The following is a 70,721-nucleotide window of genomic DNA, read 5'->3' as shown; positions in this document are numbered from 1 at the left end:
GAAAGAGACTCTGGGTCAGCCCCAGGGTAGGTTGGCCAACCAGATGATGATGTCTGAGGATTCTGCAAGACCAACAGAGGCCTGAAGCTCTAAGCCAGCTGGGATGTGGGGTCTGAGACCCTAGACTGGCAAGAGGTGGGCCTAGAGCCCAAGTGCCCAGCCCGTATTCCCCCCAACCCCCGCATCCAGGACGGTAAATACATGACATCCTACATGCCAACTCTGATGGATTGCTGGTGTCTACCAAAATTGTTATTTGAAAAGATTATAAGACCATTATCTGGGCCCAATGGGAAAGAAAACTCTGATTGATTAGCAACGTCTGTCATGGACGCTGGGTTGGGAGAAGTTGTACATGTATCTCATGCTTGTTTTCCCTGCACTACACACTTAGATTTCCTGCTGAGAATTATTGAGATGAGCCTTAGGTGCCTCACTCAAGAGCAGTGGGTGTGCAGAGGAAGGCGCAGTTATTGTTGGGAGCCATGAGGCTGACCACCTGTGTTCTTTGGACCTCCAGCTCGTGGAACCTAGAGGAGTACCAGGTATCTCCATCTCTAGGGCTGCTCTCTGGCATTCTGAATGGCATCTTAGAAACCCCTCCTGGGAAAACCATGGACTCCCCCAGATGCTGACCAGCTGCTGGAACATGAATAATACCTAAGCATTCAGAGGTCATGTCAAAAGGCAGTACAAACCATAAAGACTAAGAAAGGGAACCTTTCAGGATAGAAGTTCTTCACCTGGGACCCATGGATGAGCTACAGGAGGAGTATAAACCCCTTGAGATTACATGCAAATTATTCAAAGTATGTGCATTTTTCTCAAAGGAGGTCTTTAGCGTTTGTCAATCTCTCAAAGACAGCCGTGGCCAAAAAAGGCTTCACTCACTGCTCAAGATGAAAGAGAGTAATGAGATACAAGTAAATTCTGCTGGGGCGAGGAAGATGAAGCACCCACATCTCAATAGGAAGTGAACTTCTGGGGGTATCATCTGTCTACTCAGCCATTATAATCCACTTAGCTTTAAAAAGTATCTCCCAAATCTGAGATGCAAATCTGGGGCTACTTTTGAGTATTGGCTAGCTCAGAAATCCAGGGAGGCATTTTTTTCTCAAAAAATGTTCTTAATTTTTGTCAGTCTCTCAAAGAGATCCATGCTCCCCAAAAGGCTTCAACTGTTGCTGAAGATGAAGGAAAATAATGCTATCTATAATCAAATAAGCAGGGAAGGTTTGGGGGGCAGTAAAAGCAAAAAGAACCTCTTGCCTTCATTGTCCTGGTTGCACAACTAGAACTGGCCACACCTGACACGCTGTCCACCTCAGGAAATTGGCAGGTTAGGAAGATGCTTTGGACATTACATTGGGAATTTGGTGGAAGCCCCCAGCAACTATTAGGATTAGGAAATTGCATCACATGGGGGTTGAGGGTCTGGGTCAGGGTTGGGAAATGGGACACAGAGACCTGGGTTGACAGCCCTGGCTCATAAGCTGTGACACATAGAGCTGTGTCCCTTTTATCGAGAGCACTGATGTCCACTTGTAAATACCCATGAGTTGGTGTGTTAATACGTGATCTCTTTATCTGCTCCCCAAGTCTGCCAGCTCTGGGACAGCAAGGACTGTGTCTGGTTTTGTTCCCACTGTTACCTGGCAGAATGGTGGGCACATAGCAGATGTATTCAATAAATATTTGCTGAATGAAATGGTGGATGGATGGATGGAAGGATGGATAAGTGGGCAGGGTAATGGGGTTCATCTGAGTGGCAGAATCTAGAGGGAAAACTAAATCCAGTGCCTCATTGGTTCGGCACGCAGTATAGTAGATCAAAGAACAGACTCTGGAGGTAGAATGCCAAGTTTGGGTCTCAGCTCTGCCATTCACTTCGTGTATGACCTTGGGCAAAATATTTAACCCCTCTGTGCCTCAGTTTCCTCACCTGTAAAATAAGGATAATAATAGTTCCTACCTCGTAGAGTTACTATGAAGATTAAGTTAATATATCTAATATTAAGAATAGTACCTGACACATAATAAGTACTAAGCAGTAAAATTTTAGGAAGCTACCTTGATATGGGGAATTGAGGTATAAGGCAAAGGAATGCAGAGGATAACAAAGGATTGAAAGCAAAAGTGGTCTATACTCCAGCACTCAGGTTACTGAACTCAGGCCCCTGCTGCCCCCTCCCCAACTCCTGAAAGGACCACATACACTGAGTCGGCCACAGTGACCCCCAGAGACAGCCCCCAAGGCTCTTCTTCGGAAGTGATTATGTATACCCTCTGTGGATTCTTCAGGTCTGGGATATTCAGGTATCTCCAGTCCTCCTGAGTTTGATGGTGAGAGGGAAGTGGCTAAAGGAATGGGAAAGGAGGTTTGTGGGCCTCAGGACACCAGGCTTTATATGGACCATCCCACGCTCTGCTTCTTCTGGCCATGTCCCCCCAAAACACTAAGCACCAGATGCCTCCCTCCCCACCATCATAAATAGCAATGATAGTAATGACCACTCAGAATACAGACTGTCCTAGCCACCCCCTCTGCTTGTCTGGTCAACAGTAGAACAAGCAATGCATCTATGGAAGGAATAACTCTGATCTATAGGTCACATTCAGTGTAGGCATATCCACAGTAACTTCTACCCCCAGCCAAATGATGTTGAAATCCATTACAAATTAAAGACAGCAGGTCCCCTTGAAAATGTTCGTGTCAACTGCCATTTTGTTTCAAGGGGGCAGAGTGAAGACACGGTCATCACAGTGGCAATCCTGATCCTTTTTGCTAGTCCCTAGATGTGCCAAAATAGATCCATTTCTTCTAAATTTATCAAAGTGTTGACAGACCAAAAAAAATGCCAAGCTGTCAAATTGAAACAGAGACCTCATTTCAGTTTTCAAAATAAATGCACCCAAAGAAGTTCTACCGTGGAAACTGTCCTGGATTTTGAACCAAAGACCGAGATTCCAGTTCTTGGTGTGGTCCTCACTGGCCAGGTGGGTTTGAGAAGCCACTTCACGCCTCTGGGCCTCAGAAAGCTCATCTGCAATAAGAGGGATTTGGACTAGAGGGGCGCCTGGGTGGCTCAGTTGGTTAAGCGACTGCCTTCGGCTCAGGTCATGATCCTGGAGTCCCAGGATCGAGTCCCGCATCGGGCTCCCTGCTCAGCGGGGAGTCTGCTTCTCCCTCTGACCCTCCCCCCTCTCATGCTCTATCTCATTCTCTCTCTCAAATAAATAAATAAAATCTTTAAAAAAAAAGAGGAATTTGGACTAGAGATATTATGCTGAGAAAAATGATAAAGTTTTATACTCCTCACTTTGCCCCCATGCAAATTCTCTGAGTCACCCTCTCCTGCCCTCTTCCCTCCAAATGCTGATTGGCCCTTCTTCCTCCAGCGATTTGTCATAAATAAGTGAACAGGGCAGGGTGGGGCAAGAGGGTCTTGAGAGCTCATTAGTGGGAACAGCTTCTCCACTGTGACTTCTGATCTTCAGCCCTGATTCACTCAAGCAGTCACAGGCAAAAGGAGAGGAAAATGAGGAGCTGGGGAGAAGTGTTGGTCCCCTAGGGCATCAGGAACTGGAGGGGGTGGGCAGCATGACTGGCTGAGAGGCAGAGTCCCTCCAACTCAGAGCACACTGAGTCCCTGGCCAGGCCTGAGTGCTAGACTAAAAATGTGGGGACCCCAGAAGATGACAAGGATCACCCACCAATAAAATGGGCCCTTGAAGAACGTGAACCCCTTCAGAAAACCTCCTAGGGAGGTCAAAGTCACGGGCGTCCCTCTGAAAACAAGCTTGAGAGCTGTTGGAGGCCTTCTCAGAGACCAGGCTCAGAAAGGGGTTTGCAAAGGCCCTTTAGCAACCAGAGAGCTGGGGGGGGGGGGTGCACAGTTAAATGAGTCTGGGGATAAAAGTCTGCAGTGGGCCCAACACCAGAATGCCTATAGGGCTGTCCATGGTGCTAGTGGCCTTGAGGCGCTCAGCCCACACTGTGTCCTGTCTGACCTCAGCCAACTCCAGAGCCAGATGCCTGCCCAGCTCTGCTTCCTGCCTGACCACGCCTGCCTCCAGCCCGCCCCAGTTCATGACTGGGCTGCCCTGGGCTGCCACCTCTGTTGGCTGCCTGCCCGGAACCAAGCAGCTACTTCGTTACCTGTTGCCCGTGCTTGTGATCTGTTCACCCCGGCCTCTCCCAACCTGGCAGCCCCATTCCCACTCAGTTCCTGAGAACAGAACTGTGAGTGATAAATACGTCACAGGGAGAGGCGCTGGGACTTGGCCCAGCACCCAGAAAACCGGGCTGCAAGATCTGAAGCAGGAGAAGACCCACCCCTCCCCACACCCCACTCCTACCAGAGTGCCCTAAACTGTTGGAAGAGCAAGCCTTCTCTGACAATGGAAACCTATTCCCAGACATCAGCTGGCTGAGCAGGAGCCCAGCCCAAGTGCACATTCCCCGGCAGTCTCCCTGCGGCTCCAGCCCACCCCACCACACTCCGCCCCACAAATGCACCGTCTGTAGGGAGTTCAGAAAAGCTCTGTCACCAGCAGCTTGCAGGTGGCCAACTGCAGCACCGTGGGTCACAGTTAGGACAGATGCATACCCCTCCCCTTTCCTATGTCCCAGTGCATGACCTTGAGCAAGTTGCCGAATTTCTTCACACCTCAGCATTCCTGTCAGGGTGCCACAAGGCCATCATGAGATCATGGGCATGAAAGTGGGGTAAACTACAGAACATGGCTCAAGGGGCAGTTACTGTTACTATCCAAATCCTATCTGGGCCTCCATATTACTCTGAGCCTGGTCAAGGAGGATTCTGGAAGCTAGTTGGTGAAGGAAAGCATGTATTTCCCTGTATCAGGAGCTTTCACATATGCTGTCATAATTAATCCTGTGAGACAGACAGTACTGTTGCCATTCTACAGATGAGCTTAAATTCACTGGCCAAGGTCATGTGGCTCAGGTGCTGCCAAGTCAGGATTTGAACCCAGTTTTGTGTGGCTCCAAAGCTTGTGCACTTTAAAGATTTTATTTATTTATTTATTTATTTGAGAGAGAGAGGAAGAGGGAACACAAGCAGGGGGAGAGATGGAGGGAGAAGCAGACTCTCTGCTGAGCAGGGAGCCCAATGCGGGGCTTGATCCCAGGCCCCTGGGTTCATGACCTGAGCTGGAGGCAGACGTTTAACCGACTGAGCCACCCAGGTGCCCCCAAAGCCTGTGCATTTTCACCACCACTGTCAACTACATCCCTCTTGCCTAGTTACCACCACCCCTTCCAACAGGACTAGATCTTGTTTCCAGAAACCCAGAGAAGCAACCCCACCTCAAAGGAAGGCCTCTCATGTCACCTGCTCCTTAGATCAGATCTCTGGTCTGAGCTTCTGTTCCGAGCCAGGCCTCACTCCCAGTTTGCCAAACTGTCTGGAACTTGGCTTTGGACTAGGACCCCCTGGCAGACCCCGCCTCTTCACTCAACCCCCCTCCCCTCTACCCAAGACCCCAGCCACTTCCTCTTCCCAAGCAGGGGCACTGGAGATACAGAATGTGCCTTTAGGCCAAAAGTTCTCAAACATTATGGTGCACAGGAATTACTGGGGGGTTGCAAAGAAAATGCACTGTCATCATCTACAGAGGCCCTGGAGCAGCAGATCTAGAAGGGGCCCAGAAATCTGAATGTGTAACAAGGTGATTCCAGTGTCCCGACTGCCCTGGACCCACAGTCCTGTGATTTGTCCTCTGGGCTGGAAGGTGGAATTGATTGGAAATCTCAAATATTACATTTCCAAGGGGCTCTGAGGTTATGTAATGTTCCTTTTCTTCCCCCAACTTTACAGATGTGAAAATCAAGGCTTAAAGAGAAAAGGTGATTCCTTTCAGATCAGACCACTGGTTATTTGAGCCTGGACTGGGGCCTGGGGCTGCTGCACGGGGCCCATGAGGTCCAGAGAGCTGGGGAAGGGACAGTGGGAGGTGAGGCCATGGCAGCCCCACAGCCCTTGGGTCCCTTAATTGTGGGCCGCAGGACCACTCAGCAGGGACTGGGAGCCTTTCACACTGATTTATGAGGGGGCCTCCACTGGAAGACTCCTGGGTGGGGATGCCATTTGTTACTACCCCAAGGAAGGCTCCAAAATGATGATCACAGCACATGACCCCCGAGTGTGCATGCGTGTACACACACACACACACACACACACAACTCCCAGGCCATCTGGTCCAACCACCCCTGGGACTCCCGGGCCCGGGTGTCAGGTGTAGGGGCCGTGACAAGAGGTGGCACGCAGCTCGATTCTTTTGGCCAGCAGGAGAGACGTTTGCACAGTGCACTGAGTTAGAGCTAGAAGAACACCCAGGGGCACCCACACCAAGATCCAGGGACGTGCGAGTTCCCAGGAGCTGCTCAGCTCATTGGGTCAGTGGTCTGCAGTGGCACTAGCCAACAGAGTTTCTCATGATGATGGAGATGATACAGAAATGACACAGGACATCTGCTCTGTCCAATACTCCAGCCACAAGCTGCATGTGGCTAGTGAACACTTGAACATAGCTAATGAGACCGAGAAACTAATTTTCTTCTAATAAATACTAAAATGAGTGAAGATATTATGCCATTTAAATCTCACAAGAGGGGGTGACCGGGTGGCTCAGTTGTAAGCATCTGACTTCGGCTCAGGTCTTGATCTCAGGGTCCTGGGATGGAGCCCCGTGTCGGGCTCAGCGGAGAGTCTGCTTGTCCCGCTCCCTCAGCCCCTCCCCCTGCTCATGCTCTCTCTCTCTCAAATGAATCTTTTTTTAAAAAAATAAATAAATCTCACAAGAGACTTCTGGGCAGGGACTATTATTTTGTCCATTTATAGAATGAAGAAGCTGAGGCACAGAGGTCAAGTAACTTGTCCAAGGTCACACAGCTAGAAGGTGGTGGTGGGGAGAACCGAGAGAACAGAAACCAGGCAGTATGGATCCAGAGTCTCTTCCAAAGCTCTCCGGTAAGCCCTGCCCTGCTGACATGCTGCATTCCTGCCTCACTGCCTGTGGCACACCGCACGCACACACACCCAGAGTCTGAGCAAGAAGCCTGAGCAAACACGGGGCCGAGAGCAGAGTCAGAGCTCTGCTCTGGAGGGGGACGCTCACTTGGTGGAAGAGAGCCCCACCCATACCTTGGCAGGGCCCCAGTCTAATGAGCGAAACACCAGGCCAGCAGCAGCCCTGGGAGCCTTGGCTCAGGGAGAGAGACACAGGTCCCTGAATGATGCAGTGACAGTCTGACGGGGGAAGGCCAGTCCCTGCCCTGGAGCACCTGCCCATCAGACAGAAGAGGCAGGGAAACTGCAGAGGTTCCCGCTGGGGATGTCATAAACAAGGGCAGGTGTCTGTTGAACCGTCAGCATCGCCCCTCCTCAACCCCACTGCCTCCGTGTCAGTGGATCCCAAGGAAGTATCTGCAGCTCCCAGGAGCCCCAAGATAAGCCCTTCCTGAGCCTCTCTGAAAGTGAAGGTCGGGAGGAAGTATGGCATCGCAACGATCACTTCTCCCGCACTCTGGGGTAGGGGAGCCCTGCTACAGCTAATTAGGAAAATGCATTAAGAACACGACTTACAAAAAAAAAAAAAAAAAAGAACACGACTTACAAATGGCCCCACGGTTCCCCACATCTCATTTGCATTGAGCTGTTGTTACCTTATTGATTATATTAAATTAGGAGATACTCACACCGTCTGCAATGCAACAATTATCATCATCAAACCAATTAGTATCAAATGGGATGTGGTCCCCGTCGCTCCAGCTTGGCACTCGGCTATTTCCAACACCGTTAGCCGGCCTTATGAAATAATTGTGTTTCTACTGAAACAGTGGCAATCAGCAGAAATCTTCCCAAGAGACCCTCCTCTCTCTCGGCTCCATGTCAGGATATCTTGTCATACAAACACAAGCAAAAGGATACAACTGGTATCTTTGGTAGCAAAAGTCTCAAGGGGGACAAGGTGGATGCTTGACGGACAGAGTGCACCAGACCACAGACAGCCTTGATCAGTTCATCACAAAATTGTGTGACTAGACACCTTCATGCAATGGCTGGCCCCCCACAAGCCTTGTGTGCACCCCCTCACAAGTAGAATATATACACACACATCACGTTCAAACCCCCTCACTCACACACAGCCCCATGAACTTCATCAACACCACCCCTCAAGCAAAGGCACACAACAAACTCACACTCACACACACACACACACACACACATTCACAATGATTTATCAGAGTCACACACTGCACAACACACTCATGAGCACAAACCACTTTTGGAGACATCCTAGGTAGAATCCAGGGGTCTGGCCCAAGGATTCCTAAGACCCCCCGGCTCATGGCTGTTCCTTCTCTGCCCTCGCTGACACGCTACACCCCAGCCCTGGTGTATCACTCTCAGCGCTGTGGTTTGAAGCCTTGTCCAAGATCTCTACCTGCTTTGTGGTCCTCCCTCTCAGTGACCGCGGAGGGGGCACATGAGGGGAGGCAGGCAAAACGCCAGGTGCTCAGAGGTTTTCTATGAAGAGGCAGCCCTCAGAGAGAAGCTACACCATAAAGTCCCTTGATTGCATCGGATCCTGTTCATTTGCTCACACAGTTTTAACCTGGTCACCATTTATGGAGCACACACCCTATGCCCGCCACGGGGTTATTCCTTCATTTATGCAATCAATATTTCCTGAGTGCTTCCTATGAGCCAGGCTATTCCAGGCACTGGAGATTCAACAGTGAACAAAAACAGTCCCTGTTCTTGTGACACTTAGAGTCTAGAGGAAGAGACAGATAATAACGTAATAAACCACTACATATATAAAATGTCAAGAGCTGTGAATAAAAATAAAGCTGACATAGAGTGTGGGGGTGCTGTTTTAGATAAGGGGATCAGAAAAGGCCTCCCTGGTGATGTGATATTTGAGCAGAGATGGGCTGGAAGGAGAGGCGAGCTGGCTGGTGCAAATATCTGGGAAGAGAGCATGGCAGCCGAGGGAACAGCCAGGGCAAAGGGCGTACGTGGTGGTCCCTGGAGGAGCAGAGTGGCCAGCACGGCTGGAGAAAAGAAGCAAGGCGGGACGTCTGGATGCCTCAGTCGGTTAAGCGTCTGCCTTCGGCTCAGGTCATGATCCCAGGGCCCTGGGATCGAGCCCTGCATTGGGCTCCCTGCTCAGCAGGAAGCCTGCTTCTCCCTCTGCCTGCCACTCTCCCTGCTCGTGCTCTCTCTCTCTCTCTCTCTCTCTCTGGCAAATAAGTAAATAAAATCTCAAAAGAAAAGAAAAGGAAAGAAGCAAGGGACGTGCGGACAGGTGTGGCCTACCTCAGGTGCATTCTTTCACTTAATCCTCACAGCACTCTAGAACTGGGTTACTAGCATCTCCAGTTTGTAGATGACAAGACTGAGGCTCAGAGAGGTGACACAACAGTGCCAAGTCACACAGCTCTGAAGATACTGAGCAGAGACGCACGTCCAGGGCTGCCTCTTAACCCCGGGCCCTCTCCTGCCCTCACAACCCCCGTCTCAATGATAGGCTGAGTCCAGGTCTGTTAACATAGAACCACTTACCACGGTCGCCAAAATCACAACTGACCTATTAATTCATCGCTAGAGCTTTCATTACACACACGATTACAATGCACATGATTATGGTCATTAGCAGAGCTTACAACTGCAAACACCATTAATAACTCAGAGCTCTTTCCATCACCACTAACGGATGCCACCCGGGGTCCCCCATGCACACACATGGAGCCAGGGAGGGAGTCTGGTGGGAGTCGGAGAGCTTCAAATCCCCTGCGGGCTGCCCTCAGCCCCCTGTAGCCGCCACGGCTGCACCCACCCCACAGCCCTCCTTCCCCAGGTAGGGGGCCTGGGGTTGCTTCCACTCACTTGTTCCTTCGGGTTTGGGAGGAAGAGAGGGCAAGCAGAGCCCTGAAACATGCAGAGAACTGAACACTAGCTGCAGACAATCCACAATTCAAGTTCCAGGCGCAGGCAAGAGGCAAGCCCCTCAAACAAAAGAGCAGAGGTACACAGACTTTGCCAGAAACCCCTCCAAAACAAGGTCAAAGAAAATCCTGAAATAGTTTTGTGTCTAGATCTACAAAGTCAGTGCTAGATATAAATGCTTCCTCATTTCATCTCACAACAGCCCTGGGGGAGAAGGATCGGTGTGCACACTGTACAGATGAAGAAGCTACGGCTCAGAGACGTGCAGCCACTTGCCTGAGGTCACACAGCTAGTACGCAGAAGAGCTGCACTTTGACTCCAAGTTGCTCCGGCATCACAGGCTGTGACTTTGCCTCAATTGCCCAGATCAGGGAGGTACCAGAGGGACTGAGGAGGGTCATGGCGTGTCCAGCCAGAGAGGCACTCACTCAGCTGTGCCCCTTTCCCGGCAGGTGCCTGTGGGAATAGGCAAAGGGAATGGGAGGAGGGAGAAGGAGAGGGGCTTGGAGAGAAAACAAAGAGAGTTAAAGGAGAGGAGAAGGAATAAACGAGGAGCCCCCCTGCCCATGTACCCTGCCACCCTCATCCTCACCCCTGCTTCATCCTTTGTACCTAATATCCATTTGCAACGTGTGATCCTGAATCCATGTTCCAATATATGGCAGGAATTGGATGGTCCAGGGGCACGTGGGTGGCTCAATTCATTGGGCTTCCGACTCTTGATTTGGGCTTAGGTCATGATCTCAGGGTCATGGGATGGAGGCCCGGGTCAGCCTCCATGCTCAGCTGGGAGTCTGCTTCTCCCTCCGTCTCTGCCCCTCCCCCCTCCAGGTATCCCGGGTCTCAGCCAGGTTATTCGGCCACTTCCCTCTCTATGGGCATCCAATCGTTTATTTCCATCACTGCGAACAGTGCCTGTAATGAATGTCTTTGTACATTTATCTCTGTGTTCTGATGCTATTACTCCCATAGGATGGATTCCCAAGGGAGGGATTTGTGAATCAGAGGGTGACTGTATTTTAAATTTTAATTGCTACTGCTGATTTTGTTCCTTAACATTTATAGCAATTCTTGTTCCCGGTGATGTACGCAAGAGCCCTCTTCCCACACCATGGCCAGAACTGGACTTTCACTGCGTTTCTTACTCTTGCCAATAGATGGATGATAGTACCTACCTCACAAAATTGTTGTGAGGTTTAAATATAAAATATAGTATCCACTACCTAAGTTCTTAATAAGTATTGGCCATTTATATAACTCTGATGTCACCTTATTATCATGTATCTAAGGAAAGCCTAGAGTACATGATATGACCTCTAGATTCAGGAGATTGTGTGTGTGTGTGTGTGTTTTTAAGTAGACCTGAATTCCAACCCAGCCTTCCCTGCCCTGGGCGGCTCCCGGCTAGTCATTTAACCTCTCAGAGCCTCAGCTGCTCCATCTGTAAAATGGGGCCCTGAAGGAACCCTGCACATTCTCCTTCATGAGGAAATGAACAGAGCTCAAATGAATTCGTGACTGTGAAGTCATCTTTAAGATTCCATTCGGGTATGGAGGGTTATACTCTCAGTTCCACTAATGACCAGGCATGGTCTCTGGGGGATTACCAAGCAGCCACTTCTCAGTAGAGCAGGGACCTTCATAGAGAAGAAGGAGGAGATCCCCTGACCCTTGGCCTCAACCCTTCAACAAGGCATTTATGCTCCAGGCATCCTTGAGGACAAGGCAGATACATGAATAGGAGCACAGGGTCACCTAAGGGGCCCCAAAAGAATCTCCCTCTATCCACAAATGTCCCCTGGCCCAGAGATTATCGTCAGATGTCTGAATTTTCGCCACTAGAGACCTATGCCTCCCTGCAACACTCCCTGGGGGACCAGGTCCACTCTTGTGACTTCCAGGATTGTTTACCAAACATTGTTGAGTCTGTGCTCTGTGCCAGGCACACATGGTATCTCATGATAAACTCTATGTTTGATTCTGTCAAGGTCATATCTTCACCTCTGACTCCCATCCACGCTTCAGACCCACATTCCCATCTGTCTACGAGAAATCTCACCATCCATGCCCAGCAGGCACCTGAAACTCAGCATACCCCAGAGTCCGCTCATCAGCCTCAAACCTGCCCCTCCCCCTCCTGCTTCCCCATCTCCAGGGCTGGCCTTTTCCTGCTCCAGGCCATAACCCCAGAAGCCTCCCCATCCACCCACTCCCTCACCACCTGCAACCCATCAGTTATGGAGTCGTATAAATTCAGCTGCCTTCTCCACCCCCCAGCCCAGGGCCACGACTCAGATGAGGTGAGTGAGGCAAATTTAAGAGGGCGTTCTCGGGTCCCTGCAAGTGGTGACCCTGAGAGTGAGCATCTGCTTCAACCTGGCACTTTAGGAGCCTCAGCTGCACACCCTAGTCCAGGCCAGCCCCGCCTTCCGGAGTAGGCCAGCTCTTCAGCATCTCTCACGGGGCTAAGGCAGCGGCCAATAACCTGGCCTCCCTGCCTCGCCTCTCTGCCGCCAATCATCCTCGCCCCTGTGGCCAGATTAATCCTCCCAAATCCCAGCTTTGATCCAGTCACATCCCCAAGAATCTCCCAGGACTCGCCCGCCACCTACTGAATTAAGTACCAAGACTTGAATTCACACAGGACAAGTGGGCTGCCACGCACCCAGCTTTTGTTTGAATTTTTCCTGCCAAAAAGCTTCACAGCTGACATCTGATTGGGTCACAAAAGCACCTGACACAAAAGCAGCCCATCCATAGGCTACCTAATAGCCTATCACAGGCCTGAAATAAGAAGTTCTACATGGAGACAAGGGGCATCAGCTGAGCCAATCAGATTTCTGCTCTCAGGAGTTTGTACTAGAAGGAAAAGAAAACTACCTAATTGCAAGACAGAAAAAGCAGAAGCCAGGAACTGAACTTGAGTCAAGTCAACAGAGTTAATGCACTTCCTCTCACTGCGCAGGTCCCGGCGCCATCTTAAATCTGGTCGGCCTTTGTTTTCCAGCCTTACGACAGCTCCTCTTACCGGATCTCCGTAAGAGGGCCCTTATGATGCAAGAAGGGTCTTGTGTGAGCTAGCTTGAGTGGACCACTGACCCGTGAAACCAGAACATTCACCAGCTCTTTGCAGTACAGCCCTGCTTAGAATCTTGGCTACAAGTTACAGAAGTCTCGAGCCGGTGTGGTTAGGGCTGGCTTTTATTTCAAACATGCAGGGGATTTCATAAATAAGGACTAGAAATGGGACGCAGAAGGCCACCAGGAACCAGTTCTTTCGCTCTCTCCCTGCAGTCCACTGGGTCCCTGGGTAGACCCTACCCACTTCCAGCTTCCCAGTGCTTCACCCAGTCCCAGTGCTAAATTTCCGGAAAAGAGAATCTGATTGACCCCATTTGGGTCAGTTATCCAATCATCCAGGAGCCAGGAAACCAGCTCATGGGAGAGGCGTGGCTCCTGAGCCTTTGAATTCTTCCCCTAGGTTGGCCTTTGCCCTCTCCCAGCTCACCCCCACCCATGGCTGTGTTCTTGCCAGAAGGGGCGGGGGGCCTGCCTTTCCTGACTTGCGGGCCTGGCACTGGGTGAGGAAGCTGGATCCCACCAAGACCCCGGGGTGGGAGACAGCTGTCTGGAGAGGGCTGTAAACCCCAGCTCCTGCCACACAGCCCCGAGCTTGGCTTTGACACACACCCACGGGAAAAGGGGCATCTGATGCTTCTGTGCAGTTCCAAAAAGCTGGAGACATCTCACACCCACAAATAATAATCATGATTTTCTGTAATTATTATTTGTGTATTTTGCATAATTGTCATAATTATTATCATCAGCTCATCAGCCTCCCATCCCAGCGTGCTCTCCTCCCGTCCTCAGCCCTGAAATCTGATCACATGAGGCACACTTTCCTGCCTCTGACTTCCTCCCTAGTGCTGGTTTCTTAGGGATTCCTTCAGAAAACGGGATGGGACACTCCTGAGGGTTCTTCTGCCTTGCTTATCCCTCCAGAATATTTCTGGCCCTTGGTGCTAACTCTGTGCTGGGCTGTGTTGGGGGAGGGAAATGAGAGAAGCTGGCTTGCTCACTTGCTGTAGTAAGGAAATCAGACCTCCCTGTCCCCCCTCCCAGTGGTGGGGTGCTAGAGCTTGGACCAGCCCAGGAGTTCAGGGTCTTATCCCAGCTCTGCATTCCAGTGGGTGACATCACATCAGCAGCTTGAAATCAGTCACGGCGGGAGTATTTACACCACAGAAATTGGCAAAAGGGCTTTTTTCCAGGGAGCTAGTTGGTAAACATTGATCAGCACAACTTCAAGCCCACCTTCTGTGCCACAGACAGGATGTTCTTTTAAGGCAGAAATAGACCCACGTCACTCTCTTTTAGGGGCTCTATGTTACCCACGGGTGAAGTCCAAACTCTGCAATGTAAGGCCTCCAAAGCCCTGCATGGCCCAGCCCCAGCCCACCACTCTGGCTTCCAACCTTACCGTCTCCCCATGCCCTTCCAGATGTCTCTGCACCCCCAGAGAAGTCACCTGCAGTCTCCTCCACCTGCACCCCCATTCTGACTTATCTTCTCCAGCTGCCTTTGCCCCTTCTTCCTTCAGTTTGGACTATGATGCCATGCCTTTCTAGAAACCCTTGCCCAACGCCCCCGTCCATACCCCACTCTCACGACAGCACGCATTTTCGCCATGCGTCTACCTGCTTGTGGCCCCCCTCAACCACTTGCGGGGTCAAGTCTAATGTCCTCGTTTGTTTACCTGCAGCACCTGGCACAGAGTCCTGCCATGTTGAACTGAATAGACGCAACTGAATTGCATCAAAGAGTATCAACACCACAGCCCAAGAGAGACTGTGGGCAGGGTCCTCACAGAGCCCCAAGAGAGTGCCCTGGGAGGTCAGAGAGAGCAGGATGCTACTAATGGCGACACATGCCAGGGAGAAACGCCAGGCCACACATTAACAGGGCAAGACAGGCGTCCTCCTCTTCGCTGCTTCCTGCCTACCCTGGGGCGCCCCCACGAATACCCCTGTCGCTCCCTTATCTGCTCCGGCTTGGCCTACCGTGTTGGCCTCACAACACTCTGGGTGGAGGAAACCCCATCTCTACCTGCCTCGTGTGCCTGCACATGAACACACACATACACATCTCCAACTTCCCCCCAAAAGTGGCTGAGGCTGAATTTCCCAGATCCCCAGAGGAAAACAATGGGGGCTCCACAGTAGATAGCAAAATTGGCAGAAAGAGGGATAAAACATGGTCTTTCTCGCACAGTGAAGTACGAAGTCTGAGGTTCCTATCTCACAGCTAACATTGAGAATTGTGCAGGCGGAAAGCAAAAAGCAGCAGAGCTAAATTAAACCATAAAGAAGAAACAAAACCAAACCTGAGTGCTTTCGGGGGCTACACAAGAGTCCCTACACCAGTGAAAATATTCACCGAGCAATTTGCTGAGGAGGAAAAATCCGGGGTTTTCTATGCCAGGAAAGGGGGAGGCAGCTGACGGTTCTGTCACATAAGGATGGAAACTAGCTCTCCACCAAGGATTTGCTCACGTCTAGAAAACCTCCCGCTGGGTCCAGGAAGGGTCTGGCATAGGTCACATGGTGACAGTAGCCATCCGTTTTAACACTTTTTAGGCAAGTGCTACTGAAAATAGATGTGTTCTGTGGGAGGGGCTAACAGTCACTGCACACTTACTCTGTCCTAAGGAGTGAACTTCCTGCCACGGCGGGGGGCGGGGGGGGGGGCAGCCATTAAGAGTCTAGGTTCAGGGGCCAGACCACCTCTATCTGTTTACAACCTTAAGCAACTCACTATCTCAGTTTCCTTTTCCATAAAGTTGGGAATTATAATAGTATCTAACACACAGGGTTGTTATGAGGATTAAATGTGTTACTATGTGTGGACTCCTTGGAACAGTATTTGGTAGAATCTTTTGAGAGGTGACTGATACTCTGATCATCTCATTTAAGGTTGTCATCAAGAGGGAGTTACTGGGGGTGCCTGGGTGGCTCAGTCGGTTAAGCATCTGCCTCCGGCTCAGGTCATGATCCCGGGGTCCTGGGATCGAGCCCCACGTCGGACTCCCTGCTCAGTGAGAAGTCTGCTTCTCCCTCTGCCTCTGCCGCTTCCCCAGCTCATGCTCGCTTGCTCTCTCTCTCTCAAAAAAACAAGTAAAAATTTTTTTTAATTTAAAAATAAAATAAATTAAATCTTAAAAAAAAAGAGGGAGATCCTATTTTATCTCCATTTTACAGATGGCACAATGACTTGCCCACAATCCTGCCACCACCACGGTAGCCCAGAGTCTAAGAATTGGCAGCGTAGCACCAAGGCCCCAGGGAAGGCCCCTCTCATCGTGGCCATCATTCAACAACGGTTGCTGTGGAGACGCCACCGTCCTGGCCCACAGGACTCCTTCAGCCCCACCAGCACACTCGGCAAAACTGGGAGCCACACAGCCCCCTGGGCATCCTACCTCCTCTGAGGCCCTGTCAAGGAACAGACAGGAGTCCCCTCTGCCTGGACACCGGACTTCCCTCACCTCCCAGTCTCTTGGGTCCATAAAGATTCTCCGTCTAGTCAGGAGGAATTCCTCTCTCTCTTTCTTCAATATCCTCTCCCTTCCCTTACCAAGACACCCAGCGTAATCCTCTGGAGAGGCTCCAGCTTTAGGCAAACAAAACCCTGCCAGAGAAGTGTCTTGCAGAGGTCTCTTCCTGCCCAGCCACAAACCTCTCAGGAGCAAGGAAGTTGAGGCCAGCTGCCTGCCAGGACAGAGGAAAGAGAGAGAAGACAGCACTGTCTCTCATGGTCAGTCCACAGGAGTATAGGTGGGTGCTGGAATTCTGCTCAGGGTGAGTCTCCCAGAGGCTGGAGTCTGGCCCTGAGGCACCAGGCTGGGCCAGGAGCACCACTGAGATAGCCCCAAGGGAGGCCACAGTTTGGTGAGGGAACATAAACCCCAGCTGACCATTACTGTGCACAGCAGAAGATCCAATGGTGGTTTGGAGCTGACACTGAGTCAAGAGCCATCCATTCCTCATGGGAAGGACCGAGAAGCCTTCCAGGGACGGGAGCTATGAGGTTGGCCAGGCTGGGTGAGGAGGGGACGTCAGCCCAGAGGGGTGAGAGGCCCAGCAGAGGGAACAGCTGGAGCTTGACACTGCACTGGTGTCCAGGGACATGGTACCGGGTGGCCCCTTGCATAGTGGGATGGGGGCAGTGAGGGTCGGTGAGGCAGGGAGGGAGATAAGGCTCAGCTGTCAGGGGCCTGCGGTGCTGCGCTGGGAGCTTGGACTTCATCCTCTAGGAAGTGCGGGGTCACAAAAGAGTTTGCAGTAAGGAGGGATGTGCCTAGGTGTGGTGGCCGGGTGAGGCGGGGGCCGGGGGGGCTGGCAGGCCCAGGGGGTGCGGGCCCCGCTCCTGGCCACATCAGCAACCAGGAGGCTCTTGCCAGCCAGCCCAGCCACCCACCTGGAGACCGAATGGACGCAATGTGCCTGAAGAGGCTGTGGTGGGTTTTTCCAAGCCCAACACTCGACTGTCCACACAGAACCCGCCTGTGTGTGGTCTTTGGGGAGGCTGCTTGGGAGCAGCATATCGATCAGACTGGAAGGAGAGAAGGAGGAAAAAAATACCTTCAAACAGCAGAGATTTAAATCCGTTATTGGCTTCTAAAGACCCAAGAACTCGAGCACACACAGGCCAGCCTCCCACGAGAGACACGGGGACCCAGAGAGAAACATGTGTGGGCAAAGACACACATGTGCAGAGACACACGTGCAGCTCATGGCTGTAAGCGCAGACAACTCTCATGTGTAGCCACACATACATTTGGCACAGAGGCTGAGGACACAGGTCCGTGGAGGCAGAAGAGGCCAGAAGTACCTGTGCAGGCCGAGAGTCCCATGAGCCTTCGCACAAGAATGTGCCTCCCTGCACAACCAGAGATGCTCGCGAATGTTCCTGGACACACACCCTACAACCCACTCGGAGCTCCTAGCCCTCGGGCAGGTGGGAGCCGGCATCTCCTCGTAGGGTCCCCTGTTCACCGCCGGCTCTCAGCTTCCAGATATCCAGGCAGGAGTGGACGGTCCTCGGACTCACTCCTGGGATTGTCAAGGTCACAAGATGCAAATGAGGCCGACCTACCCCATGGGAAGGGCGAAGAGGGCCCAGGCATGTGTCAGTTGCCACCAGGGAATTCAGCGTGGTAGCATCAGGATCACCAGAAGGGACTTTTGAATCACTGATGCCTGGGTCCCACCCCCAGAGACTCTGATCCAGTTGATGTGGGGAGAGCACGGGGCATGGGTAGGTTTTTAACACTCCCAGGTGATTCCAATGTGCTTCCAGGGTTGAAAATTACTGGAGCAACTGATGTGGCCTCTGGGGTCCTGCGAGCATCCTCGTTCCCCGGCAGGACCACCTGAATACACGAGATCCTAAGGGTGGGAAGGTGTCCCTCCCCCTGCACTTCAGCATACCCAGGAGGCCCTTGACAGCCGGGGTCTGGCGCACCCCCCCCCCCCCCCCCCGCAACACACACCCAGACCCTTTCCTAAGTGTCCCCGGTGCAGAGCGGAGCCGCGGTGGCTGGCGCGCCCCATCCGCGCACTGCGGCTGCCCCCTGCTGGACGGAGACGGCCGAGCCCGGCAGCCCGCAGCCTGCTCTCGCCAGCTGGGCGCACCGCAGGCTGACTTGTGGAGGGAGCCAGGACGGCGCCGTCCTGGAGAGAAACCCCTTACGCTCCCCAAACCCCCAGCTCTGCCCCCTCCCGCCAAGGCCCAGCCGCCTCTCCAGTCCCAGCCATCTCGGGCTGGGATGGGGGCTCACAGGGGTCCTCTCTTTTTTTGGTTCATCTACTCAGTGGTAGCCAGGAATGCCATTGACCTGGGCCGCCCAGTCCGCCCAGTCCCCACTGGGGCGACGCAGATGAATGCGGGAGGGGCCCAGTGGCGGAGGCGCCCCCCCTTCGGTCCTCCCGGACGCCCATCCATCCTCCAACAGCCACGTGAGCCGCCTCCCTCAAGCCAACCCCACACCAGGATTCTCCCACCGCCCTGAGGGTAAAGCCCAGCCTCCTGAACACAGTCGCCCAGTCTCCCTGGGACGCCGTGCCCCCCTGAGGCTGCCTGACAAACTCTTACTCACCCCTCCACATCCTTCCAGCTCTGCTCCGAAGCCTTCCCTGACCTCCTCGCTCCAGCACTCCCCACACCCCGCCCTGCTTTCTCCTCTTCTTCCTGAACATTACGTACCCACCCCTTATAAATAATTCTCTGCTCACAGGTCAGCCTCCCCCGACCAGACAAGGGGGGGTCCCCAAGAGCAGGGGCCAGGGGCCTGGGGCCAGTAAGGTTCTGTAGGATGAATGAAGCCTTCTCCAAGCCGCCCAGTCCACAGGGAGCTCTCCCCGCTCTGGCTCCAGCAGGCAGTGGGGCAGAGCCCTCCCCTCAGAGGGGCGATCGATGGATCGCTAGGAAAGGGCGCTCGAGAGCAGTAACTGCACTAACACAAATGCAGCACTTACTCACCAAGTGCCGGTGTGTATTCTGCTCCAAGTGCTTTACATATAGTAATTCATTTCACTGTCCATTTCACAGATGGGAAAACAAAGGCACAGAAAGGCCAGGGAACTTGCCCAAACACACAGCTGGTCAGCCCAGAGCTGGGATTCAGCCCAGGAGGTGGCTCCGGAGGCCACACTGTTTACACATCGCCCTTAAGGGAAGAGAACGCTGGTGGAAGACTGGTGTCCACTCTGGCCCCGGCCGCCTCCAGGTACCTCGTCTGGGGCACTGAGAGGCTCTTCCCAGGAGAAGCCAGGCCCCCATCCTCTCTCCAGCCAGCAGTTCGAGGGCTAGGGCTACTTTCACTTCCTTCTTAATTCTTCTGACAAGAGCAGATGCCACTGCAGCTGACAACCAGCCTGTCGGTGTGAACGGGAAGCAGATCCAGCCCCTCGTTTGTGTGGTAAGAAAATGGAATTGGACAAGGAGGCAGCTGAGCTTTAGGAGACCAGGAGGCTCCAGGGGTGGTGGCAGAAGCCACAGGGCTCCCAACAGCTGGGGAGTGGGGGCAGCGGCAGGACGGGCAGGGGGGGGCGAGGCCCAGATGCCTGGAGACCCTCTGGACCAGCCCTGCCTCTCATCCGTCCTTCCTTCCTCCCTTCCTTCTTTCCTCGTTCCCTCCCTCCCTCCCTTCCACCCAGACCTGGTGAACAACCACACTTGCCCGGGGCCATGCACAAGGACCAAGCAGTCACTGTCCTCCTCCTTGAGGATGACAGGCCATCAGATCACGACTCCAAAGCCCAGCTGCCCGGTGCCTTCCGACGGCACAAACTGCACCGGGTCCTAAGTTCCGCATCTGCACAACGGGTGGCTGGTACCCCATGCTCCATTGTGGGTTGGAAGGATTACTGAGTGCGTACAGGAAACACGTTGTGGCACAGTGCCAGGCCCACAGCACGCTTCCTTGCCAACCCCAGGAGCTCTTCGTTCCTATTCCTGTCATTCCTCACACCACCCGGCAATCCAGAAGTGCCCCCTGAGGTCTAACCACTGTCCCTCCTGCTGCAAGGCTCTTATCATCCACAGCAGCTGTTTGCACGCACCCACGGATGTGTCCCACACTGCGCTCACACCCCGTCTGCCTAAGCCCCCCGCGGGAGGGGTGTGCTGACTCCGAGACCCTGGTCTCAGAGGAGGGCCGAGTTCAGCTTGGGTGAAACAGCTCGCCTCCCCAAACCAGCTGTGTCCGCCTCACCAGTCGCTAAAGCTGGCCCCTCAGCTGGACAGTTCTTCCTGACATGTGGCCTCAGGCTGTCCAGCTGCAGCGCCAAGGCTCACGTTCTGGCCAAGCAGAGGAGCAGCCTGACCCAGCCCCAGCCCCAGCCCTGCTGCCACGGGCCCAGGGAGCAAAGTAACGAGATCGCAGAGTTGGGCCACACCTCTAGCCTTAGGAAAGCCCTCGAAGATGAAGCGCATCCGTGGGTCCAGTGTGGCGAGTGGGTCCCCGAGGAGGTGCTATTCGTCAGGGTGTGAGTGTGCATGATGGTGTGTGTCTGAGTGGGGGGTGACTGTGCATTTGTGTCTGTGCTTTGTGGGATCGTGGCTCACATGTCTGTACGACTGTGTGTCTCTCGGCACCTGCACAAATGTGTCGGTGGGGTGCTGGGACACTGTCCCTGGCTGAGCACCTGGCTGAGTCCCTGTCATCATCAGCAGGATCAGTACTGCTACCCCCAGGAGTACTCACTATGTGCTGTGTGCTTTACCTACATGTGTTCCTTTATTCCCCACAAAAGAAGCTCCTGACTCCAGCCCTTCACCAAGCCCCACACATACAGGGTCTCAGGGGGTAGGCCAAGCTCAGATTCCGTGGCTGGGTCTTGGAGGTCCCTTGAATTCTAACTCAGAGCTGTATCTCAGGCTGTATCTCCCAGCCTCCTCCACCTCATTCAGGAATCCTCCAGCCCCTCACATCAGGAAACTACTCCTGACCTTGCAAGACCCAGAAAACACTGCTTTATTGTGGAGGTACCCACACACAGCCCTGCCACCTCCTCCAGGAAGCCTTCCCTGACTTTCCAAGAGTTGGCACCTTTGGCCTACGTGCTGCAGCTCTGATATCCCCCCGGCTGGTCATTATTTCTTACACGTCCAGCTCCGCATCTGCCTGGAACTCAAGAACAAGGCAGAGCCTGATTCTTCTCCGGCACCTCCAGCAGACACTAGCTGCTCAGGAAATGGTGGCTGAGCCTGTGACGCTTGGCTAGGGGTAAGGGAAGCAGGGAGGTGGCCCAAGTTTCATTCCGTGAGGCTTCCTCCAGCTTCACTCAGGGAGGCAGCTCTGCTCTCTCACCTGGCTCATCCATAAGGGTCAAGGTGCCTGATCCAAAGCTGCCCGGACCTGGGGGAGCACCACAGGGGGGTGCCCAGAGCAGGCACAGACCTCTGCTGGCAGCTGACCTCTCCCCTTCCCGCCCCGCCCCCGCTGACAGCTGCTCCCCCACCCCCACCTCCACCCTGAGGCCAATCCCTGAGACCAGCCACAGCCACTGCCCGTGGTCTGCCATCACTGTGTCACCAGCCAGGAGGCGTCCCTCGGAGGGGTCGGGGCAGAAGGGAGAGGAAGGAAGCCAGGTGGGGGATGAGGAGCTCAAAGTCCTGGAAGGGAGACGGAAGGTAGGGAAGGGGAGGCAGAAGAGAAAGGCGGGCGGCTCTTTCTTTTCTCTCTGTGTGTGTCTGCAGGCTGATACTTCCCCCTGGTTAACGACTGCCTGCCGTCCAGGCGAGGCCCCAGCCCCTGCTAATTACCATGATTAGCACTGAGCAAGCTGCTGCATTTTATGACTCTCCAAACCAAAAAAATAATTAAAGCAATTACTGTCATTAACACTCTGCCCTCTTCCCCCCCTTCTCTGAAAATGAGCAGCCAACAGGCCCCGGGAGTCATGATTGGACCCTGGGCGCCTTCCCCTCCCCGTTTTGCGGGCCCCCCCCTCCACCACCACCCCTGCCACCACCTGCCACCTCCAGGAGCACCAGCCGGGGCAGCCCAAGCCCCAGCAAGGCAGGAAGGCCACAAGGAAGGGCCTCAGTGGGAAGACAGGCAATTCCCCCCCACACACCCGGCATGCCTGGAAAAGCCAGAGCCACGCCCCTGGGAAACTGCACCGAGGAGGTGCCAATCAGGCAGGAGCCCACCAGCACCAACCGCCCCCACCTCCCCAACAAGCAGCACCCCACCCCCATACCCTCTGGTCTTCTGTCTCCCACCACAGCCTGGCCCTGTGCTCTGCCACACCCAGCTGAGGGACTGGGTCACCTAAACCGCAGAGTTTCGGTTTCTTCATCTGTAAAATGGGCTGTCTGGTCTGCTTGGGCTGCTATAAAATACCACAGACAGGGATCTTAAATAACTGACAGTTTCTCACAGATCTGGAGGCTGGGAAGTCCAAGATCAAAGTGCTGATGAACTCAGTCCCCTGTGAGAGCCCTCCCTCTGGCTTACAGATGGCTGCCTTCTTTCCCCACCCCGCTTCCCTTTCCTGGGTTGGTGCACTGGCGGTGGGGGGAGAGGGGGAGGAGAAGAGGAGGGAAGCAAGCGCCCTGGTGTCTCTTCTTATAAGGGCACCAATCCCATCATGGGGGTCCCACCCCCGTGTCCTCCGCTAAACCTCGTTACTTCCCAAAGGCCCCATCTCCAAACACCACTACATGGGGGTTTAGAGCTCCAACATATGAATTTGAGGAGGGGGGACACCATTCCATCCATAGCATGGGCTTGGAAATATTGTGAAACAATCCCTCCTCGTGAGCCTGTGAGGATTACACAAGATAATCAGTGGTTCCCTTCAAAGTCCCTCCAAAGCGGAGAACAGCTGGGGTGAGCAGGAGGCGTTGCAGCGGAGGCTGGAGAGGTGACCAGGCTCTGCGCTGGGATGATTTTATAAACCATGATGCCTGTGACCCAGGCTTATGGCCATAGCCTCCTACCTGGTCTCCCCACTCTCTTCCTGCCTCTTGCCCTTCAATTTATTCTCAACACATGAGCCAAAGGGAATCTTTCTTTTTTAAGATTTTACTTATTTGACAGAGAGAGAGCATAAGCGGGGGAGTGGAAGGCAGAGGCAGAGGGAGAAGCAGACTCCCTGCTGGGGAGCCTGATGCAGAACTCGATCCCAGGACCCTGGGATCATGACCTGAGCCGAAGGCAGACACTTAACCGACTGGGTCACCCAGGTGCCCCCCAAATGGAATCTTTTAAAGCATAAGTCATAGAGCACAGAGGATTTTTAGGGCAGTGCAAATACTGTGTATGATACTATAATGATGGATACATGTCATCACCCATTTGTCCAAATCCATAGAATGTACACCAGGAATGAACCCTGGTTTTTATGGTCTTTGGGTGATAATGATGTATCGGTGAAGGTTCATCAATTGTAACAAATGTACCACCTTCATGGGGGAAGGATGTTGATGATGGGGGAGGCTGTGCATGTGGGGGGTGGGGGGAGCAACAGGTATATGAGAAATCTCTGTATCTGCCTCTCAATTTTGTGAACCTCAAACTGCTCTAAAAAGTAAAGTCTTTAAATTGCCCCCCCAGAAAGTAATAAATACGTAAATAAAAAATATATATATATCAGATCATGTCATTTCTCTGCTCGGAATCCTTAATGGATCCCCATGTCACTCAAAGTAAAAGCCAAAGTCCTTACGATGGTCTCCCAGGCCACGTTCCTCTCCTGGCTCCGACCTCAAACATACCCAACATACTTCTGCCCTAGGGTTGGCCCACTTCTCCAGGACTCTTACTCCAGATGCAACTCATCTCTTTCAGGACTTTGCCCAATGTCTTCCCAATGATGCAGCTCTCACCTGCCTCCCACCACATACCCCCAATCCTCTTGCCCTGTTTTACTTTTCCATTCTCCCATTGTGCCTAAGACCTTTTAACATGCTTTGCAATTTACTTATTTACTGTGGTCATTGTTTATTGTCTAGCCCCCAGAAAGGCAGGGATCATTGTCTGCTCTGTTCTGATGACTTCCTAGATCAATGCCCGGCACCCAGTAAGGCACACAGTAAATACTTGTCTAATCTAATTGAGGAACTATAATCTTAGTCATGGCATTCTGTTTCCTCCGGAAGATCTAATGGTGCCCGTGGAGCGACGTGAGCCCCCAAAGACGTCAGTCAGCACAAGCATTGGATAAGCAACATGCATCACACTGTGTAGGACCAGTCTTCAACAGCGACACCGTGTGCCGAGAAGCAGCAACAGCAGTGGGCGTGGTCCCAGCGGTAGGATGACGTCATTTCCTCCGCGTAGGGCTTCCTGGCCAATCCAGAGACAGGGAGAGGTTCTCAACTGGGCTTTCTTCTCGTAAAGTGGCCCGAGCAATTATTTTAAAACTAAAATTTCACATCCATTAGGATGGCTAGTAGTTAAAAAGTACAACCATCAAACAAGTGTGGGCCAAAACGTGCCGGAATTGGAACTCTCAGGCACTCGTCGTAGGAATGCAAAATGGAGCAGCTGCTACGGAAAACCTTAGGGTGGTTCCTCGAAAACTCAAACATAGAATAATCATGTGATCCAGCAGTTCCACCTCTAGGTACGAACCCCAGAGAATTGAAAGCAGGGAGTTAAACAGACATTTTTGTTTTGTTTTGTTTAGATTTTATTTATTTATTTGACAGAGCGAGAGAGCAGAAGCAGGAGGAGCAGAAGGAGAGGGAGTTGCAGGCTCCCCGCCGTTCAGGGAGCCCGATGTGGGACTAAACAGATGTTTGTGCACCAGTGTTCACAGCAGCATTATGCACAACATCCAAAAGGTAGAAGTAGCCCAAGTGTCTGTCAGTGAATGAAAGAATAAGCAAAATATGTATATACATACAATTCCTTCAAAAGAAATGACAGCCTGATACATCTACAACATGGGTGAACCTTAGAACATGCAGCTAATTGAAATAAGCTAGTCATTGGGGCGCCTGGGTGGCTCAGTCAGTTAAGCCTCTGACTTCAGCTCAGGTCATGCTCAAGGGGTCCTGGGATTGAGCCCCAGGTTGGGCTCCCTGCTCAGTGGGGAGCCTGTTTCTCCCTCTCCCTCTGCCCCTCCACCTCTTCGTGCTCTCTCTCGCTCTCTCTCTCACTCAAATAAATAAAATCTTTAAAAAAAAATAAAAAATAAGCTAGTCACAAAAGGGCCAACACTGTATGATTCCACTTATATAAAGTACCTATTGAGAAACAAGACAGAGGATCATAGGAGAAGGGGATGGGGGGAAATGAAACAAGACGAAACCAGAGAGGGAGACAAACCATAAGAGACTCTTAATCTCAGGAAACAAACTGAGGGTTGCTGGAGTGGTGGGGGGTGGGAGGGATGGGGTGGCTGGGTGATGGACATTGGGGAGGGTATGTGCTATGGTGAGCACTGTGAAGTGTGTAAGACTGATGAATCACAGACCTGTGCCCCTGAAACAAACAATACATTATATGTTAATAAAAAACTAAAAAATTAAAAATAAAAATGAAGACCTTCTCTTACAGATAACCTGTTACAGTATTTTAGAACTGATTATCATTATAGAAAGAAGCTTTTTTTTTCTTATTTTTATGATTTTGTGTCTGACGTCGTACTAAACCCTTTTATTAGCCATGATGAATTGTTTTGAGTTAATTTTATTAGGTTTTCCATTGATAAAATTGTGTCTTTGGCAAATGATGATCATTTTCCCACAGCTAAATTTTGTAATCATGTTTTCCGTCTTAACACATTGGCTGTAATTCGTGTGCTTTACTATGATTAAATGTGTTGAGCTGTTTTGTGTATAGCTATTGAGCAAAATTTATTGGCGAGCAAAGAGGCTAGGGACGAAGTTAGCAGCTAAAAAACCCAGAAAAGATCGTAGTAAACTGTGTGGGGAGATGTGACGAGGCCTGGACCGGTATCACAAATGCAAGGGAAGAGAATGTTTAGATAATGAATCAGCAACTAGGGCGGAAACCGCACACAACTGTAGGTCTGCACACCCGACGCCCAGCGGCCCACCTGAGTGCCCAGGTATGGTGGGCATGCGTTCCACCTTTCTCAGTCCTCAGTACCGCAGTGATTATTTTAGGAATGGGCACCTGATCCAGACTCACACCAAACAGGTGTTCCCCATCCACATGACCCAAGTTGGTCCAATCAGAAGCAAAGCTCAGGAATTCTGTAGGTTGGATAGTTGGCCAAAGGGCAACCCCTCTCTCCCCCAGAATTTGAAGGTAGAAACCTAGAAGCCATTGGCACCCAACATAGAGAAGCTGACCTGAGCATCAGGTGTAACGCACTTTGGATTGGACCTAACGAGGCCCATGCTACCTTTGGACTTTCGAGCCCCATAAACTCTACCTTCCTTTACTGGTTAAGCAAGTTTGCAATGGGTGCTCTGTAATTTGCTCTATGAAGAGTCCCCCGCTGGTATGCCAGGAAACTGACAATATTTTTAATAGATCCTACAACTCTCTTACAGTGTATTCATCTGAGAAAAGGTGTGAGGGGAGAAAAGTAATTAGAATTCTCAGTTTATAAACATTTCCTAAAATGTGAATTCAAGAGAGAAATTAGCAGCTATTTTAATTGTCTACTCCATTTCCACATCCTCACACTTGATCTACCTACTCTCTAAATATATTAATTAACATTTTTATAAACACTTTCCAGTTTACAATACATCTTCACACATCTTGACTCATTTGGTTCCCACAACAAACAGGAGAGATGACTGAGAGATGCCTCATTTTGTGTAGCTCTGCACACTTTGCAAGGCTCTTTCTCTTACGTTATTTTGTGTGGTACTAGTATGTCTGGCTCTTGCAAGTTCCAGACTCCAGGAAAATTGATGTACTTGTAGGTAGTTCTCTCAGCCCACAGAGAATAGTTGGACATTTCTCTCTATTCACTGGTGTCAGTCAACACTGTCCCTACCTTGTTCACCAGGTGAACTCCTGTTCATACGTAAAAGCCCATTTCAGATAAGGCACATCATGTCTTTCTCCCCAGAAAGGGGGGCAGGTGGGTGTGGTCCTCAAAAATGTTGTCTTTGCTAGATTTCTCAAAGTGAGCCAACTGGTTGTTGGGATGGAATGGGGGGCTCTAGCCAACCGTTTTGTGCTTTGGGGTAAACTTTATCCATCACCAAAGGAAAGACACCGGCCACTCTCCCAGCCCCCCGACCATAAGAACCTACTTCCAGTTTGGCCAGAATTTCTCTCTGTGTTGTATGGAAGGAGAAGAGTCAGTGTCAGCCTTGGCCTCAGGCCATTTTTATTGGTTTTTATGCTAGTGGCCCTCAAGCCAACCCAGACCATCTTTGGGCCTTTAAACAGGCCTCAAAGAGACTTACAAATAAACCTCTGACAGGTTCTCAAATTGGTCTCAAAGAGACCCTCGCCTGGATCCTCAGATAGACCTTGGACAGACCCTTCAATCGGCCTGGATCCGAGCACAGCCCTGCATCAGGAAACTTGTTCCTCTGACCTCAGATTCCCTCAAACACACCTTCCCCAAAGAGCCAGAACCTGGCACCCACAGTTCACATACATGCTGGATGTCTGTCAGGGGCCTGCAGGATTCCGGGGCGGTTTATGGGTCCAAAAACCTGGTTGGGGAGGATTAAGGATACTGGTGGCTTTCAGCTCAATCTCCTGACTCAGAGCAGGTGGGGCACTTGGCCTCCCCCATCTTATTGCTACTTGGGGGATTCTAGTTACCAGAGTGGCCCTCTCCATAGAATCAGGGCTCAGAGGGCAGAAAAGGTGGGGAGAAAGCTGCCCCAGTGGGGTTCAGAAAGAGTCAGTGGGGGGGAAGGAGGGAGGTGAAGGGATCAGAAGGGGTAGTCCAGGTCCTTTCTCTGAAGCTGCGAGGCCTGCATTGCGGGGGGCTGCCTGCGGCTACAGCACTGAGTATGTACCGAGTGTTTATGGGATCTGGTTGTGACTGTCAGTGTGAAATCCGCTTCCTGTGTCCGCAACACAATCAGGTCTATACCTGGGAGTTGGTTGCCATACAGAATTCCTGTTGTTGCCATACAGAATTCCTCACCTTCCCTCCTCCTTCTCCTCCTGGGCTTCCCAGCTCAGAGGAGGGCCCCTTCCCAATGCCTGAGCCTTCTCTCCCCTCCCCCAGCAGTCATAGGTCAGCTGAACCTCCAGCCTGAGGTCCTCAGCTGCTCAGCCTGGACGAAAGCCACCATACCTAGCTGACTCCTCCTTTCCCACCCACCAGCCTCCAGAATCAGTTTTCCAGAAACCACCTCTGATCATATCGGTCTGCTTTGGCATTTCTGAGGATCCCCACCGCCCAGGAGATACAGTGGAAAAAAGCCCCTCCTCCCATGCGTCACAATCCCTCTTGCACACACACACACACACACACACACACACACACACACACACACACACACACTTCCTCCAGGCCAGATTCAGCCCCTCCTCTTCCCACCTCCACACCTTCCTCCTGCCAGCCCCCTGGCCCAGGCTGCCTGCGCTCTGCCCTTACGGGGTCCACAGAGCAGCACCCCCGTGGGGGCCCCACCAGCACTTCCCCTCCCTCCTCTGATCTTGTGTGGCTTTTTGCACCTTTTCTACCAAAACAACCCCAGCAAAATCCTGCACTGGCTGAGAAGTACCATGAGTGATTCACTGCCGAGTTCCGTGTTACTGTTGTTTGCTCACATGAAGTCATTGCTCAGTCATCGGGCATTTAGGGGGCACCTACCACACTCCTGGCACTGTCTGGGACCTGGGGCACAGCCATGAGCAAGCCCCGGGACCCCACCATCATGGATGGGACTCAGACCGTCCCTGAAGAGAACTATCCAGTGAATTCTGGCCCTTGCAGAGGCCTTAGCTATTTTCCGCTGCCTCTCCAAACTCTGGTGCCCAGGGCCCCAGGAATCTGAAGCGGCCAGCCCCTGTTTGCTCGCCCCCACAACCACCTGCCTTGTGACTGTGCCGAGCGGGCACGGGGCACTGGGTGCCAGGTGCCGGGTGCCCTGCCCTCTGCCACCCAACTGCGCACCTCCCCCAGCCCCGCACCAACAGAGCCCCACACACCGCGCTGCTGATGTTTAATTTTGCCGAACACCGAGTCCCAACCCCGTGTTAATTGGTTTTACTCCAGCCTTTTGTGCCTCCCATTAAACGAGGAAATGCTACCCATAAAATTTTAATTTTAAAAGCCAACTTGTTTGTTTTATATTGAAACTCCCCGGGCAGCTCCAGCAGAGGGAAACAGACACATTTTCGTTTCATTAAAGCAACTTGAGTGAAGATAAAAAAGAAGCTGAAAAATTAGATTTAAAAACAGAGAGCGAGAAGCATTTAAAGACAATGAAGGAAAATGAGCCGCCGCAGAGGGCGGCAGGGATCGTGCGTGGCCCCACCTCGGCCGACTGCAGTCCTGCAGGGAGATAGGAGCCCAGGGGGGCGTCGGTGGACAGCCTCGGCCAGCCCTCCCAGAAGGCTGAAGCACGGGACTCTCTCCTCCCTGAAAATCTGTGGCCTGATGCCCTAGAGGAAGCAGGCTAGACGGACTCAGTCCCCCACCCCCACCCCAACCCCGGGGCCGGTGGCATCCTCTACCTTAAGGACAAACTGCATGATGGGTACGCCCACTGTGTGACCTTGACTCTACCACTTGCTAGCTGTGTAATAAAGAGCAGTGACCTTAGTTTTCTCATCTGTAAAATGGAAATAATAATGGTACTTAAGTTTATAGGGTGTTGCGAGGATGAAGTAGGTTAATACCTTGAAAACACTTCAAACGGAACCCGGGATACAGTAAGTGCTTAATAAATGTTACCTGTTATTATTCTCATCCTGCTGCTACCCTTCTACTTCACACTCCTAACACGTTTCCCTCTGCTGAGTGTACCTGCCGGCCTCCCTCATCTACACATCCCCTCACCACTCAAAGTTGTCCTTTCAGTGATGTCCCTGAGCTAACGACAGCTAAGAGAGATGGGGGGAAGGTCTGAGTAGAGGCTCTGGGAGCCCCCATTCCACGGTCCAATTCTTGTGACCCAAACTAACTCATTAAAATTTTATTATAATCCTTCCGAGGAAAGCTAGTCTCCCTGGGTTCAAATCCCAGCTCCGATTACCAGCTGCGTGTTCTTGAGCAAGAATCTTTTGGGCCTCAGTCTCTGTCAGTAAAAAGGAAACAAAAACTGGATCAGCCACACATTGTCCCGAAGAGCCAATAAAGCAAGCTCTGCAGAGCGTCCAGTGAATAGCTGCTCTTCTGCATCCGGTCTAGGGGTCTGAGGCTGTGGAAGTGAAGGAGTGGGGCAGGGGGTTCCATAATAGGGTGATCTTATCGCCCATTTCTCAGCTGTTGCCACAGGGTAATAAGTAGTGGCGCTCTCTTTCATTCTCAAAAGTGTCCTAATCTGGATGACTCATTATATGGTCATCCTATTTCAAATCCCCCACCCGAGTGAGGGGCCTCAGAGCTTGCCCTGGGGTGCTGGGAAAGGGTCCTGACCCTTGACCTGTCTTCTGCCTGACTACTGAGTCCTCACTCTAAGCCCTAACCTCACATTTGACTCACACGGTGGGGGAGAAGCCCAAGGAAAGACCCGGGGTTCAGGGAAGGTGCTGGGATTGGAGTCTGTTGGGCCTCCTGGCCTCTTCTCTGCATGCCAGAGGGCCATTGACGCAACCTCTGACCCTAACTTCCTCTTTTCTCCTTGGTGGGTGGGGGCAGTGGATTAGTAAACAGACTATCTCACCAATGGCTGCAAAGATCAAACCCAATCAGCACATAGATGTGAAAGGTTTGTCAACTGTGAAGTGTTGCTCACCGCCCGGAGGGCCATCAGCTCCAGCCGGGAGAGCCGACTCCCCAGGCTCTGTTCCCAGAAGTAAGCAGAGATGGAGACACAGAGAGTCACAGAAGGGCTCCGATGGGAAAGGGGTGGTCCGCCCCACACCTCAGCACAGGCAAGCCCTGCAACTCACAGCCTGTGTCCGGCAGACCCTAACCTGCCTCCCACAGGTCCCCCACACCTGTCCAGGGCCCCTCAGAGACACCTTCTCCAGACGGGAGCCACTGCAGGCTCCTCCCCGCAGCCCCGCACCCCCCCCCCCCCGCGAGAGCTACCCCAAGGGTGGACAATGAACCAGCGGCCTCAAGCGCTGCTTCTCTGAAAAGCTTCGAGAGGATTCCACCTAAGTGGCTGCAGAGCGGCATCCATTTCTCCTGGGCAGATTTCTTTTCCAGGGTTCCCCAAGTGTACACCAAGGAACCCTAGGACTTAGTGACAGTTCTGAGTGGGACCAAGTGGGTGGGGCTCCAGGCGTACTTGCAAGCTCCCTCCCCCCTCCTCCTCCTCCCTCCTCCCTCTCCTCTGTCTTCAATCAGAGCATCTCTATTTTATATAATCCAAGATACTGCTTGCACAAAAGTTTCCACTGTTAGAATATTCTTTTCAAAAACACTGCTCTGTTTCTCCTCTTCCCTCCCCGCTCCCTCGATTCCTCCCTTCCTTCCTCCTTGACCCATCTGTCCTAAAGCCCTTAGGTGCAGTAGAGCAAGGGAGACACCAGCTTGGGAAGGGGGTGCAGAGAGGACCAGAGCAGAATGCCAGAGCCGGGTGAGGGGGGGTCCATGTGGGAGGCAGCCCAGCACAGGTGTCAGAGTCCCAACAGGGTGAGGAGAGCATCTGTCACAAAGGGGCAGCCTGGCCTGGGGGATTGGAGTACAAATTGACTGAGGGGACACCCACACACAGGGCAGCCTGGAGCGGGTATCAGAACCGGGTGGGGTTAAGTAGGGTAGCCACGCTGGGTGGATGGGCCCAGGGTGGGAAATCAGAGGTGAGCTGGATGAGGAGGGGTCCAGACGTGGGCCAGCCCAGAGTGAGGGGCTGTCTGAATGGAGGGAAGGGCAGCGCCCCACCCCCACCCCGGAAGGTCAGAGCCTGAGGGATCAGGGAAGCAGAAGGAGGAGGGACTGCCCAGGTCCCTCATCAGTCAAGCCTTGGGGCTTGCCTCCTTCTCTGCCCACCCAAACCCTTTCTAAAGCCAGGGAAGACCCGGGACACCTTCCCAAATCAACCGAAATCCCCATCCATTCCCTGAGCACCACTGATGTGCCAGGCAGTGTGGCTGGTGCTGGGGAGAGCCAGGCCAGGCCTTACATCCCAGCGCAGAGGGCAGACATGGAGCTACCATTCCAGAAGGGGAGGGGTGGGAGCGTGGGGCAGGACGGTGTGACCTCTCACGGGGGATCAGGAGCTGTCCAGAGAGGAGAGGAGCTGAGGGGCGGCGTTGGAAGATGAGTTTGCAGGATGAGGGCGGCAATGACTCTGGACCTGGCTTCTTACCCTGCCCATCCTCACCTGCCCAGTTCATCCCATCCCCAAAGGCCACAGCTGCCAAGCGCCTCATAAAAGACCTTTCAATCCTGGGACCCCCAAGGACTACACCCTAGTGACGGGCCCCTCAGGATAGACATGGAGCTTCAGGGCCATCTCCCCATCTTTGTCCAGACCCCACTTGCCCTGGGGATTTCCTGGATGGGAAGGTCCCAGCTCGGCCTTCCTCTCTGAGGTCTGACATCCCTCATAATTGAGAAGTCCTGCCTGGTGTTCAGCTCGAACCCTTCCTTCGTCCTCTGTTCTGAAGACAAGTGGCTCATGGAAGGTCTTTTGCCAATACCACCGCAGAAGCGCTGATAATCTTTCCTACCAGGCTGTAGGGGGAAGAAACCCATTCCGACAGTGAGTTGGGGGCTGTACCAAAACCCTCCTTGAGGGAGAGGCTTCCTAACCATCCTTATTTTTCCCTCAAAAGCCCTTGGGGGCCGCTCTGCTCTTCCCACATCCAGGTGAGAACCCCACTCATGCAGGGCACCCTGACTCCCCAGATGGCCATTTTAGCACAGAAGTCCTGCAAAGGGCTCACCACCCGCTCCCGAGGTCCCTTCCATTTGGGTCTCTAGGTAGTCCAGCCTGCCCAGGAAAATAACTACTTGGACTCTACGTGACCTGATTTTCTAAGGCAGACTCCCCTCCGCTGCCCCATCGGGTTTCTAAGGGCCGCAGGGGAAATCCAGGTTAGATACCAGAAGGGACTTCTTCTAGTTCAGAGAGGAGGCACGGCGTCCCGGGTGCCCGGCCTCCCTGCGGTCACCAGGAGGGGGCGCCCCAGGCCAGCCCACGGCCCGTGCCCGCAGAGGACTGGGCCGTGTCGCCGAGAGCCAGTGGGGGTCGGGCGAGCGCTGGGGGCGGGGCAGCGGGACAGCTGCTGGAGGAGCCAGGCCACCTGGGGGTGGGGGGCGACACCCCCCCCCCGCGCCCGCCGGGACATGGGAAAGGGAGTGGCATCGTGTTCTGCCTAGTCATCGCCTGCGAGGACGCGTCATCTCTGATGTCAGGCCTTCGAGGGGCTTCGTTCCAGCTCCGGGCTCCAGGAAAGGGCGTCGCGGGGCCCAGAGGTTACACAACTTCCCCAAGGTCGCGTGGGACGGGCCCGGCCCGCCAAGGGATCCGGACCCGGCTCGGTGCCCGCCGGCACGGTCCGCAGGTGGCCGGGCTCCACGCAGCACCCTTGACAAATCCATGGCCTTGGCCTAGCGTCCTTCTTCCCGGCTCTAAATGGTCTTTCATGCTAAGTTCTCCTCGGTGGCCGTAACATAAAAAAAGAGCCTCTTGAAACCTTACGTGTTCTAAAATGAATTCAGGCCCCGGGTCCCGGGGGGTAAGGAGGGGGGGTTGAATCCTTCAGTTCCAGCAGCGGAGTCTGCCGCCCTTCTGCCCAGCCCTGCTCGGACCCGCGGGCGCGCGGGGGACAGGGGGCAGGAGGACCCTCAGACGCCTCCGCAGGGGTCTCCTTTTGAAGGCTTGCCGGTCCTTGTGCTCTGAGTGGTTGGAGTTCGGTCCATTACGAGAAATCTCCTTTTGAGGATGGACATATTCAAATCCAGATGTTGTCTCGGCAGAACAAAAAGCTCTCTCCAAATTCCCTTTATGAAGAAGTAGGTTCTCCTTTGAAGGAATAACATCTCTTGAGAAGTGGATTTTTTTTTTTTCCTCCCAGCCAAGAACCTGCTGCTCTGAATATTTTAAAAACGATTTAATAGCCTGTCTCCATCCCACTTCAGATGCCAGGATGCTGGCAACAAGGTGAATGTCACCCGCTGATGGATTCAATAGATTGACCATGGCTTCACTAGAAGAATGTTGGGGTTTTTTTTTTAAATGTGTTATTTATTTAGGTAGATTTCTTTTAATTCAAGACATGCATTCTAATGGGACAAGGGTCACGTGAAATACAAATTGTCAAAAAAACTTTCCCAATTTTATACTTTGCTGATTCAAAAATGCTTAACAACTTTTCAGAAAAGAAGGATCCATTAAATATATATATGAATTGTAAGACAGTCCCAGTTTCAGTAATAGTCACTTTTAAGTATATCTTAGAATAGGAGAAATATGGATTACATATTTGTTGACTATAAGATGTGGTTATAGAGCCAAGGAGGATTTTTTTCTCAGTAGGGCCCAGTGTTTTCGTTGAGACTATCTGAGGGCTCAAAGCAGGATCCTTTCCTCACCTGACTTGCACCTGCTCCTGACAGACACAGAGTGGGTTCCCAGTTCTGCTCTGGAACCAGGCGGGGTGATACTTCGCTCCTGCCTCCGCCCCTGGGTCTTCTCCTCTCCAAGGTCAGTATCCCCAGTTCTTCACCATCCTTTGCCCTCCACGACTGGAATCTAGCCCCTCCCTGCCCCTCAAAAGCGGGGCAACCAGAATTGAACCCAACCCTCCAGCCATCACCTCCCTTATCCTCAACTCTATATCTCTACAGATGCAGCCTGAGATCACATTAGTTTGGGGCAGCCATTTAACGTGGGATTATATTGAACCTTTAGCCAAAACCTTTTTTATGAAAAATCTTTTCACTTTACACCCATCCCTATTCCATTTTACTTCAGGGGAGTTAGTCGATCATGTCGTCTGCTTTAGATGCTTTTGAACCCTGGTTTGATCATTTAAAATACCAGCCACTGCGTCTAATCTTAGGTCTCCTGCAAAATGAATAATAAGCATGCCTTTGGTTCCTTTACACCAGCTACTGATAGAAGTGTTGCATGGTGATCTTGACCCAGCCAGCCAGTGTCTCTGGGACCTCAGTTTCCCCATCAATAATGGAGGAGAGTGAAGTATGAGCTCTGTTATCAGAGCTTGTGCACTGTGAGTCAGACACTTATGTTAACATCGTGACATTTAATTCCTCACATCAATTCTCTGACGGAGGAATTCTCCTCCTCCTCATTCTGCAGAGGAGAAAAACAGGGACTTGCTGGATTCGAACCCAGTTCTGTCTGGTGCCCAGTCCTTGCTTTTAGCCACACAGTTTTAGCCACTGGCCAGCATCTTCAGTATGGCCTAGAATTGGGCCCACTAGGAGATATCTTCTTGCAAGCTGCTAAACAGTGTTCCTTGGGCACCCCTCAAAGACCCCAAGTCCCATGCTTGGATCGGAAGCTGGGGAGAGGGGAAGATTTACAGGGACTTCGGAAAGAACACCAGATGCCTCCACCATGCTCTGTGTGTGCGTGTGCATGCATGCACATGTGTGTGAACAGATGATCAGAGACAAATAACGATCACAGAAAAATGGACCCTTTCCCTCACCCCGTGCCTGATTCTTCCTCAGAGCAAGGCAGATTAAAAACTTCAAGGACGACCGAAGAGAAGACATCGGCCACCTCTGAGGAGCCGCAGGCTTGGCGTCGGAACTTCAGGTCAGTTTTGGTGCATAAAGGAAGCCGTGCTTCTTACACACCTGAGTGTGCAGTCTGGGAGTCAGACCCGGGGCTCGCCCAGTCCCGGGGTGCAGATGATGCAGATATGTCACCTCACTCAGAACTCCCACGGGTTCTGTGAAGAAGCCACTATTTTCAGAGATTGGTCTGGGATGAATGCAATAAAATTTAATCTGCAGGCCAAAGGCCCTTCCCAGATCCTGTGGGGAAGGTACTTAGCTTTCCATTTGTAAGTTTTAAGAGGGCTCCCCCAAATTGCAGAAGCTTCAGGCCCCACAAAACCTACCCCTATTCCTGTCTCCATTTTATAGATGGAGGAAAATATGACACAGAGAGGTCAAGCAAGTTCATGGAGGAGGCAGGGCCGGGAGGTGGTGAGGTCAGGATTCAAACTCTTAGCTCCCTCCAATGAACCCCAAGGGTTCTGAGGGGTTCTCTCAGGGGATTCACATCTTTAAATGCACTACTAGCTTCTGCTATTTCTATATTATAATCAATTAATAAACATTTATTAATTTTTAAAAGGGAACTGTTTGAGAAACTTTTGAGTGCTTACCGAGTGGGCATTCATAGTTACTCAGTCCTTTTATTGTGGCTGAATACTGCCAATTTTGCCTATGAAACTGTTTTTGAATTATTTTTATTACAATAACAAACTCATAGTCTATGCCCATAATGGATCATTGGTTAAAGACAAAAATTATTTTTTTTAAGTGTATTTATTTCAGAGAGAGAGCAGGAAGAGGGGCAGAGGGAGAGAGAGAATGCTTGAGCAGACACCCACTGAGTGTGGAGCCCAACACAGGGCTTGGCTCAATCTCACGACCCTGAGATCATGACCTGAGCCGAAATCAAGAGCCGGCTGCCTAACTGACTGAGCCACCCAGGCGCCCCCAAACCTTTAAAAAAAAAAAAAAAAAAAAGGATGCTGAAATACAATCAGGACTTTTTTTTAAGATTTTATCTTTAAGTAATCTCTACACCCAAGATAGGGCTCAAACCCACAACATCGAGATCAAGAGTCGCACACTCCACTGAGCCAGCCAGGTGCCCCGGTCAGGACAACTTTTTAGTGAATATATTTCTGCAAATTCCACGTACCAACACACTGCTTAAATCTGATCATGGCTTTCACACATTATTTGATAAATGCTGTTGGGACCACCAAGTGTCCACCAGGAGGGCTGGATTAGGTCCTTACCTTACACCTATGCCAAAATTATGTTCCAATAGATTTTTTAAAACTATATACATAAAAAAATGAAACAATAGGGGCGCCTGGGTGGCTCAGTCAGTTAAGCACCTGACTTCGGCTCAGGTCATGATCTCTGGATCCTGGGATGGAGCCCCGAGTCAGGCTCCCTGCTCAGCAGGGAGTCTGCTTGTCTCTCTCCCTCTGCTCCTCCCCCCACTCATGCTCTCTCTCTCTCAAATAAATAAGTAAAATCTTAAAAAAAAAATGGAACCATAAACGTGTCAGGAAAAAAAAAATGGGAGAATTTGTGTCATAATCTTAGAGTGGAGAAAGGCTTCCTACGTATCACAGAAATCCCCCAAACCATAAAAGAAAATAATCTGTCCATGTACATTAAACTGAAATTTTTTCCCCTGGGCAAAGAAAAAAGAAACTCATATACAAAGTCAAATAACAATCAATTCATAGGAAAAAAAATATGTGAAATATAAAGAGTTAATTTCCCTTATCTTTAAAGAGCTCCAACAAGTCAGTAAGGGATAAAAGACCACTAATCCAGTAGAAAAACAGGCAAAGGATGTAAACAACTGGGCACCAAAAAAATGCAGATTGGGGGCACCTGGGTGGCACAGTTGGTTAAGCATCCGATTCTTGGTTTCGCCTCATGTCATTCTTGATTTCGGCTCAGGTCATGATCTCAGGGTCGTGGGATCGAGTCAGGCTCTGCACTCAGCATGGAGTCTGCTTGAGATTCTCTCGCTCCCTCTCCCTCTGCCCCCCCCACTCAAGTGCACGCACTCGCTCTCTCTGAAATAAATAAATCTTTTTTTAAAAATGCAAATTGGTCTTGAATGTAAGAAACAAGAGCCTTTATCCTCACTTATACTAAGTGAACTTATAAGTGGGGCTACAATGAGATGACATTTTCCATCTACTAGACTGGCAGAAATCAAAATATCTGATGACCCACTGTGTTGCCAAAGAAATGTGACCTAGGTCATTGTCATCACTGCTGGTAGGAAGGTAAGGTACAGTTTCTAGGAAGAGCAATTTAGCAATAAATGTTGTAAAGGTAAACGCTCGTATACCTTTTGTTATGGGTTGAACTGTGCCACGCCCCCCCCGCGAAAATTCATATGTTGAAGTCCTGACCCCCAGTATCTCAGAATATAACTTTATTTAGAAAGAGGGTCATTCCAGATGTCATTGGTTAAAATGGGGTCATACTGGAGTGGGGTGGGCCCCTAATCCAACAGGACTGATGTCCTTATTAAAAGAGGAAATTTGGACACAGACACACACAGGGAGAATGCCATGTGAGCATCAAGGTGGAGATAGGATGATGCACCTATAAGCCAAGAAATAAGAAAAATTGCCAGCAAGCTGCCAGAACGCAGATTTACCTGCACATCTCTCGGAATGAACCAACCCTGCCCACACCTTGATCTTGGACTTCCCAGCCCCCAGGAGTGTGAAATAATAGGTTTCTGTTGTTTAACCACCCAGTGTGTAGGACTTGGTTATGGCAGCCCTGGCAAACTAAGATACCCTTTGACCCAGCAAGACGAATTTATCCTGCTATGTATTTGCACAGTTGCCAAGTGCTGAGTAGACCAGGGTCTACATTGCGGCATTGTTTGCAATAGCTAAAGACTAGAAACGCCCAAATGTCTGTCAGCCAAAAATAGCCTAAACAAATTATGATACACCCTTACAATGTAATATTTTTCGGCCAGATATTTTTCGGTAATGAGGCAGCATAACATGCAGTGATAGGAATTATCACAAAGGTTTATTATGAAGTGAGCAAAGTGCAGTTGGTTGTAGTGAGGGCCTTGTTTGAATAGAAATAAGGAGAAACTTAGCAGATTAGATAGTATATATGCAAATAGTCCCTTGTAGATGCACAGATTCTGTCGAGAAAGATATATAAGAAACTGCTAACTTCAGTTGTTCTTGGAGAACAGAACCACTTTAAGGACCAAGGAGAACAGGCTTTGATTCTACTATAAACATACCTGTACTTTTTGAACCTTTTACATTGTTGATGTATCACCTGTTCAAAAAAAAAAAAAATCTTATGTGGAACGTCAAAATAGCTCTAGTACTTCAAAAACCCACACTAAAAAGAGAAAATATAGCCATTTTAGCTTTTCATCTTTTGGAAATAACAGCTATTCGTCCCTGAAATGGGTTATTTGAGGAGATCATATCTCTTATCTCTTCTTTTAGAATCAGAGCACAAAATTTGTTTTTAAAATAACTAAATAAATCACAGAAATGAAGCACAGAATGCAAGAATTCCAAACTCACATGTAGTGAAAGCAAAGCCTATTTTTTTAAAATCACAGCATGTAAATTTCAATCTATAATGATAATTTCAGCATACATTCAGTCCTCAAACCAAGCCTGACAAAATATGTTTCATTCATTCGTCTATAAATCTTACTTTTCCTCATAAAATTAATTTACATTCTGTTAAACAGTGGGCATTACTTACTAAGTAGGAAAGGGTCAAAAGTCAGCTGTAGGGTCGCCTGGGTGGCTCAGTCGTTAAGCGTCTGCCTTCGGCTCAGGTCATGATCCCAGAGTCCTGGGACTGAGCCCCTCCCTGCAGAGCAGGGAGCCTGCTTCTCCCTCTCCCACTCCCCCTGCTTGTGTTCCCTCTCTCACTGTGTCTCTCTCTGTCAAATAAATAAATAAAATCTTTAAAAAAAAATAAGGAATCTTAATGGATAGAAACTTCTTAGTATAATCTTTGGGATCAGACTGATGTAAAATAAAATAAATGTTCTCCAAATATCTTCTTTATCTTGCAAAAAAAGATGAAATTATTTTTTTTAATTCAAAAAGTGTTTGCAAGGTCATCTATGGCTGTGAAACCAGTTTGAGTGTTCAAACATGTTGAGAAATGAAATCTAGGCTCACCGTGTATGGTTGTGCAAGCTGTGAACTACACAACTCCAGGGGGTGCCATTCAGATCATAATCCAAATTGGGCAGTGCACCACCCATGCAGCTGTGCCTATCCATCCCATGACTAATGAAAATGTTGGGGAGCCATGGAAGGCTTTTGGGGAGGGGAGTGGAGGGGAGATGTCAGAGCTGGGGCCACATGCATTGTGAGGCCAGATTCTCACGCACACAGCTTCCTATCTCTCTAGGTTGACCTCCCTTTTGGAGGCTCTGGCCTAAGTTTTCTCGGAGCCTCATAACTTTGGTTTTCCTAAGGCTGGGGTGGGGGGAGAGGGTGGGAGGGGAGACCATCTGCCAGGGCCTACAATCACTTCCTTAGCCTGTACAACTCAAAGACCTATTCTATACACACACTCACTTGGCAGCTGAGAAGAAAGGCCAGAAGAAGGGACCCCACCATGCCCCTAATCTTTACTCCTACCCTCATGGAGGCAGAGGTGGTCAGCACAAGGGGCGAGGTGGAAAGGGCTGAACTTTAAGTGACATTCAGGACATTTGGCCTCCAGGACCAGCTCTACCACCGCCTTTCTGTGTGACCTTGGCAAATCTCTAAGCCTCTCTGGGCCTCTACCTCCCTATTCGCAAAATGAAGAGGATTACTGCCATTCTTTCTCCGCCTCATGGAAAAAACAGATAGACAAGGAGGGAGAAAAACCAGGTAGGGATGTTTTCACAGGGAATGCATACAAATTCAAGCATTCCAATTATTATCATAAAACATCAAGAAGCAGTAGACTGAGAGCCAGAGGGCCTACTGAGCAGCTATAAAACCTCAAACAAATCTTGTGACTTCTCCAGGCCTTACCATGTGCCAAACAGCAGATCTTGAATTAGATCAGCAGTTTGCTGGCCTTTTCACCACTAAGAGTTTGTTTTATTATTTCCAAACATCCCCACATATTTTGTAAGATTTTATCCGCTAAGCTGTATTTAGGTAATTATTACATACTTAATAATTATTAAGTAATTGTTGTTACCAATATAAAGGATATTTTCAACTGTGAGTGACAGAAGTTATGTGCTTACATAGCCAAAAGGCTTAGAGCTAGGAATAGCTTCAGGCAAGGCTTGATCTGGCAGCTATTACCAAGGACCTATGTTCTTTCAGTCTCTTGGCTCTGCCTCCTATGATGTGTCACAAGGTGGCTTCCAGGAGCTCCTGGCACTACTTGCTTTACTCATTTGTGATTGGCAAAAATCAGACAGCTTGCTTCCCAGTTATCTCAAAGAAAAGACCCAGAATTGAGATTCATTAACCCTGATTGGCCTGATTTGGGGCATGTGCCTTTTCCTGACCAATTACTAGAGCCTAGAGGATGAGATATTCTGACTTGCTTAAGCCGGTTAGGCCCTGCCTTGGAATGGGGTCATTTCTGGCCAGATCACATGGCTGGGAAATTCCCAGTACTGTTAGGAGGGGGAATCGGGCAAGGGCACTATGGAGACCACCAGCAAGCTTCCTGCCGCATGTTTATCAGCCAGTGATGTCTCAAACAGCCCATCACAACTTCTGACCCGCATGTGAGCTGCACACTAGTGACCTCTGGGATCTTGTGAGCTGGTGGAGATGACAACCCCGTGTGTGGGCGGGCATGCTAACCACGTGAGCTGACGTCTGCACAGCTAGCAGCAAGCTCCTGACTCTGTGGTTAGACCTGGCCTAGATGCAAGTTCATCCACGTCCAGCTTCCAGTTCTCCACTCCCAACTGAACCTTCACAGGTGGCTCAGTTGGAGAGGCCTGTGACTGTCCAGGCCTATGACTGCCCTTTTCAGACACAAGGGGACATTTATGAGCTGTGCTCGGCAAAGAGGGTACAACAGAGATGCCCAGAGCAAAACATACCTGGAACCGCTCGGGCTCACTCACACATTGACTCACCATGCATTTATCCACATCTGTGCGTGCCAAATCCCATCCTGGGGAGCCACAGTTAGGTGGGGAGACAATGGGGTCCCAGACCATCACAGTTAAGTGTGGGAACATAGTGTAGGGGGCCGTGGGGGTCCAGGGCAGAAGGCATGAGTGTCCAGCCCAGCACACTCTGCAGCAAGGCCACCTTGGCCCAGCCCTTACTCTCCAAGCCTTAGGGAAGCCCAGAGGCCTCTCTGGCAGCTCCAAGGATATCACCAAAGTTGTGTTCCCCAGTGTAGATTAGGGAGTGTTCAACCCAAAACTGGGGACCCAACCCCTGTGCACACCCTTCAGGCTTTACAGATTTCTCTCTGGCCCCTTGAGTGCAGTAGCTCTGGGGCAGGAGCAGGCAGACTCACCCTTCCACCTCCCTTCAGCTTCCAGGTCTTCCCAGATCTCCAAAACCAGGTGGGGTTCACCGGGTAAGGGAGGCACAGTGGGGCCAAAGGGCAAACTGCTGCCGCACCCACCCCCTTTAACAGACACTTGAGATGCGACCATTCCTTCGGGTTAGGCATTGCCCTGATCTAGTCCCTAAGTGAGTCACCAGGACTTCCGAGCACTTGTGTGGGTCTGAACCTCAGGTCTGAAGCAAATGGGGCCAGAGAGGCCAGGGATGGAGAAAGCCCGGCCAGTCCCATTCTCAGCTGTGCCCAAATTAACTTGCTGTGTGGCCAGGGGCAAGTCCCTTTCCCTGTCCGTCTCCCCATCTATAAAACAAAGATTCTAGGCTAGTAGAGTCTCTCTGGGGCTTTCCAGCTCTAACCGTGCAGAATGTGAGCAGAATTCAAGGTTCAGAAGAGAGGGAGCAGGGGTAGCTGAGTGGGGGTGGGGGGTGATCTAGGGAGGAAGGGAGGCAGGAGGACCGTCTGGCCAGGGCCCCATAGACCGAAAGGCCCCAAGTGTAGACTTGGGACACGATCTCCAAATGGAAATACACTCGGTCACAGTATACATATACACCCATGGAAACGAACAAAGACATCAGCCCCCTTGCCAAAACACACCGCCTCTGAGGCCCATGAAGTTCTATATATATACATATATATGCCTAGATTTTTTTACATCAACTTTTTACTTTTGGAATTAATGTTAGATTTACAGAAGAATTACAAAGATTGTACAGAGTTCCCACACACGCCTCACCCCGTTTGTTTCCCTATTGCTGTCATCTGTCATCTCACACCACAGTGGCACATTTGTGAAAGCTCAAACAACACAACGTTGGTACATCTCTTTTATTAAAGTCCAGATCTTCTGTGGACTTAACCAGCTTTTCCATCAACGCTCGCTCTGATCCAGGAACCAAGCCAGGGAACCACACTGCATCCACCTGGCACGTTTCCCAGTGTCCTCTGGGCTATGACTGTTTCTGTCTTTCCGTGCTTTTAATTTTTTTGAAGATTTATTTATTTGGGGGGGTGGGCAGAGGGAGAGGAAGAGCATCTCGAGCAGACTTCACATTGAGTGCAGAGCCTGACACAGGGCTCGATCTCATGACCCTGAGATCATGACCTGAGCCGAAATCAAGAGTCAAATGCTTAACCGACTGAGCCAGCCAAGCGCCCCTCCATGCTTTTTAGAACCCTTTCTGTTTTGAGGACTCCCAGTCAAGTGTTTTGTAAAACATCCTTCAGTTGGCGTTCATCTGAGGGGTTCTCCGGGGTCATGGGCTTGGGGGAAGAAAATCACATATATTGGGAGTGCACAATATCCACTCCGCTCACTCCTGGTGATATTAACCTTGAGCACTTGGTCAAGGTGGTGTCAGCCAGAATTCTCCACCGCAAGGTTACTGTTTTCCCACTTCCTGCTCTATTGTTTAGAAGCAAATCAGAAGTCTAATTCGAGGTCAAGGGAAGGGGAGGGGATAATGAAGCTCCATCTCCTGGAAGGGAGAATCTATGAAGATTATTTGGAATTCTTCAGTAAAGAAGATTTATTTCTTCTTTCCTGGTTAGCTATCTATGCAATAATTTATTTCTACCAGTGTGGACTCATGGATATATATTTTATACTTTGGGTTATAATCTAATACTCTGTTCTTTCCTTTTTTTTTAAGATTTTATTTATTTATTTGACAGAGAGAGAGAGAGAGAGAGAGAGAGCCGCAGCAGAGGGAGAGGGAGAAGCAGGCTCCCCACGGAGCAGGGAGCCCGATGCGGGGCTCAATCCCAGGACCCTGGGATCATGACCTGAGCTGAAGGCAGATGGCCAAAAGACTAAGCCACCCAGGCGTCCCAGACACTCCGTTATTTCTTTTATTGCTCTAATTGTTGCCGCTTGGCCACTGGAGTGATTTAGCTCCTGGGTCCTTTTGACACACCCATCCTTTTGTGTTTTGAGCGCTTTCCAACTCCAGTGCCACCAGATGCTCTGGGCTCACCTTTTCCTTGCCCCAGCGGTACAGTCAGCCATTACTCCAAGGAAATAATACATATTTTTAAAACCAATCCTCCAATTACTATCCTGTCAGTAGTCCACTGCATTTGAACACATGATGAAAAAAGTTATTTTGTTCAATTACTGTTTAAAACCTACCTCAATTTCTTTGTAGCTCTACCGTGATATCTTTTTAAAGGATACTAGGAGATGGGGTGTCTGGCTGGCTCAGTCAGAGGAGCATTTGAGTCTTGATCCCGGGGTTGTGAGTTCAAGCCCCATGTAGAGATTACTTAAATTTAAAAATTTTTTTTAAATAATTTAAAAAATATATACTAGTAACATCAAAACATGGGAGGGACCTGATCTTTTCTCCACGTCTAGAAGTCCTTGATGAATTTAACCTCGGTGGCCACTCTGCGAAGGCTTGGGGGCAGCTTGCCCACCCTTCCTACAGAGGTGACCTAGCTTCTGTGTCCTCCCCAGTCTGAGTGGCCCAGTGGAGCCATCAAAGGCTAAGGTAATTCCCGGAACCTTTCTCGCTCCAGGTCCCCCATCCCCCGCCAAGGGGGTGACCAGTCCTGGACCTCTGCAGACCTCTGCAGACCTCACAGGAGGTGCAGGCAGGTGGCAAGAAAGCAGGCAAGCTCCAGGAAGGAAGCTGGCAAGCCCAGCCTCCAAGACAGATAAGCATGGGCTGGGCACCATTACACCCAGAGTGCTCCTGGGAATTAGGGCCAAGGTTTGCAAAATCCAGCTGTAAATGGAGCAGGGGTTCCCCGGAGCAGCCGTGGATTCTGCAGAAGAGTCAGCTTCTCAGGAAAGAGCCGCCTTCGTGAGCCGGAAGAGAGTGAGACTTCAGCTCACTTGGGGAGGGGACAGAGCTGCGTGACTCATCACCTGGTCCTGCCGGCTACAACTGGGGTAGCTCTGGACCTCCCAGAGGAGGTCCCAGGCAGGCGATCACAATCCAGCACGTAGGGACACAGGCCATGTGCCAAGGGAGCACTGGGGAGGGAAGCAAAGTCGCATTTGAAGAGTCTGGGCGGGCCTCCCAGAGGAGGTGACATCATCAAAAAGATGAATGGAATTGGCCAGGCAGCAGTCCGAGGGAAGGAGGGGAGGGCACTCCCAGCCAAGGAATAAGCAGATGCAAAGCACTGGCCCAGTGCCGGCAGCCTAGTGAGCAGTCCGTAAATGTGAGGCATTATCGCTGTGGTTGACTTATCATCATTACAATGATTAACCTGGGCTTCTTTCTTCATATTTTTCCTATCTTAAAGGTAGTTCCTGGGGCACCTGGGTGGCTCAGTCGTTAAGCGTCTGCCTTCGGCTCAGGTCATGGTCCCAGGGTCCTGGGATTGAGCCCCGCGTCGGGCTCCCTGCTCAGAGGGGAGCCTGCTTCTCCCTCTGCCACTCCCCCTGCTTGTGTTCCCTCTCTCGCTGTGTCTCTCTCTGCCAAATAAATAAATTCCTTTTCTTTTTTTTAAAGGTAGTTCCTACAATGAATATGAATAAATGCCTAATGTTGCTGAGCTTTTCCTCACTATAAAAGGGTTGTGCTGAAGACCAGGGGTATGGCATCCACAGAGCTCAGCCAGAATAGCTAAGACTAGCCCTGGGCCCCCCATGGGAAGGGGCCTTGTTCTCCCTCTCTTCTTGGCCTGCCCCTGGGGTTGCTATGCCTGAGGGACATAGGAGGGAACACTTTGGGGTCTTTAAAGTTGAGAGGCAACAAAGCAGGGACTTGGGTAGACAGGGTCAGGGAAGTCCAGAGGAACAGCTTCAAGGCCTGGCTAGAAATGCACGCTCCCTCCTCCCTGGGTCTTCTGTGGCCTCTCAAAACAGGCAGGTACCAGAGATGGATACCTCAGAGAGAGCTCTGTGAATCCCAGCTCCACTAGCTCTGGGCCCCTGGGCAACTGACTTCACCTTTCTGAAGTTTTTGTTGCTTCAACTTTACAAGCGCATTAAGATAGGTACGAGAATTTCCAATGCGCGCTCCTGGTTATAGCTACATAAGTAAATAAACAACAAATCCCAGAAATAACACCCAATAACAGAATGTATAAATAACTAGTAGTATATTCCTAAAATGGAATATTATTCAATCGTAAAATAAGTTATAGGTACACCAGCAATAGAAATGCATTTTAAAAAACAATGCTGTGTTGGGGGCGCCTGGCTGGCGCAGTCGGTGGAATGTGAGACTCTTGATCTCGGGGTGGTGGGTTTGAGCCCCACGTTGGGGGTAGAGATTATTTAAAAATAAAATCTTAAAAAAAATGCTATGTGAAAAAAGGGAGTCACATAATTATAGAATGATTCCATTTGCACACAAAAAAAGCAAAACTAAACTAAACAATATATTATTTAGGGATGTATACCAAGGTGGTAAAACTAAGAGAAAATCAAGGAAATGATTAGCACAATTAAAACAAAATTCGGGCAAGTGGTCTTTCGGGATGGGGAGGAGGCTGCAGGGAAGGCATATGGAGGGTCTCAAAAGTACTAGTATGGGTCTAGTTTTTAAATTAGCTAGTGGACACATGGATATTTTATTGTTATTACTATTATCCATGAAGCTGTACCTGTATAGCAATGAGACTTTTTGGCTATTACACTAACACCTACCTTATAGGATGCATGCCTATGATAAGGCAGAGAAAATGTAAGTGAAGTATTGGTACACAGTCAGCTCTCAGTTTTGAGGGCTTTGGGTCCCTGAGCCTCAGTTTCCCCATCTTCAAAGTGAGCTGGTGACACTGCTGAGGCTTTGTCCTCTAGCTTGTGGGTTTTGTGTTCCCCTTTTAAACACACACACACACACACTTGAGGGCAGGTGTCAGGCCCCATCCTCTCACCAAAAAGTCTCCCCTCTGCCCTAGGTCACTGGTGGTTTCAAAAGTGGCAAAGGTGGCTTCTGGTGCCCTGGAATGGAAGCTCCTGGTCCCCGTTCCAGTCCTCTCCAGATGGGGCAATTAAACCTTTTCTGAGTTTCTCCAGGTTAAAATGGGCCTAGCAATCTGTCTTCCTCACCTAAACCCACGGGTAAATAATGCAAAGTGCTGTGCTCTAGTGAGAGCCCATGACTGACCTGGGACCTAAAAGCATCCTCACGGCGGGGGTGGGTGCATCCGTGAGCTGTGCAAGAGAATGCTGTGTGAACATTCATGGTGATTGGTGTAAACGTGCCTCTTTGCCTGGTTTTTCGCCTCGGTCACTGTGTACTTCCCGACTGTACTTTTCTATCCTGGTGGGTGTCCTCACCACGGCCCCACCTCCGTGTACCTGTTCCAGTCACGGTGTACCTGTTGAGTGTTTCTGGCTCAATCTGAAAGGTGCCTGTCTCTGCAACTAAGGACCTACCTCCAAAGGTGCGTGGACCGACCTCTGTGTGCCTGATTCACTCAGCGCGACCGTGACTGTACGGGGGTCAGTCGGGGCGTACTTGGCAGGCGCTCCTAGCTCTGAACGTGCGTGGCTGTACGGGTCCTCGCATCGCCGTGCGCACCCCGGTGAGTCCGCGCGCACCTGGCTCGGCCCGCGCCTCCCTGACGCCTGCCGGGAGGTGCGTTCCGGTCCCGCAGACGTCGGCGCCGCCGCGCCGCCACCGCCGCCACCGCCACCGCCGCGGCCGCGGCCCCGCACGTCCCTGCCCCCTTTCGGGCCCGGCGCGTCCGAGCTGCGGGGGCGGGGGCGGGGCCGGAGGCCGGGGCGGGGCGGGGCGGCGCGGGGCGGGGCGGTGCGGGGGCGGAGCAGGAAGGGGCGGTGGCTGCTCCGCCCCCTACCGCCTGGGTCGGCTGCCGCCTCCCCTGCCCGGCTTCCGCGTCACGGTGCCGAACGCCACCTGCCCGCTCCGTATAAAGGCGCCACCGGCCTCGCCCCCAGGACTCGGCCCCATGGAGACGCCGCGGGCCGCGGCTGGCGCTCGGCGGGGTGAGGCGCGCGGCGGGGCGGGGGCGCGGGCCCCGGGGAAGGGCGGGCGGCGCGGGGAGGGCTCCGGCTGAGACTGGCCGGAGGGGAAGGACGTGGGGCGGGTCCCCTCCGATCTCGCCGGTCCTCGGGAACCCCTCCAACTTAGCCCAAGTTGGGGGAGCCTGGGCGGGGGGCCAAGGTCCAGAGGGGAGCCGAGAGAGCGCGGGGCTCGGGGCCGCGACAGCCTCCGCGTCACCCGCGCCCGGCGGCCAACCAGAGTTTCCCAGCAACTTTTCTCGCCGGTGGGTCACCCCGGAAACTTCCCCCTTCCCGGCCCGGGAGCCCGGCCGCGAGCCCTGCGCCTCCTGGGCCTGCGCTCGGAGCGCGGGGCGAGCGGAGGCGATGGCCTCAGCGGGGAAGCCCCCGGCACCCCCTCCCCCCCCACCCCAGCGCACTTCCAGCCCCGGGTTTCCATCTGAGAGCCCCGCCCCGCAGCTGTGGGGGCGCGGCGACGTCCTGCGAGGCCTCCCAGGAGTTCTGGGTCCCCTGGGTTGCCGTGGGGCTGGGGGCGGGGTAGGAGGCGGAGCCAGACTGCCTAAGTTCAAGTCTTTGCGCCACCAGCTAACAGCTGGATGACCTTAAGTTCTTGAAGTCTGTGGCTCAGTTTCATCCTTTATAAAGTGGGAATGATGACTCCTAGCTGGGACAGCTTTTGAGAGGGTAGGAGAGGTGACACATGCAGATGGTTTTGCCTGGTGCCACCAGTGTGGCCTCAACCTGTTGGGTGGGGTAGGGGCTGGAGAGGGGTGGGAGAGAGAGCCACTCCCATCTCTAATTCTTAACGGTTGTCCTACAGGAGCTGTGACAGGTGCCTTCCATCAGTCTGAGCTGTGAGTGGCAGGTGGAGAGAGGTCCACTCAGAAAGTCAGCCCCACCATGAGTCTGTGGGAACTTGACAGCCACAGCTGCCAGGGTACCCCGAGGCCAGCTCAGGAGCCCAGCACTGAGGAGACATCGGCTGTGGAGCTGCAGATGAAGGTTGATTTTTTCCGGAAGCTAGGCTACTCATCCGCTGAGATCCATAGTGTCCTGCAGAAACTGGGGGTGCAGGCCGACACCAACACAGTGCTGGGCGAGCTGGTCAAACATGGGTCAGCAGCCGAGCGGGAGCACCAGGCCTCCCCGGACCCCTGCGCTCAGCCCCCCCTGGTTCCCCGGGGTGGGGGCACCCCCAAGGCACCCACCCTGGAGCCCTCACCCCCAGAGGAGAACAAGGAAGGCAGTGACCTGAGACCTGTGGTCATCGACGGGAGCAACGTGGCCATGAGGTACGTGTCACTTCCAGGGTCAAGGCCAGGGCCTGTGGTGGAGAATGGTGGCCTTGTGTCTGTGCATATCTGGTAGAGGGGCCTTCAGGAAAGAGTTTGAACTGTTCTCCCAGACTGATCAAGAGGAAGGGAAAGCCCTTTATTGAGGCTCTCCCTTAATCCTTATGGCTTCTTGGAAGTGGGTTTGTTAGGCATGTTTTAGGGATGAGGACAGGGGCTCAAAGATGTGCCTGTGGGCACACACCACTGGTAAGTGTTAGAGCAGGGATGCGAACTTGGGTCCTTCTGTCTCTGGTGTTCACCTTGGGCTCTTCATCTCTCCCTGAAGACCATCACTCAGTCTCAGTTCCTCTCCTGCAACATGAGGCAGTATGGTGTAAGGGATTAGACTGTGGGGTCAGCTCGTCCATGTCGGAGCCAGTCACTTAATGTCTTGGAGCTTTCTCTCATCAGTAAGACCCAGCTAACCCCTCCTCAGATGACATTGTGAGGAGCGGAGGCACAGAGCCTGGACAGAAGCACAAGTTCAGTAAGCAGTAGTTGTTACTACCGTTACTTAGGGGTCTGGGGCCCCTGAGGCCTTGTTGTGCCAGACCTGGACTCCTGAGGAAGCAGGCCCGGGTACTGGGACCTTTGTCACTGTGACTAAGAGTGAGCTCTGGGATCTGGCTTACATGGGGCATGGGGGCGGGGGACGGGGGGGGGCGGGGGTTGAGCGTGGGCAGGTCAGCTGTGACTTGGGTCACCTCTGCTTCAGCCAAGCCACCTTGACTAGACTGGGCCTAGGGACCCCCCAGGGTCTCCCAGGTGGGCTGCCTGAGGCTTCAATGCCCTTGGCCCTTCCCACTCCCAACCCAGCTGGGCCAAGTCAGCTGTCAGACTGATCCTGGCCCAGCTCAGTCTTCCTCTCTCTGAAATGGGTTGAGCCTCGGTGGGTGGTTGGGTAAAGCTGGCTCCCGCATGCTGTCGGCAGCTGGTGACAACCTTTTCTTTGAGAGGGGGGTCCCCTCTCTGGCTCCAGCAGCTTGTAGCTGGCCCAGGAGCCGTGCAGGTCAGTGACTTCTTCCCCTGGAGGTTTGGGCAGGCTGTGCTGGCCTGGGGCAGCCTGCGCTGACCATCTCCCACGCACCCCCCCTCCCCGGGGACAGCCATGTGCTCTGTGTGTTTGTATCCTGGCAGGAGGAGGAGGGGCCTGGGCAGGAGGGGGGGTGGCCTGAGGAGCCGGCCTGGAGAGGCATAGCCGCGGGGGGTTTCTGAGCTGGGGCAGTAGCAGGAGGGGAATTCCAGCCTCAAACTTCCTGTCTCAGCTGCTGCTGGGTTCCTGCCCTGCTGCCCCCTCCCCCCCAAGGGCAGACAGGCCAGCCCCCACCGTATGCAAATCGTGGGGAAATTCACCTCTGTTTCCTTCTAAGGGAATTTTTCTCCTCTAGCTGGGCGCAGCCCAGGCAGATCTCCACCTGGCTAGCCTGGCGTGGCCCTGCCCTCTATCCTTGGGTGGGAGCCGCCGAGCTGGAGTCCCCTACATCCTCACACAACTTAGCCAATGTCTAGTTAGCCAGGCTGGGGGGGGCGGGGCGGGGAAGAGGCGACCTTCTGGGCAAACAGGCCTGCGGTGGGGGAGGGAGGATGTCTGGTTTTCCTGTGCCAGCAGAGCTTCCTCCATTGCAGCAAGAGGGACTAAAGTTAGCTCTAAATAGAGGCACTCCTGGCCTGGCTCGACTTGCGGAACTACTTCGTGGGTTCAACTCCTTCCAAGAGCAAGGCTCTCACTACCTGCCTACGGAGTATTTTAGGGGCTAGGACAGCTGTGAGCAGACTTGTCCCCAGCCCAGGTTTTTGATGCCCAGAGGCAGTACGCTAGCCTGGATTAAGTCCCTGAGCTTGCAGATGCTGGCCTAGGATGGGACATGTGCACATACACACATGTGTACAGATGTGGGTCCGGTTGGTGCTTGTGCAGATTGCTTACCTGAGCCAGGGAGCCAAGCTGGGGATGATCACATTCCCCTGGTCGTGGGGAGGCAGCAGAGGCCCAGCGGGGGTGGCGGGAATGTGACAGGAGAAGCGCTGGGCATTTGAAGAGAAACCAGGGATCTGAGCTATCCTGGAAGGTCCGTCCAGGAAGGCTTCTCAGAGGCGGTGCTGTTTCATGTGGGTGCTGGAGGAAGAGCCGGAGTTGGCCAGATGCATCCTTGTCTCCTGTTCCCAGCCTGCCCCCTACCTCTTAACACTTTGTTCAGACTCAGATTTGGGAGCCTTTCTTTCTGCTGTACAAACTTCAGGTCTTGCTATTAAGGACTAGGAAGGCAAGCCAGGGGCCCCAGATGTGGGTTCAAGTTCTGTCTCTTCCCACTAGCCCGGGAGCCGTAGATGAGTTGCGCATCCTTGGTTTCCTTCACTGTGGCCTCATAAGGATGAAGAAAGCAGGTGTGGGACTCATCTGGCCTCCAGTAGGAGCTTGGTGCCCACTCAGCCCCATCTGTCCCCACCGCCAGGGTTGGTACTTTGTACCTGTCTGAGCATCAGCACCGGTGGTGGTTATGAGCAAAGGCTCTGGGCTGCGTCTGTCTTCCACCATCGCTGCAACTGGTTGTGCTCTGTGGGTTGGTTTTCTCATGGGAATGAAGGGGAAAGGGGCCTTTAATGATAGGACCCTCCTCAGAGGCTTGCTGATGATTCCGTACTAAGCACTTAGATCAGGGCCTGGCTCCTGGATCTCAGTAAATGTTAACTTTTATTATAGGCAGGCTGGTGGACGGTGGGGAGGCCCCACCACCTGGTGGGGATGAGCACTGCCTTCAGCTGGACTTTGCCTCCCCTACAATTTATGGAGACGTTCAGATTGGGAGCCCCAGAGCCTCACCCCCAGACAGCCTCCGTGCCCCCCAGCTGCCCCACCCCCATCTCTACCTTCTCTTGGGACTCCAGCTACCACCCCCACTCCAAAGCCACCCACAGGATGTGGTCGCCCATGGACTTGCCTCTTTTGTGTAACGTTTATTTTGTTTTATTTGCCAAATGTAAGCGTCTGAGCTGCTCCTGGAGGGGTTAGTGAGGGGTAGGGGCTGTTGGGGAGGGAGCTGTAGCTGGTCTCGTCCAGTGCCCCCAGCCTGGGCTTGGAGGCCTTCTACAACACCCACTGCTTCTTGGTGGCCCCCGGCCCCCTCTTAACCCTCCCAGGAAGCCAGTTGGAACCTCCACTTTGCTGGACTGTCTCTGGCCTCAAGCAAACACGAAAGCGATGCCCCTGACATGGCCCTTCTTAAGGAGACTATAGACTGCCAGGCCCATTTGTCAGATAGGGAAACAGCCAGAGCAAGCCAGCAGCCCGTCCAGGCTTGCTTCTGGATCCAGCCACCTTTGGAGGGGGTGACATCCAGCCATCAGACCACAGCAGGGGGATGTCCCACCTCCCAGCTCTCCTGCTAACAGAGAGAGTCCCCCAGGTGGCTTCCAGATGGCCTTTCTTGCCTCAGCTCCTGCTCTCCTGAGCTGGGTGAGGAGAGGACAGGGCAGTCCAGGCATTTGGGGGAATTGGCAGTCTTGGGAGGAAAAGCTCTTTCACTTTCAGACCGAAAGGCTCCTGAGTGCCTCTCCCACTCTGTCACCGCCCGCCCCCTGTGGGACAATGGATTGTGCCTCCTTCCCCTTCGCCCTCCTCAGTCCCAGCCCCTGGGGCCTGTGTAGGACTGAACTTTAATCCATGTTTAATCCAGAGCAATCTGGTTTCTCTTCTGTTAGCCGGGGCTTGTCCCTTCCCACCCCCACCCACAGCACCGCCCAGCGGACGAGCGAGGACTGGTGACTCAGTGTGCCTGTGTACGTCTGTGTCCCTGTGGTCCTAGCACCCCCGGGTGGGGCAGGAACCAGAAGGCTCCTGGAGCCTTTCCCCCACCCCCAGGTGTGTTGCAAGCAGCCTGACCCTCCCCCACATGGGGAGCGGGTGCCGCCAGATTCCTGGGCGGCTCCTCACTGTCGGGAGATGGAACCTCAGGGAAAGTCCCTGGTCAGGCCATCCCGGACGCTGTGGGAACCAGCAGGGAATGCAGGCCTTGGGCCAGAGGGCAGTGGGCTGAGCCCAGCCACTCCACCACCCGGGCCAGGCCAGGGGCTAGAGAGCAAGTCCCTTGTGCTCGGGGCTAGGGGAGAGTGGGCCAGCCACCCTCGCAGGCTGACCCTGTCCCTCCTCTCCTTCCCAGCCACGGGAATAAGGAGGTGTTCTCTTGCCGGGGCATCCTCCTGGCAGTGAACTGGTTTCTGGAGCGGGGCCACACAGACATCACGGTATTTGTGCCATCCTGGAGGAAGGAGCAGCCTCGGCCCGATGTGCCCATCACAGGTGGGTGGCACCTCTGGAGGGGGTGGTCTCCCTGCCCCAGCAGGGCTCCTCCCCAAGAGAGACCCTTTGGGTGTGACCAGCAACTTCTAGGCCTCAAGCAGGGACCAGCATTTCTTTTCCCAGCTTCCTCTGCGCTCAGCGCCTTCCTGCCTCAGGGTGCCTGGGGTTCCGAGCCCCTGTGCCTGGCCAGCAGGAGGCTCCGGGGCCAGGGCAGGCTCTGACCTGTCCTGCTGCTGTCCTGCAGACCAGCACATCCTGCGGGAGCTGGAGAAGAAGAAGATCCTGGTGTTTACCCCGTCCCGGCGCGTGGGTGGCAAGCGTGTGGTGTGCTATGATGACCGCTTCATCGTGAAGCTGGCTTTTGAGTCTGACGGGGTCGTCGTCTCCAATGACACGTACCGGGATCTGCAGAGTGAGCGGCAGGAGTGGAAGCGCTTCATTGAGGAGCGGCTGCTCATGTATTCCTTCGTCAATGACAAGTACGGTCCTGGCCCTCGGGTCTGGGGTCCCCGGGGGCGGGGCGGGGGGGGCAGGTGTGTCCTCAGGTGTGGGGGGTGTCTAGGGGGAGCTCTGCTGGGGCCACGGCCTTGCCTCCAGGCAGCTTTGAGAGCGAGAGGGACCTGGCACCAGGTAGAAGGGGTGGGGTCAGGCTGAGGATGGGCCAGGGTGGTGGGTGGGGCAGAAGCATCTGTGATAGGATATGGTCAGTGGTTCCCAGCACTCAGTCCCTGATCAGTGGCCCGTGGATGGGTGCAGCCTTAGATTCAGATTTCCAGGTTGCAGGCCTCCCACTGCCTCCGGAGCTCCCAGCATGAAAGCTGCTCCGATGGCCCCTCCAGCTGGGGCCTCCTCCCCTCCCTTGGGGCATTCCCACCCGGAGGGCCCAGGGATGTCCTTCAGGATGATCACCAGTTTTAGGAGCTGCTCTCCCTCCCCGTTCTTCCTGGTGAGGCGTTCTTCCTGGTGAGGCTCGCTGTCCAGCCCCCCTGCCTGCTCAGCACTGGGAAGCTCCCTTCACGCCTCCCACCTCCTCTGCAGGTTCATGCCCCCCGATGACCCTTTGGGCCGTCATGGGCCAAGCCTGGACAACTTCCTGCGCAAGAAGCCACTCACAGCAGAGCACAGGAAGCAGCCATGTCCCTACGGTAAGACACCTGGGCCCTGATTCTTCCTCACGGAGACCACCCAACTGTGAGTTTCCTGTGCCACCCCCTTCCCTCTCCCAGCCCCGGTCCTGCAGCCCCCCGCCCAGAGACCCCCTTACTGTCTTGCAGGGAGGAAATGCACCTACGGGATCAAGTGCCGATTCTTCCACCCGGAGCGGCCGAGCCGCCCGCAGCGCTCTGTGGCTGACGAGCTTCGCGCCAATGCCCTCCTCCCCCCATCCAGGGCCCCCGGCAAAGACAGAAGTGGCCAGAGGCCCTCACCCTCGTCCCAGCCCGGCCCTGGGCCCACAGAGCATGAGCATTGCAGCCTGGACGGGAAGAAGCTGGGAGCCCAGGCATCCCCAGGGCCGCACCGAGAGGCTCTGACACAGCCCTTCGCCCCTGCCGGCAGGAGCCTCCCGCCTAGTGGGGGCAGTGGCAGCAGCTTTGGGCCCACAGACTGGTTCCCACAGACGCCAGAGTCTCTCCCATACACGTCCCAAGAATGTCTGGACTCAGGCATCGGCTCCCTGGAGAGCCAGATGTCCGAACTCTGGGGTGTTCGCGGAGGGGGCCCTGGTGAGCCCGGCCCACCTCGGGGCCCTTATGCTGGCTACAGCCCCTATGGGGCCGAGCTCCCAGCCGCTCGGGCCTTCTCTGCCTTTGGAGGGGCCGTGGGTGCCGGCCACTTCAGTGTCCCTGCTGACTATGCCCCCCCGCCGGCTGCCTTTCCACCTCGAGAGTACTGGTCTGAGCCCTACCAGCTGCCCCCGCCCACCCCAGTCCTGCAGGACCGGCAGGTGCCAGGCCCGGGGGCTGACAGGGGCCCATGGGGCGGGGCTGGTAGCCTAGCCAAGGAGCGAGCCAGCGTGTTCACCAAGCTGTGTGGGGTCTTCCCCCCACACCTGGTAGAGGCTGTGATGGGGCGCTTCCCGCAGCTCCTGGACCCCCAGCGGCTAGCTGCGGAGATTCTTTCTTACCAGCCCCGGCACCCCAGTGAGTGAGCCGGCTGTACTGTGGCAGCCGCCCCCAAGGCTGGACTGAGGGAGGACTGAAGTAGGGAAGGGAACCCGCAAACCAAAGAGAACTGTAGGATTGGTTCTGGCCCCCCGGCGCCTGGAGCCGGCTGCTGAGTGGGGCAGGAGCGATCGCCCTGTTGATGCACATTGTATCTTTAGTTTAAGGAGACGCTGCCGTAAAGGCATCAGTCCGTGGCTGAAGCCCAAACCCCCCTTTCTCTCAGAGGGCGGGGAGGGAGGCGGTGGGGAGCAGAGGCCTGGGCTGGGGGCCCTGTGCACGGCCCCCCACCTCCGCCCCGTCCCTGGGATGCCGGCCTCGGCTGGCTAGTTAGGCACCGTGTGCCTGCCCTCCAAGGGCCCCTCCTGTACGCCAATGAGGCCTCATCGGTGCTCTTGCAGGGCACCAGGCTTCATGTTAGTAAGCAAGATGCTTCTTAATAACCCACCTTCTGTCCCACTCTGTTCACCTGTCTGCTTGCCCCCACCAGGGGTCAAGGGTCCTCTGTCCCCACCCTCTCTTCCCCTTCCTCTATGCTCCGAGTCACCTCTCCCTTCCGCAAGATTGGGGACGCGTGAATGTATGTGTACAGGTAGAATGTTAAGTACTTTAAGTGTAAGTCCTTGCCTCCTTTAACATGTCAGTAAAGTACAATGTGACCCCTTTAAGAGATGATGGTCTTGGTTGTACTTGGGGGTTGAGCGGGCCTTTGAGCAGTGGAAGGTCAGCAGGTGTGCACCTGACCCAAAGCGCTCAGTCCCTTGGGGGCAGGGCCTTCCTTACTGAGGCCGTGGGCCAGGACTTGAGAGGAGGTGAGGGAAAGTTGGGGAGTTGAAGTCCTGCGGCTGAGGGGTGGCAAGGTTTGGGGGCAGGGGGCGGCATTGGGCTGTTCCCCTTTTCCGTCCTGTGACCAGAGCTGAGGACAGAAAACCATCTGGCTAAGAGGGCTTCCAGGATAGTTGAGAAGAGAAAGTGGTGCGGGAGCCCTTGGGTGCTCAGCTCTGGCCCCACCTTTCCAGGCACTGCCATGTTCTAGACGTGGAGCTCCATCAGAGTGGAGCAGGGGGTGCAGAACAGCCTGGAAAAGCGACGCCGCGGTAGCCTCCACACGGGAGGCTAGGGGTCCTGGACCCAAACTCAGGAACCAGCTCTGCCACCGGATTCACTTGGGGCAAGTGACTCCCCCTCTCTGGGCCTCAGTTTCCTCATCTGTGAAGTGGGGATAATAACGGTACCTACCTTACAGGATTGTAGAGAGGACGGGAGAGTATGCATGTTGACCACGTGACCCAATGCCTGGCACATAGTAAGTGCTCATCAAAGGGCCTCTGGTGTTGCTCTCTGTGGGCTGTGTTCACCTCACCATCTCTACCTTCTCAGCGGCCCCTAGAAGGAAGGAAGCCAGGCAGAAATATACAGTTTTCTCAGATGAAAAAATGCGATATAAATGCTACAGATTTTAAGTGAAAAGCTGGGCTGTCGTATGATCCCTGAACACCATCAGCAAGAGAAAATGGAAAAAATACAGTTTTAATAATTTAATAATTCTATATCTGAACATCTCACCTAATCTGTACTTATTGTGAAGCTTTTATAGTATTTTTTTTTTTTTTTTTTTAGAAACTGCTTTACCACAGAACACCTGCACAGCATGCCACATTGGCCCTCTCCCTGCATGCTGGGCCCCCACTGTGTTCTTCACCCTGAACTTTTTTTTTTTTAAGATTTTTTATTTATTTATTTGAGAGAGAGAGAAATAGCATGAGAGGGGAAAGGGTCAGAGGGAGAAACAGGCTCCCCGCTGAGCCGGGAGCCCGATGTGGGACTCAATCCCAGGACTCCGGGATCATGACCCGAACCGAAGGCGGTCACTTAACCAACTGAGCCACCCAGGCGCCCCACCTTGAACTTTTTTTAAAAAAGATTTATTTTGAGAGAGCGAGAAGGAAAGATAAGAGCGAGTTGGGAGAGGGAGAAAGAGAATGTCCAAGACTCCCTGCTGAGCGAGGATTCCAATGCGGGGCTCGAGCTCCCAGCCCTGAGATCAGGGCCTGAGCTGAAATCCAAACTCGGACACTCAACCGACTGCGCCACCCAGGTGCCCCACCCTGAACATTCTTTAGAACCCGGCATTTAAAGCAGGGACCCAGGCGCAAGATGGGAACGATCTCCACAAATGTTATCTTGAAGCCCCCACACATGCTCTTCAAGGTACCCCATGCCCGTTGGCTTCCAGCCTCCTTGGAAGGTTTTATCTGCACAAAGAAATGTCATTGCCTTCCTTATAAAATATTTTCTCCAATAGAATACTGTATTCCAGATTAAAAGGCTATTTATGGGTCTTCGTTTGTTTCTATGGGACAGGAAGCTAAAAGACCAGACTGCAGCCAGGCTGAGTGGTTTGCCTGAGGGCAGGCTGGTGTAGGCCCTCGAGTTTGGGGCCCTGGCTCTACACACACCGGAAGAAGGAAGGACCCCCAATACTGGTTTGCAACAACTCTCAGGCCCGGGAGGGAAGGAGGCAGGGGGCGCCCTTGGCCCTGCACCCACCAAGCCCCCTCCGTCCGTACCCCATGTGGGATGGAAAGGCCCGGAGGCCTCGGGAATGGCCTGGAAGAAGTAGGGTGCCTGTGCCCCTCTTCCCATCCCACCAGCCAGCTGTCCCTAGATTCGGCCCCTGACCAGAGTGGAGCTTTTGGGGTGTGGGGGGAGGGTCCCCCAGGCAGGTGGGCGGTGGGGCGCAGGTCCAGGCCTGGAGGGGCTCATGTCTGTCCCCGGCTGGCTCACTGACAGGCGCCCGCTGAGGCTCGAGTCAGCCCAGGGCCCCGTGGGCCTGCGCCCGCATGCTGTGCTTCCCCACCGGCCCTCCAGCACCCGGAGCCGCTCCTCCGGGGCTCTCTCTCAAGCAGGCTGCCAGGCGCAATGCCCAGGACTTGGGTTTTAACTAGAAGTTCTCCCAACCACCTCCTGCCCGGCCCGCTGAAGCACCTGCCCTCACAGGGTCTCGCTCTTCCCGCCTATCCAAGGGACGATCCCTGCATATGGCTCTAGACTGACTAGAAGATACCTCAGTTTGAGGGATGCCAGCCTGAGAGGGAAGTCCTGACTGTGGGGCCCTGCACAACTCCCCCTCCTAGAGCCTCAGCTTCCTGGCCTGCCTCACAGAAGAGGTGCGAGGTTCACACGGGCTCGAGGGAAGGCCAGGGCAGCAGGGCTGGAACGGAGCCTGAGAGCCAACTTCAAGCCACCGCAGCGCTGAGGGGATGACTCCGATGGCTGTTGCCCTGCGTGCCCTTTCCTCCTCTGCCTTCCTGGTTCCAGGAGCCGAGAAGCTGATGGGGAAACCTGTGAGTATGCAAATCCCTGCACTGTTGGGAAATGATCCTCGGGAGCTCCCAGAGGATGGCCTCCTGCCAGCCCCTCCCCAACCCCCGCAGGGCCCCCACCTCACCCTGGGGCCCTCACCAGCAGGGGCCTGACCCCGAGTCTTCTTGCGAGGTTAACCCCTGTGCTGGGGGTACAGGGGGACTACAGAAACCTTGGCCTCCCTGGCAGAGAACGAACTGGCCCCACATGGATGAAACTGCCTTCCGTGGGTGTCCCCACCCACTCTGTCCCCATCCCACTTCACTCGCCGGAGGAAAACCCAGCGGTCCCTAAAGGTCTGGGGAATTTCAACGAGGAGCCAGAGAGCTCCGAGGCTCCAGGGAAGTGGCTCTCCCAGGCCCCACGTCCCCAGTGCTGCTGACCTCTCAAACATTGCTGGTCCCCTGCAGGGCGGTGTGGAGCAGTGACTGTGAAGAGGCCACCGCTGACCACCACTGCTGCCACTTCCTGCCCTACACAGAAGGGCAGGACCCCTGTGCTGAAGGCGGGGCTGGGCAGGTCTCTGCCAGAAACTGGGGTTCAGTGGGGCACAGAGCTCAGAGTTGGGGGGGATGTAGCTGGCACCTCACGCCCTAGGCCTTGCTGGTCCCCAAAGGCTCCTGCCCCCCAAATAAGGCAGTCCTGGGACCCTAGCACTTCTGCTCCAGGGCTTCTCAAATCTCTGGCTCATCCCCCCCCACCCCCCCCAGACCATAGCAGAGTGGGTGGAGTAGAGGGTGGTGAGTAAGAGCCTGTTCTGGGGACCTCCTTGTTCATGGGAAGGGTGTGGGAGATTTGGCTGAAGAGACAGGAAGTAGAGCTCTACCATTAAGGAAACTCAGGCCATCCCAGGCCATGGTATGTAAATCCTTCCAGCTAGTTCCTGGATGGGGAGGAGGCCCCAGGCTGTCATCCTGGGATGTGGCCTTTTGAAGGCCATCTCAAGGCAGGTACTGGCCACATTAAATTGCTCACCCATCTAAGAAACAGCTGCAAAACTAGGTAGAAGAAAAAGATCAGGCAACCCACCCCACCCCACACCGGGTTGGGCACGTTGCTGGGTCTGGGAAGGGGCCAAGGGCTCTGATTCCTGTGGCTCTCCAGATTAGAGCCCCACTAAAGGCCAGGGGTGCTTGTGGGGCTCTGCCTGCCACCTGCTGGCCCCTCCCGGTACAACTGTCAGCACTGGCCTGAATGAAGTGCCTAGAGACAAGCATCTTCAATAGGATCTGAAAACAAGACTCTAAAGAGAGTAATATGTAAGTGTTAAGGCAAAAATGGGAATTTTTTCTTTGCTATTTTTTGTTCTTTTTTTAATGGAAGTTCTACGCCCAGTGTGGAGCTTGAACTCCTGACCCGGAGATCAAGAGTCACACATTCCATGGACTGAGCCAGCTAGGTGCCCCTAAAATGGGAATTCTTGGCATTTGCAGCTGCACCCCAGAAAGCAACATCAGAGGCATCAGTCCTGCCTTTTGCAAAGCTGAAAGCTCCAGAAAATTCCAAATGTTATGGGTAACAAATTACCCAAGAAAAGTCCTCAGGAATTGGAGAAATAAGAAGGAATAGAAAGGGAGAAAAGACACAAGTATTCACATTTAAAAAGTGATCTGGGCAATAAAGTCACAGTGAGATCCATGTTTTAACCCTTTAACACATCCCATATGGCTCAGCAGGCCCACCACTAAGAATCAAATCTGCGAAATGTAAGGCACTACAACACTGCCCAAAATGGCAAAAGAAGACAAAACAGCATTGGTGCCATTCAACCAGCAAACCAAGACTGGTTCAGTAAATCGTGGTGTGCGCACATAAAGGAATGTTAGGTAGCCAACAGAAGTGAGGTTTCTAAGCTGCGTTTATGGCACACTTTCTAAGCTGTATTACAGGTGAAAGAAGTATGCTTCCATTTTTGTAACAGGCACATGCCTGTGTGCATATTGCTCGTATGTGTTCAAAGCTCCTCTGGAAGGGCACGCAAGGAACCGCCTCTGGGAAGGACAACTGGGTGCTGAGGGATGGCTGGACTGACTTTTTTCATTGACCGTAATGCTCCCATACTATTTGAATATATGTCATTTGCATGTATTATTTATTCAAATTGCATCTTTTAACGCCTCCTTAAGGAACAGAAATAAGTTATGGGGGTGGGGAATCTGAGGAGGGTTCTAGCAGCTAGGGCCTCCAAAGGCTATTCTTGTCCACGAACAGTAAACACTGAGAACATACACACCCCCAACACATATATGTTGTTAAATCAGGATAAATGCCCGTTCTGAAGATCAAAACGGCTGAAGTGCAGCAACTGCTTGTGGTTCAACCTAACGTTTATTTATCAAGTATCTACATGTACTAATGAATATTTATGTATGTTATATAACACAAAGTGACAACTAAAAAAGGCTAAGTCAGAAAATACATACAAATTGAAGGCCTGATATGTGCCCCCTCAACCCCCTCCCAAGCCATGGGCCATCCTCCACACCCTCCTCCTTGGGGACCACCGCCCTGCGCTGAAGCAGGGGTCGGAATTAACACCACAGCCCATCTTAGCAGTGAAAACTTTTACTCTACAGATGGAGTGTTCCAAAGTGAAAATTGTTTCCAATCCTGAACCCAATTCACTTGGAAAATTCAGACACAGTAACATTTACACGAACACAGGAATGAGAGGCCCAGTGCCTTCTCCTCAGGCACCTTCCCAGGCCCCGAGCAGGGCAGCAGCCGGGGAAGGACGTGCATACAAAGATGCACGCTCGCGCGCACGCTCCACTCGGCCCCCGTGCAGTGGCCCTGGCAGCGGGCTGCAGACGTGCATTTTTACACGCAGTCACGCCTCAGTAGTTGGGAGCGAGGCCGAGGGGCAGAGAAGTCAGAATAGAAGCAAAAACTAAGTCGCAGTGTTTCAGAACAGCGTATTTACTCCTTTCAAAGTTAGGCCATTTAAATACTTGTTTCCATTCCCTTATTTATCACACAGGTCAAGGTATCGACAATCCTCCTTGTAGGATACTTACAGACTATTCTAGAGCACCCAAAGGCTCCATTTCTCAAAGCACTCCGGAGGCCCCCAAGACACGGACAGCAGCTCTGAACGCCCGTGCTCTTGGCCCACACAGGCCCTTCCCTCTCAGGCCCTCCCGTTGGCCCCACAGTGCTGCTGGTCTTCTCCTCTGCGGGTTGTCCCTGCTCTCCATCTTCCGTTGCAGGGTATGATGCTATTTAGAACATTTGGCGTTTCAACAAAATAAACGATTTCCTCAGCCCCTGGAAGAGCAAGCATACTTAAGACTCCCTCAGGAGCCATGTACAGTAACCATCGTCCCAGAAGAAGACATGAAATAGAACTTCCAAGGGCCTGGATTTTTTTAAATGTCTTATAACCACCAACAGGAGCGAAGGACAACTTCTTCCCATTGTGGAGATGAGAAGGCTAAAGGCCTAAAGCAAAATACTATTCCCAACCCCAATAATCAGGTGAAGGCCTGCCTAGAAGGGGTCCTGGCAGCCATTCTGGCAGGGTCACTGGTCACGTGTAAGTTTGTCAGACAACTTAGTTAACAACCAAAGTGACAAATATCACAAGCATGGTAGGCATCTCTTGGGGTTTCTGCCTAAACCTCCCCAATTTAGAGAACATAAGCAGTCTCTTGAGACTTAAATATCCTCAGTCTGTGGCCAGCTTACAGGAAAACTTTGGAGGTCCCTTAATCAATGATTGAAAACTTTACAGAGAAAATAAGTATAAAGCAAGCAGCCTACCTCTAACCATGATCACAGACATACGTGTGTATTCATATACACAGGTATGTTTTTACATAATACAGCTTTTTAAGAGCAATCCCACCAGATCTCAAGCAAATGTCAAACTATGAGAGAAATATTCTCAGGTTTGCTCTGTGCTCTCCTCTAGGCCACGGAGACCACAGGAAGCCCCACTTCTCTCTCCCAGGAAAGGAGAGAAACTGACAAAGGAGGGAAGAGATGTCTTCTGGTCCCCATGGTTTTTAGCTTTATAATTGTTTTTCTCTTTTTTTAAGGAACAATCTAAATATAAGAAACTATTTTCTTAAAAACCCTGACATTAGAGTTCTGCTACCAAAGACATCTAATTAGCCACAGAGTCCAAAAAAAAAAAAAAAAGTTTATTTGAGAACAGGAGTGAAAGCTTTTGCACATCTGACAAGGTAGACTCGTTTTGCTAACAGACACCATCCGTATTCAGCTCTACCAATATTATCACAATGGAACATATTTGTTCTAACAAAGATATGGGCCTAAGTCAAGGACTATGACTAGACAGCATCAAAGGAAAGATGGGGCCCCAAATCTTAACCCCTAGACTGATTCGCAACATAGGATTTCAATCAAACACTCCTCATGCAGTGGTTCTCAACCTGGCTTCTTATCAGAATCCCAGGGACTCTTTGGACGGAAATCCCAGTCACTAGACTGTCCCCCAGCCGGAGTCTCTGGGGGTGGGACCCAGGTATCAGTAGGTCCTTAGGCTTCCCAGATGACTCCCATGAGCAGCCGAGATCGAGCACCACTCTAGAGGCAGGTAACAGTTCAACAAATCGGCAAGTTCCCCAGCCTGGCCAGCCCTGTGAGGAAGGGGGTCTGCTGGGCATCGCCAGCTCTCGCAGATCCTATCTCTCCCTCTGCTCCAGAACTCCGTAACGTTACCAGCTTTGGGTGCAATGTTGAGCCTTTCCATATGCCTTAATGATTTTCAGAGCAATGTTTAATCAGGCAGATACCAGCAAAGAAAGAAAAATGGAAAAAGGAAGAAATTTCCATAAGGCATGATACTACGAATAAATAAAATAAGTGAAAAAACAATCTCAAGTTTAAAAGTAAAGCATGAGAAGTCAACACCTGCGAAATTTTATTTATATAAAAGAATAAAAATATCTATTTTAAAAGGATTGATTTAAACTTAGGTTTTTCAGCTTTTCCTGTTCCTTGAACATGAAACTGCCTCCAACGCAGAAAGATTTAAGATAGGTAATTATTAAATAAACCCTCTTTACCTTCCCCCTGCAAAAACACAGAGCCAAGTTCTCCATTTTCTTTATGGTAAACCAGATTATTTTCAGTGAAGAATACTGGCAACTGCATGAAGCAGATGATCAGATATGTCGGCAGGAAGGTATGAGCTGTACAACGGCATTACAAAAAGTCCCCAAAGAAAAGAAGATGGTAAAAACAATAGAAAAATAATAAAACACAAACAAAATAAGAAAATGCCCAATATTTACAGCCTCCCTCTGAAATGTGACCTATGTTCTACCTTCAGCATAAAACAAAACCAGAGAACATTTCTCAATGGGTATCACAGATGAAGCTGGTGCCAGCCAGTTTGGGGGGACACATTCATTCCAAGAAGGGAGAAATGCTTGCTGGAATTATAACCATGTCTTGGTCTTCTTGCAGTTCTGTTACTAAAAATGACACACAGTAAATGATCCAATGTGGTCTTACAGAAATGACTTGTCACCACGTTTCAGAACAGACTATTCAGAGTCACAGGCACTGGGTCTGGGAAAGCAGAGGTGGATGGCCGCGCACTCAGGTGAGGGATATGTATCTTTGTGAGGTTGGAGGAGGGAAGCAGGGCTCTACAGCCTGGAAGCTTCTGCACTAATGAGTCTTCTAATAGTCCTAAAGAGAGAAAAACAGAGTCCCAACTTACTCTCAGAACATTAGTTGGAACTTAAGAAGAAATTCATTAACAACCCTGCTAGGGGATTGCTCTATAGCCAAAGATTCTACTTCAAATGCAACAGACAATACTTCACATCTGAAAACGTCCCGTCTTCCAAGTCCACAGAGGGACCGAAACATCAGTTCTGCCCTTGTTAGGTCCCCTGAGCTCACCAATCAAAAACAAAACAAAAATAAAAACAACTAGTAGTAACAATTCATTCTTTAATCAAAGGGAATTTTTCTTCAGTAAAAATGTGTGACCCTTCTCTCTATATAAATATAAAAAATAAATATAAAATATATATAAATAATAGTGTATCCAAACGGATACCCCCCTTCCCAGCCTTTAAAATGAGAGTTGTAACCTGAGATTAGGAACACTCAGCTCTGAAGACGAACACATTTTTCTAATCATCTACAAAATCACCAGCCTCTCTGAAATGGTCTGGCTGATACTTACAGCTCGTGGTTTTTTGTTTAACTTCAGATCAATCCTGCGATAGAAAAGATAAAACATATTTGCATTTTAATTTACAGAAAGAGGGGCCAGGAATCAGCTACTGCATATGGCACAAGCTATAACAAAGACTATTTGGTTAAGTAAAACCCACATTCTTCATTAGACTATGTCATATTTAGTTGTTTACCCAGATATTATTAAGCAAGTATTTAAAAACATAAGCAGATACTCTCGCCACAAGGCAAACTTAGATGACAAAAAGAAATATACAGCAGTTATGAAAGCCATATAATTTTAAAACTATTCAAAACTATACGTTAAAGAGATTGGATTAAGAGGGCATGCTCTATGTTAATGTGTTAGCTTTGTAACTATATCACTGATAATCACTGAGACACGTAATGATTAAGAACAGGAAAGAGACTAGGAGTTTGTATTTCTGGCCATGAAACACAAAAGAAATTAAACAAATTTCAATTTTTAAATCTTTCCAAACCAAAATATCAAGATCTTAAACTATTAATCTCCTTATGAAGCAAAGCCACGAAATCAATTTAAATGTGAATTAAAGGTTATCTATTTTTAAAGAAATTAAAATGCATAAAAGTGAAGTTTACTTAATTTTGCTTAAGTTATTAAATAAAATGTTACCTCCATCACGTTTTTCTGTTTTTAAAAAAAACTTCCCAGCCTAACCTAATATACATACCTACAATTAAACAGATAAACTATGGGTTAGAAAGGTCTCAAAAAGGCATATTGGTCTCTACACACTAAAAAACACAGCACAAATACTAATTCAAATCAAACTTACTCAAAGTCATAATCAAACATGCCAGACGGGCTGAGGGGCAGCATTTGAAAGGAAGAAAGCAATAGAAATTAATATACTAATTGAATAAATTAGTCGATTAGCCACCCTAGCAAGATTCGTAGAAACAAAATCAGCTTTAAGAATCTTAAGCCTTAGTTTCAAACATCAAAGCACCAAAGATTCTGCGGTTGGGAGAGTCCCTTCCCTCACTGGGTTTTGTATCAGAAGAACAGACTATGAAAGGAAAAGTTATTTCATTAGAAAATGAGGTACCTGCAGGCCATTTATTAGCTGCCAGATTCAGAGTTAGAACTTTTAAAATACGTAATTATAGTGAAAAATATAAATAGGGCATTAGAAGAAATAGAGAAAGAAGGGTTTAGTCATATATTGAAAGGGTGCTTTGAAGAGAGTACTAACAAATCAGCACAATACACTTTGACTAACACAAAAGATAAAAACATTATACATTTTTTAAAAGAAAACATTTTGCAACTTTTAACTCAAGTTATAAGTTCTAAGAATGTCCAGGGAACATGGGACTCTTTTTTTAGAGCATTCATCCTAGAAAGCCAAGGGTCAAATGAATAAACTTTGGTGACAGTCTTGTTCCAGAAAACTGCAGGGTCACATCACTTTGCCCCTGAATTGGTGATGGCAGGTAACTGTTTATGCCAGGGCTAGTATTAAGAACACCCAAATCTACAGCCCCCCTAGTAAGACAAAGGACAGCTGACATCCACCAGCACCTGAGCCTCAGGGATCTGGAAGGGAACAATGCAGAGGAGGAGGCTGTTTAGGAGGATATCGCTGCTAACAGGCCATGGTGTGGGCAGACCTCCAAAGCAAACATTAACCCTGAGCATGACACCAGCTCTTTGGCTGGCTCCAACAACTTTCACACTGTAGACAGGTGCTAAAACAATATGCAAAATGCTCTATTTTCCTCCTGGCCCATGTCTGCAAGAGTGAAGCTGGAAGAAAGCGTAACTTCAGTATCTCTTATGCAACTGCCTCACTTAAGTCATCTGAGGAATTATCAAAAATTTAACTTTTAGGGACGCCTGGCTGGCTCAGTTGGAAGAGCCAGAAGAGATCTCTTGATCTCCAGGTTGGGTTCGAGCCCCACGTTGGGTGTGGAGATTACTTAAAATAAATAAAACTTTTAAAAAAAATTTAATTTTCAGCCTAACTTAATTTTGTTGGCAAATTAGACTGTACCTAATGAAAATGTCACAAACTACCTAGAAGAATTCTAGAGTTTTGTGAATTAGTAAAAACCTCTAAGAGCCACTATAAGTTATTATTTCAACTTTTTTCTTTAAAGGCACTGGGACTTATTATTCAGATATCATGTAAAATATAAGAATTCAGAACACTGTGATCATGTATGAATGCTAAAAATTATTTGACAAATGTTCATATTCCTCAAGAGGACAAATCCGTAAGTTATTCCTTTTTGCTACAGTACCAAATTCATTTCCATCTGCTTTACTCACCCCTAAACAGTGCCTGGCACACAGTAGGAATTCAGACATTTGTTGAAATAATTTACCACTGACTTTATCTGAGGGGGCATGGCAAGTTGGGAGGAGAAACAAGGACTGTACTGAATGCAAATGTACAAATATGTATGAACAAAGTGCTCCATCCTCCCATGATCTGAAAGAGCCACAAAGACATGAGTCGGGGACAAGGGATTTGGACATTTCCTTACTGAAGATGGCAGGAATCTGAGAACCTTCACTGGCCCCTGAGATGCTACTCTGGTGCACTGAACCTTTTTATACAGAAAGAAGGCAAATCAGCTTCACTCTGCCCCCTTCGGGTATGTAGGCACCTATGGCCAAGGGAAAAGGCCAGCCAGATATTAAGCCAGTGGGATGACAAAAGGATCTTGCTTTCCAAACAGAAAACACCATTTATGGGCAGAACTTCCAACAGCGCCATGTTGGGACAGAGCATCCGGAGGTTCACAACCTCTGTGGCCCGTAGGAGCCACTATGAGGAAGGCCCAGGGAAGAATTTGCCATTTTCAGTGGAAAACAAGTGGCGATTACTACTTATGATGACTTTGTACTTTGGATCTGGATTTGCTGTACCTTTTTTATAGTAAGACATCATCAGCTGCTTAAGAAATAAGGATGTTTTAATTAATCCATCAAACAGATGTGAAAAGGAACATTTTAAGAGATGCAGTCTCTTTGAAAAATGGATCAAACTCTTGTTTTCAACATACTCAATATGTTTGTAAATAAACTTATGGCATGGAAAAAAAAAAAGAAAACACCATTTGTGAAAGCAATAAGTAACATCCAAGATCTTTATAAATCCTTCTATTTTTCTGGAAGGAGTTAGCTCTGGGAGCCAGAGGAAAAAAGGGTAGGAAGAAGTGCTGTTCCTATGGAAATCTACTAGAAACCTACAGGAGGAAGTTAAGTTCATGCCTAATTCCCTTTTATCAGTCAGGTGATCATGGCATTAAAAAAAAGGGAAAGTATCACCTACAATAAACAGTAGCTATCTATTGTATGACTAATGGAAAAAATGTCCCAGAAACTTCAAGGAATTGTCCCCCTACTCTAGACACTGTGAAACAGGAAAAGAATAATTACTTTAAAATAACACTGGAGTGAATTTAACAAAAGCAACACAGAGCATGGCATTTAATTACCTTAACAATTTGAAAAAATATTTTAAGAGTAATACTGGTTCCCTGCTGTTGGTGATAAGCTAGCATTAGTCCTACCACAGTGATCAAACAGCCTATAACCTTACACACAAAAAAAGATGTGCAATTTTTGCTATTTCTTACTGCAGTCATGAGATTGGCATAGTGATTTTCGGTTTGCAGGAAAGTGTTAAGCAGTGATCTTGGGTCACTATTTGGAGGAAATACTATTTCTGCAGTCTAAAAACCACCACCACCATTGACAAGAAAAATTCTTACAAGAATTAGAGAATCTGTTGATGCCTAGGAGGCTAAGCCAGTTCAAGTTCATTCTATATTATCCCCATGTGCCATAACCACGAAGCTAACATCGTGGATGCTTGGGTGCGTGAAGGAATATCCCACAGGTCTGTAGAGCAACCCAGCCCAGAAGGGCACTGGAGGACAGGGAACCCCGTCCCTTCCTTGCTTGCGCCCTTTCACCTCAGTATGTAAGCTCCCAAGAGGAGCAGGACAAAAGCCAGCCTATGGACACCTGGTTTTCATGCCTGCCAGAAGGAAGTTTGAGGTCAGGGCAAGACTGCTCACTCTAGAAGCTATGTATCACCCTCTCTGAGTACAGCTGTGTAATTTCCAATTATCTGAGTTAATAGGCCCTGGTATTATCATACAAACCCCAGGCAGAGTGAATGCTAAAATCCTCTCTGGGTGACACCTGACCTCTCTGTCCACTGATGTCATTCCTATCTCATTACGCACTGTAAAAAAACAAAAACAAAAACACACACAGTGGACAAACATTATCTAGAAAGGTACTCTCATGTCTTAATATAGACTTTATATTATTCCTCTCTGATATGTGAAATCACCATATTGCAGAGATATATAAAACAAAGAAATCATAAACAATCAAACACCTTATATTTAAAAGGAAGAAAGTCGTGTCAGATCAGCTCTGTCCACCCACAAGGGAGTTAAGTGTAAGCAGGGACCAGGATTAGGAGCAAAAGACTCTCTCCCACTTGGCAGCTTCCAAACATGTACTAGTGCCATATTCCAAGTCCAACTTTACAGACTTCCCCCTTTCCTCCTTAGCTTCATCATATTAAACAAAGTGTTTATGGAATGAAATTTTTCTACACTAGAAACAGTGAGAAGGCT

The 70,721-nt window shown here is 51.3% G+C and overlaps 2 protein-coding genes and 1 pseudogene across 2 annotated transcripts in view; 2 read left to right on the top strand and 1 right to left on the bottom strand.

The window, feature by feature from the left end:
- The first annotated feature begins 48,601 nt into the window (after nucleotides 1–48,601).
- Nucleotides 48,602–57,208, top strand: ZC3H12A (zinc finger CCCH-type containing 12A). The gene is made up of 6 exons (XM_028113832.2): nucleotides 48,602–48,732; nucleotides 49,568–50,039; nucleotides 54,239–54,378; nucleotides 54,623–54,857; nucleotides 55,417–55,523; nucleotides 55,653–57,208. Exons 2-6 carry the CDS (start codon nucleotides 49,648–49,650, stop codon nucleotides 56,525–56,527), a joined length of 1,749 nt encoding a protein of 582 aa, XP_027969633.1. The 5' UTR covers nucleotides 48,602–48,732; nucleotides 49,568–49,647; the 3' UTR covers nucleotides 56,528–57,208.
- A 5,601-nt stretch (nucleotides 57,209–62,809) lies between these two features.
- Nucleotides 62,810–70,721, bottom strand: part of MEAF6 (MYST/Esa1 associated factor 6) — a 24,248-nt gene continuing 16,336 nt past the window's right edge. Inside the window, 2 exon segments of the mRNA XM_088022499.1 lie at nucleotides 62,810–65,472; nucleotides 65,474–65,570. Of these exon segments, the coding sequence (XP_087878625.1) occupies nucleotides 65,242–65,472; nucleotides 65,474–65,570 (328 nt within the window). The 3' untranslated portion in view covers nucleotides 62,810–65,241.
- Nucleotides 68,704–69,153, top strand: LOC148164542 (cytochrome c oxidase subunit 7C, mitochondrial pseudogene; annotated as a pseudogene).

Source organism: Eumetopias jubatus, unplaced genomic scaffold (genome assembly GCF_037043125.1).
Source record: "Eumetopias jubatus isolate StellerSeaLion01/CBP00866 unplaced genomic scaffold, mEumJub1_p1.0 scaffold_4, whole genome shotgun sequence".
In the NCBI taxonomy this organism is placed as follows: Eukaryota; Metazoa; Chordata; class Mammalia; order Carnivora; family Otariidae; genus Eumetopias; species Eumetopias jubatus.
The sequence above is the reverse complement of the archived record's forward strand: the minus strand, read 5'-3'. Positions and strand labels throughout refer to the sequence as shown.

Bases quoted from the DNA above. Each gene is read 5' to 3' on its own strand.
- ZC3H12A (XM_028113832.2), top strand. From the start codon at position 49,648: ATGAGTCTGTGGGAACTTGACAGCCACAGCTGCCAGGGTACCCCGAGG. The intron at 54,379-54,622 runs GTGGGTGGCACC...GCTGTCCTGCAG, and splicing joins GCCCGATGTGCCCATCACAG to ACCAGCACATCCTGCGGGAG. The intron at 55,524-55,652 runs GTAAGACACCTG...ACTGTCTTGCAG, and splicing joins GAAGCAGCCATGTCCCTACG to GGAGGAAATGCACCTACGGG.